Raw genomic sequence first — 72089 nt, 5'->3', positions numbered from 1 at the left:
CGAGTGACGTCACCGATTGAAGCGCTATTAGCGCGCACTCCGCTATCTAGCTAGCCATTTCACATCGGTTACACCAGCCCTAATCTCGGGAGTTGACAGGCTTGAAGTCATAAACAGCTCAATCCTTGAAGCATTGCGAAGAGCTGCTGGCAAACGCATGGAAGTGCTGTTTGAATGAATCCTTACGAGCCTGCTGCTGCCTACCGTCGCTGAGTCAGACTGCTCTATCAAATATCAAATCATAAACTTAATTATAACATGATAACACACAGAAATACAAGCCATAGGTCATTAATATGGTCGAATCCGGAAACGATCATTTTTGAAAACAAAACGTTTATTCTTTCAGTGAAATACGGAACTGTTCCGTATTTTATCTAACGGGTGGCATCCCTAAGTCTAAATATTGCTGTTACATTGTACAACCTTCAATGTTATGTCATAATTATGTACAATTCTGGTAAATTAATTACGGTCTTTGTTAGGAATAAATGGACTTTACACAGTTCACAACGAGCCAGGCGGCCCAAATTGCTGCATATACCCTGACTGCTTGCACGGAACGCAAGAGAAGTGACACAATTTCCCTAATTATAAGAAATTAATGTTAGCAGGGAATATTAACTAAATTAAGGAAGTTCCCTTTGAAATTATTCATAAATATTATCCTGCCAACCACTGTATGAAGAAGTTTAAGGAAAACATCAACTCAAATGGTTCCTTTTGTAATGACCACCCAGAAACAGTGTTACCCAGAAACAGTGTTGCATCTTTTTTGGCATTGTATTCATGTAAGAAAACTGGCAAGACATCAATAGATTTATAATTGAACACTTTTATGGAGGTTTAACACTATTGTGGAGAGATGTACTGCTTGGATTCTTTACCTATGATAGCAATAAGCTGAAACATTTTTATGTAATTACTTTCATTATACTTTTGGCCAAATTTCATATTCACAAATGTAAATTTACAAACAAAAGAACACATTTTCTTACCCTACAAAAATAAATTGAACTGTATTTTAATGTTGCGACGAGCAATCCCGTATCCGGGATCCTATTTATAGCCTCAAGCTCATTACCATAACACAACGTTAACTATTCATGAAAATCGCAAATGAAATGAAATAAATATATTAGCTCTCAAGCTTAGCCATTTGTTAACAACACTGTCATCTCAGATTTTCAAAATATACTTTTGAACCATAGCTAAACAAGCATTTGTGTAAGAGTATTGATAGCCTAGCATAGCATTTAACATTAGCATTCAGCATGCAACATTTTCACAAAAACAAGAAAAGCATTCAAATAAAATCATTTACCTTTGAAGAACTTCAGATGTTTTCAATGAGGAGACTCTCAGTTAGATAGCAAATGTTCAGTTTTTCCAAAAATATTATTTGTGTAGGACAAATCGCTCCATTTGTTCATCACGTTTGGGTAAGAAAAAACCCGAAAATTAAGTCATTACAACGCAAACCTTTTTCCAAATTAACACCATAATATCGACAGAAACATGGCAAATGTTGTTTAGAATCAATCCTCAAAGTGTTTTTCACATATCTATCGATGATAAATCATTCGTGGCAGTTTGGTTTCTCCTCTGAAGAAAATGGAACGCGCATGGACCTGGAGATTACGCAATAATTTTGACGGAGGACACCGGGCGGACACCTGGTAAATGTAGTCTCTTATGGTCAATCTTCCAATGATATGCCTACAAATACGTCACAATGCTGCAGACACCTTGGGGAAACGACAGAAAGTGCAGGCTTATTCCTGGCGCATTCACAGCCATATAAGGAGACATTGGAACACAGGGCATTCAAAATCTGGACCATTTCCTGTATGGAATTTCATCTTGGTTTCGCCTGTAGCATTAGGTCTGGGGCACTCACAGATAATATCTTTGCAGGTTTGGAAATGGCAGAGTTTTTTCTTTCCAAAGCTGTCAATTACATGCATAGTCGAGCATCTTTTCGTGACAAAATATCTTGTTTAAAACGGGAAAGTTTTTTATCCAAAAATTAAAAGAGCGCCCCCTATCTCGAATTAAATACTCTACTAACAAAAAAGCTGTTAGAATTATAAGTGTATGTATGTCCCTTAAGGTCCTTGTGTAATGTGATTTTGTACCCCCTGGCTCAATTGTCCATTGTTTATCATTTATATATACTTGTACTTTCTGTATTGATTTGTAGTTAATAAAATAAAATAAATAATAATAATAATGTTAAACAAAAAAAAAACATATTTCGTTTGACAGATGTTTACGTGACACCCAGAATGCTTTGTATAATGTGAACGAAACATGGCGCCACACACAGCTGGCAAATAGCTTAGCATTAGCTCATTATAATCAGTACAACCTTCAAAAAAGTATTTTACACACATCATAGATGTCAATTACAATATATGCAATAATCGGAATGCATTATTTGTTACTAGTACTTGAAAACGTGACTAAGACTGTAAATACATTATGCTCCATCCATACATACTTCATGCTACAGTAGAAACGACAACACGATATACAGATAGGCTGTCAAGGCTGAAAAATTGCTAAATAACTTTGGCTGAGCTGGAACACTAGCTCGAGCCCAGAGCAAATGACTGGAATTGAATGTTCGCCGAGCCTCTTCGGACTGGAGTGACGCTTAAAATTCAATTTTACCCCTACAATCTGTTCTTAGGACGCAACTGAAAAATAACAACTTGTGTAGAAAGTAAACATACGCACCTCGATAGTGCCAAGTGTGCTTATGTCTGCATAATGAGGAAGTATGGGAAAAAGTACAACTTTTTATTATTTCTGGTCTAGCGATCATGACAGCAGAGTACGCTTCCCAACCTTATGTAATTAGAAAGAGGTTATCCACCTAGGTAAAGTTGGTTTTATATTCCAGTTTTGATTTGATATAAATAGCTCAAATCTATATAATGCCATTTAAAACGGTATAAATCAATAACTAAATCATCGTTTGTCACAGAAACATCAAACTAGGTATGATTTATTCTATAAATGTCTAGCATACTTTTACAACCATTGTTTTGAGGAAAAATGCTAGTTTTGATTTGATATAAATACATAAAATGTATACAATGCCATTTAAAGTGGCATGAATCAATAACTAATTTACCGTTTGTCACAAACATCAAACTAGGTATGATTTATTCTATAAATGTCTAGTATACTTTTACAACCTTTGTTTTGAATAAAAATTCCAGTTTTGATTTGATAGGAATACATAACATCTCAAATATTGCATTTAAAGATGAAGAAATCAATAACTAATTCAGTGATTGTCACAAAAAAAGTGAAAATATGCATTTATTTGCAATAACTTTAAAGAAATTTTAATTTCAAGTGAAATGTGTTCTATAGGAAGTTAGACCATGTTTACATAAAGTTGTACTGTTTGCATTTTTAGTCCAACAGTTCCACATTTTAAAGTAGTTACAAGGCACAACAGTCATTTATTTATATGTCTCTAATTTAACAGGAAAGAGGCCCCTTCCAATCATTTTCTATTTTGGCTTTGTTGAAGTCCTTCTTTGTCATCCCCAGACAAGCTGAATAGTACCATCTCCTGAGGTAATAGACTAAAATGTTCAACACTTACAGCCAAATGTTTACCCCGGGTATTCCCAGAACACATTCTGGAAAGTCTATAGATTGAGTGGTCACTTTATTAGGTACAACCACCTTTGCATCTAGAACAGCGTGAATTCAGAACTGTTGATGAAACTGGGAAAGGAGATAAGACTGTTCAAGTTTTTAAGTCCAGTTGGAGTTAATTACATTCAGTTCACGTTTTGGAACTTTTCTGAGTTACAGAAGACCATCACAGACTGCTGTCATTTTGCACATTCTAAAGTTCAAACAAACAGTAACAGAATACCCGAATAAAACTTCTCTGCATGCTTTAGTGTCTAGCAAGCCAAGACCACGGGGCTTGGTGTATGTACTGTAGGAGTAATTTATTTTCGTGAATAGGATGGTGAACCTAATAAAGTAGCAACTGAGTGTAGATATCACAAATAACTCCTTTTGAGCGGTGTTTGTCTGTTATACGTTTCATCAATGGGTATAATGGTAAATCGGATCCCCAAGGTCCTCATAGGCTCACTTAGATATATAGAGTTGGAGATAAAGAAAAAAATATGAAACTAGGACTTTAACACACTGGCAGAATTCTTTCATCCACGTCCATTCACGTAAAATATGTATTTTAAAGTATAAGTACCCTTCTAAGTCTTTCTGGGTGTTTTAAAAGGTTTGCAAATAGTTCTTTCTGCAAGGAATGTGAATTGAAAGGGATATGTGTCAGGGATTTCTTCCATTGACGGTGAGGCGGACCAAAGCGCAGCGTGGTTGTTTTGATTCATGTTTTCATAAATCACTTCACATGAACAAACGAACAAAAACAAGAACCGTGAAAACCCAAAACAGCCCTATCTGGTGCAAAACCCAGAGACAGGAACAATCACCCACAAACACACAGTGAAACCCAGGCTACCTAAGTATGATTCTCAATCAGAGACAACTAATTACATTTACATTTAAGTCATTTAGCAGACGCTCTTATCCAGAGCGACTTACAAATTGTTGCTTTCACCTTATGACATCCAGTGGAACAGCCACTTTACAATAGTGCATCTAGGTCTTTTAAGGGGGGGTGAGAAGGATTACTTTATCCTATCCTAGGTATTCCTTAAAGAGGTGGGGTTTCAGGTGTCTCCGGAAGGTGGTGATTGACTCCGCTGTCCTGGCGTCGTGAGGGAGTTTGTTCCACCATTGGGGGGCCAGAGCAGCGAACAGTTTTGACTGGGCTGAGCGGGAACTGTACTTCCTCAGTGGTAGGGAGGCGAGCAGGCCAGAGGTGGATGAACGCAGTGCCCTTGTTTGGGTGTAGGGCCTGATCAGAGCCTGGAGGTACTGAGGTGCCGTTCCCCTCACAGCTCCGTAGGCAAGCACCATGGTCTTGTAGCGGATGCGAGCTTCAACTGGAAGCCAGTGGAGAGAGCGGAGGAGCGGGGTGACGTGAGAGAACTTGGGAAGGTTGAACACCAGACGGGCTGCGGCGTTCTGGATGAGTTGTAGGGGTTTAATGGCACAGGCAGGGAGCCCAGCCAACAGCGAGTTGCAGTAATCCAGACGGGAGATGACAAGTGCCTGGATTAGGACCTGCGCCGCTTCCTGTGTGAGGCAGGGTCGTACTCTGCGGATGTTGTAGAGCATGAACCTACAGGAACGGGCCACCGCCTTGATGTTATTTGAGAACGACAGGGTGTTGTCCAGGATCACGCCAAGGTTCTTAGCGCTCTGGGACGAGGACACAATGGAGTTGTCAACCGTGATGGCGAGATCATGGAACGGGCAGTCCTTCCCCGAGAGGAAGAGCAGCTCCGTCTTGCCGAGGTTCAGCTTGAGGTGATGATCCGTCATCCACACTGATATGTCTGCCAGACATGCAGAGATGCGATTCGCCACTTGGTCGTCAGAAGGGGGAAAGGAGAAGATTAATTGTGTGTCGTCTGCATAGCAATGATAGGAGAGACCATGTGAGGTTATGACAGAGCCAAGTGACTTGGTGTATAGCGAGAATAGGAGAGGGCCTAGAACAGAGCCCTGGGGGACACCAGTGGTGAGAGCACGTGGTGAGGAGACGGATTCTCGCCACGCCACCTGGTAGGAGCGACCTGTCAGGTAGGACGCAATCCAAGCGTGGGCCGCGCCGGAGATGCCCAACTCGGAGAGGGTGGAGAGGAGGATCTGATGGTTCACAGTATCGAAGGCAGCCGATAGGTCTAGAAGGATGAGAGCAGAGGAGAGAGAGTTAGCTTTAGCAGTGCGGAGCGCCTCCGTGATACAGAGAAGAGCAGTCTCAGTTGAATGACTAGTCTTGAAACCTGACTGATTTGGATCAAGAAGGTCATTCTGAGAGAGATAGCGGGAGAGCTGGCCAAGGACGGCACGTTCAAGAGTTTTGGAGAGAAAAGAAAGAAGGGATACTGGTCTGTAGTTGTTGACATCGGAGGGATCGAGTGTAGGTTTTTTCAGAAGGGTGCAACTCTCGCTCTCTTGAAGACGGGAGGGACGTAGCCAGCGGTCAGGGATGAGTTGATGAGCGAGGTGAGGTACGGGAGAAGGTCACCGGAGATGGTCTGGAGAAGAGAGGAGGGGATAGGGTCAAGCGGGCAGGTTGTTGGGCGGCCGGCCGTCACAAGACGCGAGATGTCATCTGGAGAGAGAGGGGAGAAAGAGGTCAGAGCACAGGGTAGGGCAGTGTGAGCAGAACCAGCGGTGTCGTTTGACTTAGCAAACGAGGATCGGATGTCGTCGACCTTCTTTTCAAAATGGTTGACGAAGTCATCTGCAGAGAGGGAGGAGGGGGGAGGGGGAGGAGGATTCAAAAGGGAGGAGAAGGTGGCAAAGAGCTTCCTAGGGTTAGAGGCAGATGCTTGGAATTTAGCGTGGTAGAAAGTGGCTTTAGCAGCAGAGACAGAGGAGGAAAATGTAGAGAGGAGGGAGTGAAAGGATGCCAGGTCCGCAGGGAGGCGGGAGTTTTCCTCCATTTCCGCTCGGCTGCCCGGAGCCCTGTTCTGTGAGCTCGCAATGAGTCGTCGAGCCACGGAGGCGGGAGGGGAGGACCGAGCCGGCCTGGAGGATAGGGGACATAGAGAGTCAAAGGATGCAGAAAGGGAGGAGAGGAGGGTTGAGGAGGCAGAATCAGGAGATAGGTTGGAGAAGGTTTGAGCAGAGGGAAGAGATGATAGGATGGAAGAGGAGAGAGTAGCGGGGAGAGAGAGCGAAGGTTGGGACGGCGCGATACCATCCGAGTAGGGGCAGTGTGGGAAGTGTTGGATGAGAGCGAGAGGGAAAAGGATACAAGGTAGTGGTCGGAGACTTGGAGGGGAGTTGCAATGAGGTTAGTGGAGGAACAGCATCTAGTAAAGATGAGGTCGAGCGTATTGCCTGCCTTGTGAGTAGGGGGAAGGTGAGAGGGTGAGGTCAAAAGAGGAGAGGAGTGGAAAGAAGGAGGCAGAGAGGAATGAGTCAAAGGTAGACGTGGGGAGGTTAAAGTCGCCCAGAACTGTGAGAGGTGAGCCGTCCTCAGGAAAGGAGCTTATCAAGGCATCAAGCTCATTGATGAACTCTCCGAGGGAACCTGGAGGGCGATAAATGATAAGGATGTTAAGCTTGAAAGGGCTGGTAACTGTGACAGCATGGAATTCAAAGGAGGCGATAGACAGATGGGTAAGGGAGAAAGAGAGAATGACCACTTGGGAGAGATGAGGATCCCGGTGCCACCACCCCGCTGACCAGAAGCTCTCGGGGTGTGCGAGAGCACGTGGGCGGACGAAGAGAGAGCAGTAGGAGTAGCGGTGTTGTCTGTGGTGATCCATGTTTCCGTCAGAGCCAAGAAGTCGAGGACTGGAGGGAGGCATAGGCTGAGATGAACTCTGCCTTGTTGGCCGCAGATCGGCAGTTCCAGAGGCTACCGGAGACCTGGAACTCCACGTGGGTCGTGCGCACTGGGACCACCAGATTAGGGTGGCCGCGGCCATGCGGTGTGGAGCGTTTGTATGGTCTGTGCAGAGAGGAGAGAACAGGGATAGACAGACACATATTTGACAGGCTAGAGAAGAGGCTACGCTAATGCAGAGGAGATTGGAATGACAAGTGGACTACACGTCTCGAATGTTCAGAAAGTTAAGCTTACGTAGCAAGAATCTAATTGACTAAAATGATTCAAATGATACAGTACTGCTGAGGTAGGCTAGCTGCGTTGTTGACACTACCCTAATCAAGTCGTTCCGTTGAGACGTGAAGTTTCTACAATGCTGCTTTTCGGGGGCAAGCTGGCTAGCTAGCAGTGTTGGTTACGTTACGTTGCGTTAGGAGAACGACAATAGCTGGCTAGCTAACCTAGAAAATCGCTCTAGACTACACAATTATCTTTGAAACAAAGATGGCTATGTAGCTAGCTATGTAGCTAGCTACGATCAAACAAATCACACCGTTGGGACTGTAATGAAATGAAATGAAAATATGATACTACCTGTGGAGCGAAGCGGAATGCGACCGGAATGCGAAAGTTCTATTCAGTAACTAATGACACCTGCCTCTGATTGAGAACCATACTAGGCCGAAACATAGAAATACCCCAAAACATAGAAAAACAAACATAGACTGCCCACCCAACTCACGCCCTGACCATACTAAATAATGACAAAACAAAGGAAATAAAGGTCAGGACGTGACAGTACCCCCCCCAAAGGTGCGGACTCCGGCCGCAAAACCTTAACCTATAGGGGAGGGTCTGGGTGGGCGTCTGTCCGCGGTGGCGGCTCTGGCGCGGGACGCGGACCCCACTTCAACATTGTCTTAGTCCGCTTTATTGTCCGCCTCCGTGGCTTTCTAACCATGGCCACCCCTCTCAATGACCCCACTGGACAGAGGGGCAGCTCGGGACAGAGGGGCGGAAGCTCTGGACAGAGGGGCAGAAGCTCTGGACAGAGGGGCAGAAGCTCTGGACAGAGGGGCAGAAGCTCTGGACAGAGGGGCAGAAGCTCGGGACAGAGGGGCAGGGACAGAGGGGCAGGGGCTCTGGCGCCTCTGGGCTGAGGGGCTCTGGCGCCTCAGACTCCGGCAGCAGCGCCGGACAGGTGGGAGACTCCGGCAGCAGCGCCGGACAGGCGGGAGACTCCGGCAGCAGCGCCGGACAGGCTGGACCACCTGCAAGGAGGAGACAGAGAGACAGCCTGGTGCGTGGGGCTGCCACAGGAACCACCAGGCTGGGGAGACCTTCAGGAGGCTTGGTATTAGGAGGAGGCACCTGAAGGACCGGGCTGTGGGGGAGCACTGGAGCTCTGGTGCGCAACCTTGGCACCACTTCCCCAGGCTGGACAACTACTCTAGCCCGGACCCTCCAGGGTGCAGGCACAGGTTGAACCGGGCTGTGGGTAAGCACGGGAGATCTAGTGCTTACTACACGCACCTCTCCCTTAGGCTCCACTCCCACATTTGCCCGGCACGAGCGGAGCGCAGGCAGAGGACGCACTGCACCCTCCCAGCGCCCCGGAGACACAGCACGCAGAGCCGGCGCAGGATACCCTGGACCAAAACTGCGTACCGGCGACCAGACCCGCTGAGCAGGCACCATACGCCCTGGCTCGATGCCCACACTCGCATGGCACTTTCGGGGGGCTGCCCTATAGCGCACCGGGCTATGGGCATGTACTGGCGACACCGTGCGCTTAACCGCATAACACGGTGCCTGACCAGTAATGCGCTGCTTATAATAAGCACGAGGAGTGAGCTCAGGTCTGCTACCTGGCTTAGTACCACACCTCGTCTAACCCCCCCCAAAAAATTTGGGGGCTGCCTCTCGTACCTGTCGCACTGCCGTGCTGCCTCCTCATATCGCCGGCTCCTCTCTCCGGCTGCCTCTGCTCTCCTAGCTGCCTCCACCTGTTCCCATGGAAGGCGATCCTTTCCCGCCAGGATCTCCTCCCAGGTGTAGCAACCCTTGCCGTCCAATACATCCTCCCATGTCCATTCCTCTTTGCGCCGCTGTTGCTGTTGTTGCTGCCTCTGTTTACCACGCCGCTTGGTCCTTGGTTGGTGGGTGATTCTGTCAGGGATTTCTTCCATTGACGGAGAGGCGGACCAAAGCGCAGCGTGGTTGTTTTGATTCATGTTTTCATAAATCACTTCACATGAACAAACGAACAAAAACAAGAACCGTGAAAACCCAACACAGCCCTATCTGATGCAAAACCCAGAGACAGGAACAATCACCCACAAACACACAGTGAAACCCAGGCTACCTAAGTATGATTCTCAATCAGAGACAACTAATGACACCTGCCTCTGATTGAGAACCATACTAGGCCGAAACATAGAAATACCCCAAAACATAGAAAAACAAACATAGACTGCCCACCCAACTCACGCCCTGACCATACTAAATAATGACAAAACAAAGGAAATAAAGGTCAGAACGTGACAGTATGGTAATACTTATGTAGGTGATGTAATTTCTCCACTGGTATAATGGGTATAATGTGTGGTAGTTGCACACCTCCCTGCTGAATTATGTATAGCTGATTTGGGCCAGTTTATCTTTTTTTTTCATGATCTTTTGTGAAGAAAAAAAAATTCACGTAGGCTTTGTGCTAGCAGTTTAAGAGAGAAAGAGAGCAAATAGCAAAGGGACAGCCTGGTTGAAGTCCTAGTTTTTAATGGTTAGTGCCGGTAGATTGCAGAGGGTTTCACATACAGTTCAGACGCAAATCACAATGTATACATTTAGCCCAAAAACAAAACATGTACCTTCCACTTCTTTTATTAGTGCTTTTTTTTGTTATCCACCATCTGGTATCTTTCAATGCCCATGCTAATATATAATATATATATATGTATTAGCATGGGTATTGAAAGATACCAGATGGTGGATAACAAAAAAAGCACTAATAAAAGAAGTGGACGGTACATGTTTTGTTTATATAAATATACACTGCTCAACAAAAAAAAGGGAACACTTAAACAACACAATGTAACTCCAAGTCAATCACACTTCTGTGAAATCAAACTGTCCACTTAGGAAGCAACACTGATTGACAATAAATTTCACATGCTGTTGTGCAAATGGAATAGACAACAGGTGGAAATTATAGGCAATTAGCAAGACACCCCCAATAAAGGAGTGGTTCTGCAGGTGGTGACCACAGACCACTTCTCAGTTCCTATGCTTCCTGGCTGATGTTTTGGTCACTTTTGAATGCTGGCGGTGCTTTCACTCTAGTGGTAGCATGAGACGGAGTCTACAACCCACACAAGTGGCTCAGGTAGTGCAGCTCATCCAGGATGGAACATCAATGCGAGCTGTGGCAAGAAGGTTTGCTGTGTCTGTCAGCATAGTGTCCAGATCATGGAGGCGCTACCAGGAGACGTGGAGGAGGCCGTAGGAGGGCATCAACCCAGCAGCAGGACCGCTACCTCCGCCTTTGTGCAAGGAGGAGCAGGAGGAGCACTGCCAGAGCCCTGCAAAATGACCTCCAGCAGGCCACAAATGTGCATGTGTCTGCTCAAACGGTCAGAAACAGACTCCATGAGGGTGGTATGAGGGCCCGACGTCCACAGGTGGGGGTTGTGCTTACACCGTGCAGGATGTTTGGCATTTGCCAGAGAACACCAAGATTGGCAAATTCGCCACTGGCACCCTGTGCTCTTCACAGATGAAAGCAGGTTCACACTGAGCACATGTGACAGACGTGACAGAGTCTGGAGACGCCATGGAAAACATTCTGCTGCCTGCAACATTCACCAGCATGACCGGTTTGGCGGTGGGTCAGTCATGGTGTGGGGTGGCATTTCTTTGGGGGGCCGCACAGCCCTCCATGTGCTCACCAGAGGTAGCCTGACTGCCATTAGGTTCCGAGATGAGATCCTCAGACCCCTTGTGAGACCATATGCTGGTGCGGTTGGCCCTGGGTTCCGCCTAATGCAAGACAATGCTAGACCTCATGTGTCTGGAGTGTGTCAGCAGTTCCTGCAAGAGGAAGGCATTGATGCTATGGACTGGCCCGCCCGTTCCCCAGACCTGAATCCAATTGAGCACATCTGGAACATCATGTCTCGCTCCATCCACCAACGCCCCGTTGCACCACAGACTGTCCAGGAGTTGGCGGATGCTTTCGTCCAGGTCTGGGAGGAGATCCCTCAGGAGACCATCCGCCACCTCATCAGGAGCCTGCCCAGGCGTTGTAGGGAGGTCATACAGGCACGTGGAGGCCACATACACCACTGAGCCTCATTTTGACTTGTTTTAAGGACATTACATCAAAGTTGGATCAGCCTATAGTGTGGTTTTCCACTTTAATTTTGAGTGTGACTCCAAATCCAGACCTCCATGGGTTGATAAATTTGATTTCCATTGATAATTTTTTGTTGTCAGCACATTCAACTATGTAAAGAAAAAAGTATTTCATAAGAATATTTCATTCATTCAGATCTAGGATGTGTTATTTTAGTGTTCCCTTAATTTTTTTGAGCAGTGTATATACACACACATATACAGTATATACATACACTACCGTTCAAAAGTTTGGGGTCACTTAGAAATGTCCTTGTTTTTGAAATTTAAGCAAATTTTTTTGTCCATTAAAATAACATCAAATTGCTCAGAAATACAGTGTAGACATTGTTAATGTTGTAAATGACTATTGCAGCTGGAAACGGCTGATTTTTAATGGAATATCTACATAGGCATACAGAGGCCCATTATCAGCAACCATCACTCCTGTGCCCCAATGGCACGTTGTGTTAGCTAATCCAAGTTTATCATTTTAAAAGGCTAATTGATCATTAGAAAACCCTTTTGCAATTATGTTAGCACAGCTGAAAACTGTTGTGCTGATTAAAGCAGAAATAAAACTATCCTTCTTTAGACTAGCTGAGTATCTGAAGCATCAGCATTTGTGGGTTCAATTACAGGCTCACATAGAATAGCCTTCTTTTCTCAGAACAAGAATAGACTGATGAGGTTCAGAAGAAAGTTTTGTTTCTGGTCATTTTGAGCCTGTAACAATGTCTACACTGTACACTACACTGGCTCATTCTGTGGAATGTCCATGTTGATCCTCTTGGTTGTCTTGGTCCTCTAGATCCATCCACTGGTCTTCCTCGTTAGTCAGGCCTGACCACTTCATCCCGTAGTTTTTTCCTGTAATCTAATTTAATATGACTGAAGATGCAGAATTTTCTGTCAGGCCCCTTCTAATAGACTCGTTAGAACTTTAAACACACACCCTCTAGATGGACTACATGCCCTCTATCAAATCAAAACTGGAATTTTTACTCAAAACAAAAGTTATAAAAGTATGCTAGACATTTATAGAATGAATCATATCTAGTTTGATGATTGTGACAAACGGTGAATTAGTTATTGGTTTTTAAATGGATTTTGACAAATGTCTGTTGAATGACTGATGAATATGTGATATATAAAACCAACTTTACCTTGGTAGATTATCCTGATTAAAATGGTGTCCAACTTGAAAAAAATCTAAAATATACATATTGCGAGATATTTGGCGAAATATACCAGCATGCCTCTCCATAAGAAAACAATGGGGGGAGCTCAGCGTTCCAAGGGCAAAAGGTATTTCGGGGCTAGCGTTTGATGACAACAGAGTACGCTACCCAGTTGAGTCAATTGCATCTGAATAATCTAAAAGGGCTAAACGAATGTTGGAGTTTATGTGACGGCCCTTCATAAATCCTGTTTGAGTCTCATTTCTAATGGTATCTATTCCTTTCTTTAATCTATTGGCATAATCCAGAGCAATCCATTTGTAATCAATATTTAATAAAGTAGTTGGTCTCCAATTGTCAATGAGAGAAGGGTCTTTATCGAGCTTCGCAATCAGTGAAATAAGGCCCTGTTTCATAGTGGAGACATTTCATCATTTTCAATGCAATGTTGAAACATTAAAAATAGGGTCTTCTAGTAACTCCAAGTACTGCCTATAGAATTCAACTGACAGGCCATCGGGGAATGTCTGCATACTTGATCTGCGGAAACATTGGTGTAGTGCGTGGGCACTCCTCCAATGGAGAAGATTGTCCGGCTCATTAAAGCCTCAAACATGAATTGCCCGAAATGCTGAAATGGGCTACTTCTATGTGAATTAATGAGGAGGTGGTACACACCTCAATTCAAACAGTTAGAAAATACAACTTGTTAGAAAATCATTTGAAATTGACAAGCCTATAGATAATTAGCAGGCAGCCCGTGTTAACCGTCCTGTTGAGTAACAATCACATTTTGGAAAAGTGAGTGCATTCTGATATCACGTGCAGAAAACAACTCACGCTGGGGCGACTGTTAGAGATATTTGGAGCTCACCTGTGAAAAGGTTTTAAAGATGACAATTGACAGGCGGGCTACACGTGAAAAAGGATTCATATTAAAAAAATACCAAGAAGAAAATAGGACATACTTTGTACTCACACACAGCAACTTCGATAGTGCTAGTGCAATATTAATGCTCGGGCAGTAAAGGGAGCTAGGTGTAAGTGTGTGAAAGGATAGAATAGGCACATAGTGCCGGTCAGGGGTGTTGATCAACTAGACGACCTTGGGTACAATTGTGATTATGTGACCCTCAGCTTTATGGTCCGACACCTTGGGAGGCAGAAGTGACAACGGTAGTTAAAATGCTGGGTGTTAATTATGGTATTTTTGCCTTTCTCACAGTGCCTCGGTCAAAGCAGATATGGAAGTTAAGCTGAAAGCACTTGAGTGTCACTTCACATGGGGCATAAGGAAAGGTGACATTAAGGACCTGGACAGCCTCCCTGAAAAACTCCTGGATCGCATCATGAGGTTTACCACGCCGAAATACCATGCCACATATTTCAACTTACTAGCGTTCCTGAGCCACCTGGAGGAAAATAATGTTAGTGCTCTTGAGTATCTCCACAAGGCTGAGAGTGCATTGAAGGACAGACAGGATGATACAGAGTTACTGGTGACCTATGCTAACTTTGCATGGGTTCATTATCACTCAGGAAACCTTGATGATGTGGATGCCTACATTGGAAAGCTGGAAATCATCAGTAAGGGAATTCCAAGTGCCTTAAATATTCAAGGCAGCTTACCTTCCGTACATGGTGAGAAAGGTTGGAGTCTTATCAGGTTTGGGGGATTATTTTACATGAGGGTAAAAGAGAGCTTCCAGAAAGCTCTTGAGGGGGAACCAGACAATGCTTCTTTCAATATGGGCTATGCCCTGGTCCTGTACAGGTTGGAGGGCATGGTCAAGAATAAGAGAGTGAGTTCAGTGATGACTGCAGCTGCCAACCAGCTAAGGAAGGCCTTATCCTTGGAGCCTGATAACTCTGAACTTATGGTCCTCCTTGCTCTGAAACTTCAAAAAAATCAAGAAAACAAAGTGGAGTCCTTGAAACTCACCAAAGAGGCCCTCAGGCTGTCTCCTGACGTGCCTCATGTACTACGTTATGTGGCCAAATATTTCAGATATGAGGGCTCCATCAATGAGTGCATACAGGTTTTGGGGAAAGCTCTGGAACTGTCTCCAAACTCCCACTTCCTCCATCACCAAATTGGCCTGTGTCACAAACAGCAGCTCATCCAGATGTTCGAGCAGAAGAGGGAAGGGGGAGAGGTGAAAGTGGGCCAGATAAAAGCAAAAGTGTTGGTCTGCATCCGTCACTTCGCCAGAGCCGTAGATCTGAAGCCCTCCAACATCCTCGCCAGGGTGAACCTGGCTGAGGCCTACGGGAACAACTACCAGCTGGAAGAGGCGATGAAGATATTCACTGTCCTTTTAGAGGACAAGTCCCTCAGTGACTCAGACAAGCAGCTCTGCTACACCGGATTCGGCACGTTTCTTTACTACAGGAAGATGGACGAGGATGGCGCTGTGACAGAGTTCAAAAATGCCTACCAGATTCCAATTGAGAGTTGGTACAGGAAGCAGGCTGGGAAGAGGTTGAAGCAGATCGCAGAGAGGTGGCGGGCTAACAAAAAGAGAGTTGGCGAGGCCTCTGAGATTTTGTCGTTCCTCAAACAGGAGAGGTAGTCTGAGGACACAGACATCCAGACAGATTCTTTCGGCAAAGGAATGAAATTCAAATGATATACGTAGCTGTAACACAATGCATGGCTTACGTTGAAACACTGCTCAAATCAAACTTTATTTGTCACATTGCGCCGAATACAACAAGTGTAGACTTTACCGTGAAATGCTTACTTACAAGCCCTTAACCAACAGTGCATGTTTTTAATGGTGAAGTTCAAGTTGGGAGTACGCATCTCTGGCTGTACGCTTCTTTTTATTTTATTTAAAAGTTACAAAGAAAATTTCAGTTCAAATGTAATTACTTTTGGAAAACATATGTTTCTATGTCGTAAATATGTGTCATGTAGTGTCACAAAGCTCCGTTTTTTTGTACAATTGTACCATATGGCTGCATGATAAATCTTGCAATAAAAAAAATACTTTGAAGTGTTATTCTAATTTCCAAATTTGGTTATTCATCATGTAAATAAGCATTGTTCAGAAACAATGAGTGAATGTAGCGTCACTAGAGTTGAAAAAACAATTTGAATATATACTCGCTGGAAAATTATAATTCTACAAGCATCTCCTCTCTACCCCTTATATGACCTTCTCCTTTCCCCCTTTATATAGTACACAGCGCCAGTACATGGTCAAACATTGCATCACAGGAATTCTCTTCATGCAGGTTTGAATAAGGGTGTTGATGGCACTGCTTTTCTATTCACGGTTTGAAAACTTTTGCACGTGATGATCGCAGGTCAGTAGACTATATACCACGGTCTTTGTTAGGCTACAGTGCAAAATGTTAATAAATGACCTGTTGTCACTTGTCAGAATGGAAACCTTGGCAATACAGCTAAGCATCAGTTTCGGTTTCCTGTCTTTTGCGAATTGCAGAAGGCCTATATATAGCCAGGGAGTGAATACGTGTTGGCTGTGTAGCCTATTCCGCGTACCCGGACATTACAAAAAACAACTCGCTGTATTCAACAAGATGAGGTAAGAATTTTACTCCGAATATTAGACAGGATCTATTGGTGCGATATAAATACATATGACATTTTTATTGTATTTCATCAATGAATTAAATGAATACTTTGGCATCACCTCTGATATTTATCTTTGAAATCATGATTTATTTAGCATATACTACCATTTGTGCAATTTCGTATTGCTAATAACACCTATAATTTGTATAATCGATTTGACATAACACAGTAATAATCCGTGTGGTGTGTTGTATGCTTCTTCAGTTCAATTCACATTTTATTTATCCAGAGGGACAATTATTCTGGAAATTAAAGGTGACAGTTGACAGGTGGACTACACATGAAAAATGATTAATATAATTACCACAACATATAGGAAAAAAACATTAAGAAGAAAATAGGACATTTGTGTAATTGTGTGAAAGGATAGAGAGGAGGCAGTGTTACTCCAATTTCTGTTGGTTATTCACCATGAAAATACGCATTGTTCAAACACAACGAGTGATTGTAGAGTCATTAGTGTTGAAAAAACAATTTGAATATTTACTCGCTGGAAAAATATATTTCTACAAGCATATCCTCTCTACCCCTTATATGACCTTCTCCTTTCCCCCTTTATATAGTACACAGCGCCAGTACATGGTCAATCATTGCAGCACAGGAATTCTCTTCGTGGAGGCATTCTTACTGAATAAATTGTTGATAGCACCTCTTTTCTATTCACGGTTTAGAAACTTTTGTAACATGATGATCGCAGGTCAGTAAGCTATATACCACAATATTTTGTATGCTACAGTGCTAAAGGTTCATAAATGGCGTATTGCCGGAATGGAGACTGGCAATACAGCTACTCATCAGTTTCGCTTTCCTGTCCTTTGCAAGTTGCAGAAGGCCTATATATTGCCAGGGAGTGAGTACGTTTCGACTGTGTAGGCTACGTCCGCGTACTTGTGCAATACAAAAAAAGAACTCGCTGTATTCAACAATATGAGGTACGAATTTCACTGCGAAAATTAGACAGGATCTCATGTTGCGATATAAATATGTTGTAATGAAACTTCAGAGAGTAGGTCTCGAACCCTCGACCTTCTAGCCCGAAGTCCAGCGCGCTATCGACTGTACCGCAAAAGCATGCTCATACAGCAGGGGCAATTTCCGCCCTTATAAACCCAGGCTCGTTACAATATGTAACATTTTTATTGTATTTTATCAATGAGTTGAAGGGACACTTTCGCATCACCTGTGATATTTGTCTTTGAATTCATGGTTTATTCAGCGTATACTACCATTAGTGTAATTTCGTATTGTTAATAATAACTATGATTTGTATCATCGACTTGACATAACACAGTAATAATCCGTGGGGTGTGCTGCTTCAGTTCAATTCACATTTTATTTATCCAGAGGGACAATTATTTCTGGAAATTAAAGGTGACATGTGGACTACGCATGAAAAAGGATTCATATAATTACCACAACATATAGGAAAAAAAACATTAAGAAGAAAATAGGTCGTACTGTATACTCACACAAAGCAACTTCGATAGTGCTAGTGCAATATTAATGTTTGAGCAGTAAAGGGAGCTAGGCATTCGTGTGAGTGTGTCAAAGGATAGAATAGGCAGATAGTGTAGGTCAGGTCTCAAGGGAGAGGGTGTTGATCAACCTGACGACCTTGGGTACAATTGTGGATTATGTGACCCTCAGCTTTATGGTCCGACACCTTGGGAGGCAGAAGTGACAACAACCGTTAAAATGCTGTGTGTTAATTATGGTATTTTTGCCTTTTTCTCACAGTGCCTCGGTCAAAGCAGATATGGAAGTCAAGCTGAAAGCACTTGAGTGTCACTTCACATGGGGCATAAGGAAGGCTGGCATTAAGGACCTGGACAGAATCCCTGAAAAACTCCTGGATCGCATCATGAAGTTCTGCCCTTCAAAATACCATGTCACGTATTTCAACTTACTAGCGTTCCTGAGCCACCTGGAGGAAAATAATGTTAGTGCTCTTGAGTATCTCCACAAGGCTGAGAGTGCATTGAAGGACAGACAGGATGATACAGAGTTACTGGTGACCTATGCTAACTATGCATGGGTTCACTATCACTCAGGGAACATGGATGATGTGGATGCCTACCTTGAGAAGCTGGAAAACATCAATAAGGGTATTCCAAGGGCCTCAAAGATTCAAGGCAGCTTACCTTCAGTACATGGTGAGAAAGGTTGGAGCCTTATCAGGCTTGGGGCATTCTTTTATAAAAGGGTAAAAGAGAGCTTTCAGAAAGCTCTACAGGGGGAGCCAAACAATGCTTCTTTCAATGTGGGCTATGCCATGGTCCTGTACAGGTTGGAGGGCATGGTTAGGGATAACAAAGTGAGGTCAGAGGATAGTCAAGCTACCACTCAGCTAAGGAAAGCCTTGTCATTGGAGCCCGATAACTCGGAGGTTATGGTCCTCCTAGCCCTGAAGCTTCAGAACAAAAATAAACAAGAGTCCATGAAACTCATCACAGAAGCCCTCAGACTGTCTCCTGATGTGCCTCACGTCATGCGTTACGTGGCAAAGTTTTTCAGATACGAGGGCTCCGTCAATGAGTCCCTACACATTTTGGGGAAAGCTCTGGAGCTGTCTCCAAACTCCCACTTCCTCCATCACCAAATTGGCCTGTGTCACAAACAACAGCTCAGTCAGATGTTCGAGCAGAAGAGGAAAGGGGGACGAGTCAATGGGGGCCAGATAAAAGCAAAGGTGGAGGTCTGCATCCGTCACTTCTCCAGAGCCGTGGAGCTGAAGCCCTCCAACATTCACGCCAGGGTGAACCTGGCTGAGGCCTACGGGAACAACTACCAGCTGGAAGAGGCGATGAAGATCTTCATCAACCTGGTGAAAGATGAATCCCTCAATGACTCTGACAAGCAGCACTGCTACACCAGCTTCGGCCTGTTTCTGTTCCACAAGAAGAAAGATGAGGGCAGGGCTGCGACACAATTCAAAAATGCCTACCAGATTCAGATTGAGAGTTGGGATAGGAAGGAGGCTGGGAAGAAGCTTAAGCAGATAGCAGAGAGGTGCCAGACTAACAAGAGGAGAGTTGGCGAGGCCTCTGAGATTTTGGCGTTCCTCGCCACTGTAGACAAAGAGGAGAGAAAGGCTGAAGAGCCAAGGGGAGTCAATGTGGACTCTCCAGACACAGATTACCTTACAGATGCCCTAGGCAAAGGAATGAAACTCAAATGATATATTTTATTGTAACACAACGCATGGCTTACATAAGAATACTGCTACGTGCATTTTAATGGTTTTAATCGGGGAGTAACATTTACTTCAAGTTGCATGTATGCTTCTTAAGTTTGATTTTGTGTAAAAAAAAATTGCAAAGAAAATTTGAGTAAGATTCTATTACTTTTGTAAGATTTATTTTTAATGTCTTTGGATGTGTCCCCTATAGTGTAGATGATTAGATATCTTCATTGACTGTTAAACTGTTGCTTAAACTGACAGTAACATTCTGAAGAGGTAATAAAACACAGTACCAAAGTCTTGATTATCTTTTGTTCTTGTTAAATTGCTATGTTTTTTTCTACTTAGTTCCTAAAGCCAACATTGCTTAATAAAGGGGAACCACGTCAGATATACACGTTTCCTGTTGTTCCCTCTAAGAATCTCCATGCTTGCACTTTGATTGAAGTTTGGAGGGACTCGCTCGAAGTTTGACAGACAGTGAGTCTACCTACCACTTACATTACAGGGAACAATAAGAAATAAATTCCATAACAAAATTAAAAGTCATTTTATTTCAGATATTTAAGGTCCAATACAGCTGTTTTTTTTTCCTTCTCAATATCAAATAATTTCTCGGTAACATTTAAGTCCCTTACTGTGATTGTTTTCAATTAAAATGGTCAAAAATAAACAAAAATTGCTTCATAGCAAAGAGCAATTTCTCAAGAAAGAATTTTGATAGGACTGTCTTGGAGTGGTTTGAGTGGGGAGGGGAAACTGAAAATGATCTGTTATTGGCAGAGAGGTTTAGAACTTTCTTATTGGTCTATTAACTAATTTACTGCATGGTGATGTCACCAGAGAAGGCCAAAACTCCCACCAAATTTCAGGCAGTCTTTCCAAACAGCTCTTACACTAATTTTCACAATTTCACAGTACTATTCCAACCACATAGTTTGGAAATATATATAAATCACAGGAAAATCATGTTTCTACTGCACTGGGCATCAATTGTAGTGAGTAGGCTTCATTTAAGGGGTTAGGCTATGGCTCTAGTGACAGTAAAATTGCAAACTGTTGTGCTGCCATTCAGGTTGCACAGTAGTTAGGAAGAGATTTTCAATGTACCGATTCCATGGTTTATGAACATACACAAAACAACACCGGATTCAATTTATATTTGTATGGCCTCCCGAGTGGCGCAGTGGTCTAAGACTCTACATTGCAGTGCTTGAGGTGTCACTACAGACCTGGGTTTGATCCCAGGCTGTGTCTAAACCAGCTGCGACCAGGAGTTCCAGCGTTGTCTGGGTTACAGGAGGGTTTAGCCAGGGGTGCTTTACTTGGCCCATTGTGCTCTTGTGGTGGGCTAGGTGCCTGCAGGCTGACTTCAGTTGAACAGTGTTTTCTTTGGCACAGCTGGCTTCTGGGTTAAGCGGGTGGGTGTCAAGAAGCATGGTTTGGTGGGTAATGTTTCGGAGGACGCATGGCTCGACCTTTGCCTCTCCTGAGTCTGTTGCAGTGATGAGACACGATTGAAAGAGGGGGTAAAATACAAATAAATAAACCCTTTTTTATATACATTTCTTGCTCCCAATATAATTGTATATATATATGGGGGATACAACCATCCCAGCTCTGCAGAATTTGCCGCGAAGAGAGAATCATTAGATTACTTGTTTTGGTACAGCCCATGTGTAGCTTGTTTTTGGTCAACATTACAACATTTACCAGGATCTAACTCTGCAAAAAAAAATAAAAAATCACTGCTGGGTGATTTGAAAAGTCATAGTCAATCAATCAATAATATAATAATACTCTTAGCAAAACATTTGATCTTTAATTCACAATCTGTAGAAACTATAAGAATATAAAGGTACAGGTCTTTTGGGAAACATCACAGCACAGTTGAAAAATATATGACTAATAGAAATCAAAACTGGATGGTGTTCAGAGATAGATGGGAGGGGTTGAGCGGAGCTGAAGGGTGGGACTAAATATAACAAAAATAATCATCTGAAAATATAATGTTCCGAAAAAATTAAAGCATAGAGTAGTAGCCTACGGAAGAGTATTACTGCCAAGTGAAAAATACTAATTAAAACATGCTGATGGATGGAAGTACTCTGATACATTTTTTTGCGCATATAGTACTTTAAAAACGTAAAATACTTTTACAATAAAGTCAAGATTTCGAGAATAAAGTAGAATTTTCATTTTATAAAGTCACATTTAAATGCCGTGAATAAAGTAGCAATATTACGAGAATAAAGTGGGTATATTTCGAGAGTGAAGTCGACATTTTGAGAATAAAGTCGCAGCTTCAAGATTAAAGTAGGAGATTTGGTTATTAATGATTACTGCATCCCTGGCTCCTAGTTGCTTGGCGCGCCACGGTTAAAAAGCCTGAGTTAGATGACTGGTGAAACTATACTTTAGAATTTGCTTTAGTAACAACGAAATCCTTGCTCTTGTAGCACATACTAGCCATATTATTATAAGTCTAAGGACCTGTAAGAGGTTGTGCCACAAATGGGGTATTTTCAGGAGGAACCACACCAACTTGGAAGAGGTATTTCATCCAAGTCCGTGTGGTTACATACACAGGTAGTGTGTGTTTTTGGGCGCTAAAAAGTAGGGGCAAAACAAACAAATGGCCATCGATCTAATGATCTAATACACTCGTTCAAACAGGCAGACTCGCAGACGCACGCACACATACACACACACACGCGTTCCCCCCTGGTAATTTCAGACTATAGGCATGAACTCTTCTAACTGCTATGGTGCATTATGAGCGCAAACAAAATACTTTTTTTGGCACTGTCACTGAATGCATCGCTTCGTCCGGGTTAGGGAGGGTTTGACCGGTAGGGATATCCTTGTCTCATCGCACACTAGCGACTCCTGTGGCGGGCCGGGCGCAGTGCACGCTAACCAGGTCGCCAGGTGCACGGTGTTTCCTGGTGCGGCTGGCTTCCGGGTTGGATGCGCGCTGTGTTAAGAAGCAGTGCGGCTTGGTTGGGTTGTGTTTCGGGGGACGCATTGGCTTTCGACCTTCGTCTCTCCCGAGCCCGTACGGGAGTTGTAGCGATGAGACAAGATAGTAACTACTAACAATTGGATACCATGAAATTGGGGAGAAAAAGGGGGGTAAAATTCAACAACAACAAAAAAAGTACATTCTTAAAGCATGTACCTCTAGGGTGCCTTTGTTTAAAACGTTAATCAAAAACAACCACCGACTTTCCTCATTGCTGCATATGCCAATTGAATCTCAACATGGAAACAGTCAGTGGTTGTAAATTTATTTTGATGAACATTTTATTGAAAGGTATAGATTTCAGCAAATAAAGGCATGCAACAACAGAGGATAAACATAGGTACAAGGTAAAGGGTTTAAGAATTTACATTTTGAAGCATAGACTGCATAGCGAGCAACTCAGAGGAGTCAGAGGTTCATTTTTTTTTTACTCTAAGGAGGGGTTGCAGGGTCATTCAGCTTTCTTGCCAACATCAAATACCTGAAGGGTTACCCAGAGGAGGCCGTGGCTAATTTGGCTAAAGGCTGAGGAGCTCAGAAGAGAGCACTATGAGGAGAACTGTGAGAAACATCTGTGTCACCTATGGAGACCTCACCTGGTTATGTGTGGATGATTACATCAAGTGCCAGAGCTACTTAAAGAACTGAAGATCAAGGAGAAGTTTCTGGTTCCACATCTGTTTTGTACCCTGAGGTGTATCGGGGAGAAAGGCTGGACCTACCTCAAGTTCTCCTATAACAGCTATGACAAAGCTGTAGCGTGCTTCAAGAAAGCTCTGGAACTGGAGCCTGAGGAGAGTGAGTGAAATGCAGGCTATGCAGAACAAGAGCGCTCTTAATTTTGACTCGCCAGCTATCAAACAGCTGAGACGCGCCCTAAATATCAACCCACAAGACGCAGTCCTGATGGTCCTACTGGGCCTGAAACTGTCTGTCTATCAAATATTTGGGGAGACAGAGGAGCTAGTGGAGAAAGCTCTGGAGATGTCCCAAGACTGCATGCATGTGACACGATATGTGGGGAAGTTTCTCCGACCAACAGGAGCACGTTTGCAAGTCCATTGATCTGTTGAATGGAGCACTAAAAGCACACAAGCCAGTCTGCCATAATATATCATTGATTGGCTTTCTGCTACAAGAGGAAAAATATTGTTCTATGCTAGGAAGCTTCCATGGAAAGGGTGCTGAGATCCAGCAGCTACTCCGTAAGTGCATTTATCATCTGAAGATGTCTACTTTACTGATGTCCTCCTTCACCTATGCCACGGCTAAGCTGGCACTGCACTACGGCGAGGATAAAGACACCGCCAAGGCAGAGGAACTGTTCAAGAAAGTCTTCGACAGGACTGACATTCTGCAAGTGGTCAACCAGCACACCGGCCAGTTCCACCAGTATCACAACAAATGTGAACCTCTGGCCATCAAGCACGACAAAGGTTTTGGAGCTGCAGAAGGACACTGCTGAAGAGAAGAGATGTATCCAGAAACGGATGATGATCGCAGAGAATCCTTTCTCCAAAGACGCCACATATGAAAAGGCCTGTGGTATCCTGGGGGTTGTGTATAAAATAACAGGGGGAGAAACAGCAGGCCAGAGAATGACAAATACCTCTCTGTGCACCGTGAACTCCGTCTCTCACTGCAGTAATAACATACCAGGGTAAAACAGTCATTTACAAAGTGATCTAGTAATAAATCCCTGCAAGGGTGCATGCATCAACTTTATTAGACATAGTTTAAATTCTCCCTGAGCGGAGAATGATGTGTTTTTATAATAGCTGAAAAATATATATTTTAGCCAATGTATTTATTGAAAAGGAAAAGGCGCAACACTTGCACACCATAACAAAGTATTTGTTTTATTAAGCAAGGTTCAAAAATAAAAGTTTCGGCCTTCAATGGTTTTCATCCGAATAATCACACAAAAGGAATGAACAACATCATATACAGTGGTGGAAAAAGTACTAAATTCTCATACTTGAGTAAAAGTAAATATACCTTAATAGAAAATGACTCAAGAAAAAGTGAAAGACACCCAGTAAAATACTACTTGAGTAAAAATCTAAAAGTATTAGCTTTTAAATGAAGCTAGGGGCCACTATTTTCATTTTTGGAAAAATAACGTGCCCAAAGTAAACGGCCTATTTCTCAGGACCAGATGCTAGAATATGCATATAATTGACAGCTTAGGATAGAAAACACTCTAAAGTTTCCAAAACTGTAAAAATATTGTCTGTGAGTATAACAGAACTGATATTGCAGGCGAAAGCCTAAGAAAAATCCAATCAGGAAGTGACTCATGTTTTGAAACCGTTGTGTTCTTATGCACTCCTATTGGCCATTGAAAGGGATATCAACCAGATTCCTTTTTCTACGTATTCCCTAAGGTGTCTACAGCATTTTGACGTAGATTCACGCCTTTATGTTGAAGAATGAGCGTAAACGACTACATTGCGTAAGTGGCCAGCTGAGGGCTCTCAGAGTGATTCTTGCGTAAAAGACAGAGGTAGTCATTTTTCCTCTCGCTCCAACTGAAAAGCCAATTGTCCTGGTTGATATATTATCGAATAAATATTTGGAAAACACCTTGAGGATTGATTATAAAAAACGTTTGTCATGTTTCTGTCGATATTATGGATATCATTTGGATTTTTTTTTGGTGTTGTCGTGACCGCTTTTTCCGGTGGATTTCTCAACATACTGTGACCAACAAATGGAGGTATTATGGGTATAAAAATAATCTTTATGGAACAAAAGGAACATTTGCTGTCTAACTGGGAGTCTCGTGAGTGAAAACATCTGAAGCTCATCAAAGGTAAACAATTCATTTGATTGCTTTTCTGATTTTCGTGACCAAGCTTCCTGCTGCTAGCTGGACATAATGCTATGCTAGGCTATCGATAAACCTACACAAACGCTTGTCTTGCTTTGGCTGTAAAGCATAATTTCAAAATCTGAGATGACAGGGTGATTAACAAAAGGCTAAACTGTGTTTCACTATATTTCACTTGTGATTTCATGAATATGAATATTTTCTAGTAATATTTTTTGACCGTTGTGCTATGCTAATTAGTGTAGTTGATGACAATTCTCCCGGATCCGGGATGGGTAGTTCCAAGAATTTTTTAAGTATCAAAAGTAAATGTAGTTGCTAAAATATACTTAAGTATCAAAAGTGAAAGTATAAATAATAAAAAATTCCTTTATATTAAGGAATCCAGACGGCACAATTATCTTGTTTTTTTTAAATTTACGGATAGCCAGGGTCACAATCCAGCACTCAGACATAATTTACAAACAAAGCATTTGTGTTTAGTGAGTCCGCCAGATCAGAGGCAGTAGGGATGACCAGGGACGTTCTCTTGATAAGTGTGCAAATTGGACCATTTTCTGTCCTGCTAAACATTCCAAATGTAACAAGTACTTTTGGGTGTCAGGGAAAATGTATTGAGTATAAAGTACATAATTTTATTTAGGAAAGTAGTAAAGTAAAAGTAGTCAAAAATATAAATAGTAAAGTACAGATACCCCAAAAAACGACTAAGGATTATGTTAAAGTATTTTTTACTGAAGTACTTTACACCACTGACAATTGAGGAGAAAACTCTTCAGCTGGAGGTGCCAATGAAAGAATATGTGGTAGACTATACATGTTGGTCCTCAGGGTGAGGGGTACTGTGGACTGTCTCCACCAAGTGGTAAAATACAGAAATGGAACCAGTAAAACAATTGGGAAGACAGTATATTTCAACCTGCAGGATTTATAATTTATGTTAAAACCATTACTATAGAATACATGTTGAATGTTAGGTATTTGAAAAAAAACAAGGCTAAGCAAAACTATGGATATCAAAGGGCCCCTTCTCTTTGTTAGACCAGTGACAACCAAAGGCCAACTTGTTAATATTTTAGCATTTACTATTTTTTTTATTTTAGTCATATAGCAGACTCTCTTATCCAGAGTGATTTACAGTTAGTGCATCCATCCTAAGATAGCAAAGTGGGACAACCACATATCACAGGCATAGAAAGTACATTTTTACTCAATGTGGCTATCAGTAGAGTCAGAGCTAGAAGCGTGCCATTTAAAGTGCTGGTTAAGTGTTTTTTGGGGGGTGGATTATTTAAGATACTGAAGAGGTAGGGTTTCAGATGTTTTCAGAAGATCGGCGGGACTCTGCTGTCCTATCGTTAGAGGGAAGCTAGTTCCACCGTTGGGGTGCCTGGACATAGAATATCTTGGACTGGGCTGAGCGGGAGCCGCCTACGGGAGGGTCATGAGACCTGAGGTGGCAGTGCTTGGGTTGGGGTGTAGGGTTTGAACATAGCCTAAAGGTAGGGAGGGGCAGTTTCTCTTGCTGTTCTGTAGGTAAAGTGCCATGGTCTTGTAGTGGATGTGAGCTTCAACTGGAAGCCAGTGTAAGTGTGCGGAGGAGCAGGGTCACATGAGAGAACTTGGGAAGGTTGAAAATCAGGCAGGCTGATGTGTTCTGGAGAAGTTGCAGGAGTTTGATGGCACAAGCGTGGGGGCCCAGCCAACAGCGAGATGCAGTAGTCCAGACTGGAGATGACAAGTGCCTGGATTAGGACCTGTGCCGCTTCCTGTGTGAGGTAGGTTTGTACTCTAAGTACACTACCAGTCAAAAAACCTACTCATTCAAGGGTTTTTCTTTATTTGAACTTATTTCTACTTTGTAGAATAATACTGAAGATATCAAAACTATGAAATAACACATGGAATCATGTAGTAAGCCAAATACAGTGCCTTGCGAAAGTATTCGGCCCCCTTGAACTTTGCGACCTTTTGCCACATTTCAGGCTTCAAACATAAAGATATAACTGTATTTTTTTGTGAAGAATCAACAACAAGTGGGACACAATCATGAAGTGGAACAACATTTATTGGATATTTCAAACTTTTTTAACAAATCAAAAACTGAAAAATTGGGCGTGCAAAATTATTCAGCCCCTTACTTTCAGTGCAGCAAACTCTCTCCAGAAGTTCAGTGAGGATTTCTGAATGATCCAATGTTGACCTAAATGACTAATGATGATAAATACAATCCACCTGTGTGTAATCAAGTCTCCGTATAAATGCACCTGCACTGTGATAGTCTCAGAGGTCCGTTAGAAGCGCAGAGAGCATCATGAAGAACAAGGAACACACCAGGCAGGTCCGAGATACTGTTGTGAAGAAGTTTAAAGCCGGATTTGGATACAAAAAGATTTCCCAAGCTTTAAACATCCCAAGGAGCACTGTGCAAGCGATAATATTGAAATGGAAGGAGTATCAGACCACTGCAAATCTACCAAGACCTGGCCGTCCCTCTAAACTTTCAGCTCATACAAGGAGAAGACTGATCAGAGATGCAGCCAAGAGGCCCATGATCACTCTGGATGAACTGCAGAGATCTACAGCTGAGGTGGGACACTCTGTCCACAGGACAACAATCAGTCGTATATTGCACAAATCTGGCCTTTATGGAAGAGTGGCAAGAAGAAAGCCATTTCTTAAAGATATCCATAAAAAGTGTTGTTTAAAGTTTGCCACAAGCCACCTGGGAGACACACCAAACATGTGGAAGAAGGTGCTCTGATCAGATGAAACCAAAATTGAACTTTTTGGCAACAATGCAAAACGTTATGTTTGGCGTAAAAGCAACACAGCTCATCACCCTGAACACACACCATCCCCACTGTCAAACATGGTGGTGGCAGCATCATCGTTTGGGCCTGCTTTTCTTCAGCAGGGACAGGGAAGATGGTTAAAATTGATGGGAAGATGGATGGAGCCAAATACAGGACCATTCTGGAAGAAAACCTGATGGAGTCTGCAAAAGACCTGAGACTGGGACGGAGATTTGTCTTCCAACAAGACAATGATCCAAAACATAAAGCAAAATCTACAATGGAATGGTTCAAATATAAACATATCCAGGTGTTAGAATGGCCAAGTCAAAGTACAGACCTGAATCCAATCGAGAATCTGTGGAAAGAACTGAAAACTGCTGTTCACAAATGCTCTCCATCCAACCTCACTGAGCTCGAGCTGTTTTGCAAGGAGGAATGGGAAAAAATGTCAGTCTCTCGATGTGCAAAACTGATAGAGACATACCCCAAGCGACTTACAGCTGTAATCACAGCAAAAGGTGGCGCTACAAAGTATTAACTTAAGGGGGCTGAATAATTTTGCACGCCCGATTTTTCAGTTTTTGATTTGTTAAAAAAGTTTGAAATATCCAATAAATGTCGTTCCACTTCATGATTGTGTCCCACTTGTTGTTGATTCTTCACAAAAAATACAGTTTTATATCTTTATGTTTTTAAAGCCTGAAATGTGGCAAAAGGTTGCAAAGTTCAAGGGGGCCGAATACTTTCGCAAGGCACTGTATATATTTAAGATTCTTGAAATAGCCACCTTTTGCCTTGATGACAGCTTTGCACACACTTGGTGTTCTCTCAACCAGCTTCACCTGGAATGCCTTTCCAACAGTCTTGAAGGAGTTCCCACATATTCTGAGCACTTGTTGGCTGCTTTTCGTTCACTCTGCGGTACAACTCTTCCCAAACCATGTCAATTTGGTTGAGGTCGAGGGATTGTGGAGGCCAGGTCATCTGATGCAGCACTCCATTACTCTCCTTCTTGGTAAAATAGCCCTTACACAGCCTGGAGGTAGCCTATGCCGCACTGACATTGCTCATCCATATATTTATATATTCTTATTCCATTCCTTACTTAGATTTGTGTGTGTTAGGTATTTGTTGTGGAATTGTTAGATATTACATGTTAGATATTGCTGCACTGTCGGAACTGGAAGCACAAGCATTTCGCTACGCTCACATTAACATCTGCTAACCATGTGTATGTGACCAATACAATTTGATTTGAGTTGTTGGGTCATTGTCTTGTTGAAAAACAAATGACAGTCCCACTAAGCCCAAACCAGATGGGATGGCATATCGCTGCAGAATGCTGTGGTAGCCATGCTGTTTAAATGTGCCTTGAATTCTAAATAAATCACAGACAGTGTCACCAGCAAAGCACCCCCACACCATAACACCTCCTCCTTCATACTTTACGATGGGATATATACATGCTGAAATCATCTGTTCCCCCACACCGCATCTCACAAAGACACGGCGGTTGGAACCAAAAATCTCAAATTTGGACTCCAGACCAGAGGATAAATTTCCACCGGTCTAATGTCCATTGCTCACGTTTCTTGGCCCAAGCAAGTCTCTTCTTTTTATTAGTGTCCTTTAGTAGTGGTTTATTTGCAGCAATTCGACCATGAAGGCCTGATTCACATGGTCTCCTCTGAACAGGGAAAGGGGGGACACCTAGACAGTTGTACAACTGAATGCCTTCAATTGAAATGTGTCATCCGCATTTAACCCAACCCTTCTGAATCAGAGGTGCAGGGGGCTGCCTTAATCGACATCTACGTCTTCGGCGCCTGGGAAACAGTTGATGTTGAGAATGTGTCTGTTACGTGTACTCTGTGAAGCATTTATTTGGGCTGCAATTTCTGAGGCTGGTAACTCTAAAGAACTTATCTTCTGCAGCAGAGGTAACTCTTGGTCTTCCATTCCTGTGGTGGTCCTCATGAGAGCCAGTTTCATTATAGCGCTTGATGGTTTTTGCGACTGCACCCGAAAAAACGTTCAAAGTTCTTGAAATGTTCCGTATTGACTGACCTTCATGTCTTAAAGTAATGGATTGTCGTTTCTCTTTGCTTATTTGAGCTGTTCTTAACATAATATGGACTAGGTCTTTAACCAAATAAGGCTATCTTCTGTATACCACCCCTACCTTGTCACAACACGATTGGCTCAAACACATTAAGAAGGAAAGAAATTCTACAAATTAACTTTTAATAAAGCACACTTGTTAATTGAAATGCATTCCAGGTGACTACCTCATGCAGCTGGTTGAGAAAATACCTAGTGTGTGCAAAGCTGTCATCAAGGCAAAGGGTGGCTATTTGAAGAATCTCAAATATAAAATATATTTTGATTTGTTTAACACTTTTTTGCTTACTACATGATTCCATATGAGCCTCTAGTCCCACTCAACATGCCTCAGATAGCTCTTTTGTCCCACCTCCAAACACATGCGGTGACCTCAGCCTGCATAACTAGTGCGTCCAGAGATGCAACCTCTCTTATCGTCAGTCAATGCCTAGGTTTACCTCCACTGTACCCGCACCCTACCACACCCGTCTGTACATTATGCTCTGAATCTATCCTACCACACACAGAAATCTGCTCCTTTTATTCTCATTCCCCAACGCACTAGACGACCAGTTTTGATAGCCTTTAGCCGTACCCTTATCCTACTCCTCCTCTGTTCCTCGGGTAATGTGGAGGTTAACCCAGGCCCTGCGTTTCCCCAGGCGCTCTCATTTGTTGACTTCTGTAACCGCAAAAGCGTTGGTTTCATGCATGTTAACATCAGAAGCCTCCTCCCTAAGTTTGTTTTACTCACTGCTTTAGCACACTCCGCCAACCCTGATGTCCTTGCCATGTCTGAATCCTGGTTTAGGAAGTCCACCAAAAGATTTCCATCCCCAACTACAACATTTTCCGTCAAGATAGAACTACCAAAGGGGGAAGAGTTAGCCTGCAAAGTTCTGTCATACATTCCAGGTATATGCCCAAACAGTTCGAGCTTCTAATTTAAAAAATATATTTCTCCAGAAATAAATTCCTCACTGTTGCCGCCTGTTATAGACCCCCCTCAGCTCCCAGCTGTGCCCTGGACACCATATGTGAATTGATTGCCCCCCCATCTATCTTCAGAGTTCGTTCTGTTAGGTGACCTAAACTGGGATATGCTTAACACCCTAGTCCTACAATCTAAGCTAGATGCCCTCAATCTCACACAAATTATCAAGGAACCTACCAGGTACAACCCTAAATCTGCAAACATGGACACCCTCATAGATATTATCCTGACCAACTTGCCCTCCAAATAGACCTCTGCTGTTTTCAATCAGGATCTCAGCAATCACTGTCTCATTGCCTGCATTCGCTATGGGTTTCGCAGTCAAACGACCACCCCTCATCACTGTCAAACGCTCCCTAAAACACTTCAGCGAGCAGGCCTTTCTAATTGACCTGACCCGGGTTTCCTGGAAGGATATTGACCTCAGTAGGTCCTGTCAGTAGAGGATGTCTGGTCGTTCTTTAAAAGTAATTTCCATCACCATCTTAAATTAGCATTCCCCTTTAAAATGTACAACTAAGAAAATATATAGCCCTTGGTTCACTCCAGACCTGACTGCCCTCAACCAGCACAAAAACATCCTGTGGCGGACTGCACTAGCATCGAATAGTCCCCGCGATATGCAACTTTTCAGGGAAGTTAGGAACCAATACACGCAGTCAGTCAGGAAAGCAAAGGCTAGCTTTTTCGAACAGAAATTTGCATCCTGTAGCTATTACTCCAAAAAGTTTTGGGACACTGTAAAGTCCATGGAGAATAAGAGCACCTCCTCCCAGCTGCCCGCTGCACTGAGGCTTGGTAACACTGTCACCACCGATAAATCCACGATAATCAAGAATTTCAATAAGCATTTCTCTATGGCTGGCCATGCTTTCCTCCTGGCTACCCCATCCCCTGCCAACAGCTGCACACCCCCCGCAGCTACTTGCCCAAGCATCCCCCGCTTCTCCTTCACCCAAATCCAGATAGCAGATGTTCTGAAAGAGCTGCAAAACTTGGACCCGTACATATTAGCTGGGCTAGACAATCAGGACCCTCTCTTTCTAAAATTATCCACCGCCATTGTTGCAACCCCTATCACCAGTCTGTTCAACCTCTCTTTCATATCGTCCGAGATCCCCAAAGAGTGGAAAGCTTCCGTGGTCATCCCCCTCTTCAAAGGGGTTTACTCTCTAGACCCAAACTCTTACAGACATATATTCATCCTGCCCTGCCTTTCTAAAGTCTTCGAAAGCCAAGTTAATAAACAGATCACAGATAATTTCGAATCCCACCATACTTTCTCCGCTGTGCAATCCGGTTCCTGAGCTGGTCACGGGTGACCCTCAGCCAAGCTCAAGGTACTAAACGATATCATAACCACCATCGATAAGAGACAGTACTGTGCAGACGTCTTCATCTACCTGGCCAAGGCTTTCGACTCTGTCAATCACCGCATTCTTATCGGCAGACTCAACAGCCTTGGTTTCTCAAATGACTGCCTCGCCTGGTTAACCAACTACTTCTCAGATAGAGTTCAATGTGTCAAATCGGAGGACCTGTTGTCCAGTCCTCTGGCAGTCTCTATGGGGGTACCACAGGGTTCAATTCTCGGGCCGACTCTTTTCTCTGTATATATCAACGATGTCGCTCTTGTTGCGGGTGATTCCCTGATCCACCTCTACGCAGACGACACCATTCTGTATACATCTGGCCCTTCTTTGGACACTGTGTTTACAAACCTCCAAACAAGCTTCAATGCCATACAACACTCCTTCTGTGGCCTCCAACTGCTCTTAAACGCTAGTAAAACTAAATGGATGCTTTTCAACCGCTGCCCCCACCAGCCCGACCAACATCACTACTCTGGACGGTTCTGACTTAGAATATGTGGACAACTACAAATACCTAGGTGTCTGGCTAGACTGTAAACTCTCCTTCCAGACTCATATTAAACATCTCCAATCCAAAATTTAAATCTAGAATTGGCTTCCTATTTCGCAACAAAGCATCCTTCACTCATGCTGCCAAACTTACCCTCGTAAAACTGACCATCCTACTGATCCTCGACTTCGGCGATGTCATTTACAAAATAGCCTCCAACACTCTACTCAGCAAACTGGATGCAGTATACCACACTGCCATCCGTTTTGTCACCAAAACCCCATATACCACCCACCACTGCGACCTGTATGCTCTCGTCGGCTGTCCCTCGCTACATATTCATCACCAGACCCACTGGCTCCAGGCCATCTATGTCTTTGCTAGGTAAAGCTCCGCCTTATCTCAGCTCACTGGTCACGATAACAACACCCACCCATAGCACGCGCTCCAGCAGGTATATCTCACTGGTCATCCCCAAAGCCAACACCTCTTTGGCCACCTTTCCTTCTAGTTCTCTGCTGCCACTGACTGGACCAAATTGCAAAAATCACTGAGGTTGGAGACTTATATTTTCACTAACTTTAAACATCAGCTATCTGAACAGCTAACCGATCGCTGCAGCTGTACATAGCCCATCTGTAAATAGCCCATCATCCCCATATTGTTTTTATTTACTTTTCTGCTCTTTGCACCTCAGTATTTCTACTTGCAAATCATCTGCACATCTATCACTCCAGTGTTAATTTGCTAAATTGTAATTACTTTGCTACTATGGCCTATTTATTGCCTTATCTCCCCATGCCATTTGCACACACTGTATATAGACTTATTATTATTTAACTTTTTTTATTTATATTGTGTTATTGACTGTACGCTTGTTTATCCCATGTGTAACTCTGTTTGTGTTGCACTGCTATGCTTTACCTTGCCCAGGTTGCAGTTGTAAATGAGAACTTGTTCTCAACTGGCCTACTGGCCTAAGGTGAAATAGAAAAATAAATAAATGTGTTCTTTCATAGTTTTGATGCCTTCACTATTATTCTACAATGTAGAAAGTAGCAAAAATAAAGAAAAACCCTTGAATGAGAAGGTGTTCTAAAACTTTTGCCTGGTAGTGTATGTTGTCGAGCATGAACCTGCAGGAGTGGGTCACTGCTTTGATGTTTGCAGAGAATGATAGGGTGTTGTCCTCGACACTGTGGAGTTGTTAACCGTGATGGATAGGTCTTTGCGCGGTCAGGCCTTCCCCTGGAGGAAGAGCAGTTCTGTCTTGTTGAGGGTGAGCTTGAGGTGGTGGGCCGACATCCAAGTTGAGATATCTGCCAGGCATGCGGAGATGCGTGTCGCCACCTGAGTGTCAGAAGGGGTTGAAGGAGAAAAGTAGTTGAGTGTCATCCGCATAGCAATGATAGGAGAGGCCATGTGAGGATATAACCTTGCTTAAATAAAACAAAGCATTTTTAACCGTGAGTGAGCCTTTTCAATTATGATGTTTTTATTTTATTTCACCTTGTCTCACATTAGTTGTGCAGATGTATTTATGAAGATCTTGCACTTATGATGGTTATGAAAACTGTATGTTTCTGTGTGGAAATATGGCTTGTGTCTTTTGAAGATATAGTTGTGAAATGTATATTATTGTATTCTATATATGCTTTTAGGTTTATAGGCTTTTACTACACTTTTATTTACAATACACTTACAATACACAAATGGCTATATTTCCACTACTGTATGATTTAAAAAAATAATTTTATTTAAAGAAATATCAACATAAATTCTTAGGTTTCTTCTGGACATTGTAAGAGAATACATTTAAATTGTGATAGATTCCATTTGGCAGAGGCTTCTATCCAAAGGGACTTACAGTCATGGTTGGATACATTTTACGTATGGTCGCTGGAATTGAACATACTACCCTGGTGTTACAGGCACCATGCTCTACCAACTGAGCTACAATGACATAGTGGTAGCTTTGCAATTAATCCAAGGATACCAGGACACCTCCCCTTTCATCTAACTCCATTAAACCCTCTGTGGAAAAGGTTCTACATGGAACTGAAAAGGGTTCTAGCTGGAACCAAAAATTGCTATTCAAAAGGTTATCTTATGGGGACAGCAAAACACTCTTTTAGGTTCTATACTGAACAAAAATATAAACGCAACATGCAACAATTTCAAAGATTTTACTGAGTTACAGTTCATATAAGGAAATCAGTAAAATTAAATAAATCCATTAGGCTCTAATCTATGGATGTACCATGACTGGGAATACATATATGCATCTGATACCTTAAACAAAAGTGAGCATGATCGGAAAACCAGTCATTATCTTGTGTGACCACCATTTCCTACATGCAGTACGACACATCCCCTTCGCATGGACTTGATCAGGCTGTTAATTGTGGCCTTTTGGAATGTTGTCCCACTCTTCTTCATTGGCTGTGCGAAGTTACTGTTATTTATTTATTTAAATTATTGAACCTTTATTTAACTATTGTTGGTAACTGGAACACACTGTCGTACACATCGATCCAGAGGATCCCAAACATGCTCAATGTGTGACATTTCTGTTGAGTATACAGGCCATGGAAGAACTGGGGACATTTTCAGCTTCCAGAAATTGTGCACAGATCCTTGCGACATGGGGCTGTGCATTATCATGCCAAAACATGAGGTGATGGGGGAGGATGAATGGCTTGACAATTGGGCCTCAGGATCTGAAGTCAGTTGCGATGCTGAACTGCAGTCAGGTCAAGACCCTGGTAAGGACAACGGCCACACAGATGAGCTTCCCTGAGATGGTTTCTGACAGTTTGTGCAGAAATTCTTCGGTTGTGCAAACTCACAGATTCATCAGCTGTTCGGGTGGTTGGTGTCAGACGATCTCGCATGTGAAGAAGCTGGATGTGGCTGGCGTGGTTACACGTGGTCTGCGGTTGTGAGGCTGGTTGGATGTACTGCCAATTTCTCTAAAACGACATTGGAAGCGGCTTATGGTAGTGAAATGAAAATTCTAGTCTCTAGCAATAGATCTGGTGGACATTGCTGCAGTCAGTAGGCCAATTGCACGCTCCCTCAAAACTTGAGACATCTGTGGCATTGTGACAAAACTGCACATTTTATAGTGGACTTTTATTGTCTCCAACACAAGGTGCACCTATGTAAGTATCACACTGTTCAATCAGCCTCCTGAGGGGTTGGATTAAATGCGGAAGACAATTTTCAGTTGAATGCATTCAGTTGTACAACTGACTAGGTATCTCCTTTTCCTGATATGCCTCACCTGTCAAGTTGATGGATTATGTTGGCAAAGGAGAAATGCTTAGTAACAGGGATGTACATTTAAGAGAAATAAGCTTTTTTTGTGAGTATGGAACATGGAACCAACACTTTACATGTTGTGTTTATATATATTTTTCAGTGTAGATAACACCTTTTTTTCTAAGTGGATCCAATGTGTGTTATGAAGTCATATGGCTGAGATGGCCTATAGCTTTTACGTTAAGCTCAGAAGGGTCAGACAAGGGTTGTTCTAATATGGAACAAGATAATTGTCCTCCTAGCCCTCTGGTGTAACTACAAAGTAACAAGTGGCAATGTAATAATACATTTTGTATATCTTTACAAAGCTATACATTTGGTGTACACATGTAAAGCAAATCATCCTGTCTTTTAATGTCATCAATTATTGTATAGGAAATTGGTATGAAAATGCATATACCTTTATAAATGAATAATGACTAATTCATTATTAACTTCTAAGTTCCAGTCTTAAGGAAGTTCCCATTATCATTCATTTCAATAGATCATAGTCGTTCACAAAGGAGTGAAAGACTATGGCTGACCTCCCATGTCAATATCAAGTATTTACGAAACAACTGGAAGACTGTTGTCTTCAGAAATAATCTATTACAAACACCCTGTCTGAATCTTCAGATAACGAAATTGATCAACTTCTCCCGTTACATTTGGATTGACAGACATGGAAACACTGAAAGGGAAAGGCACATAAAATGAACAATAATATCACAGCTTTGATAGACAGATCAGAAGGAAAATTCCATATTTCAGCTGAAGCTGTTCTGGTTTCGGCGGAATTATTTACATTCCATTTAGTGTCCGTTTATAATGGCTCATTCTGAGGAAGATCAATCCCAAACCTGAACTACCACGCTAGATTATGTGTACCAATTGACCATTGTTTCTCATAATCTTCAATATACTTTGGTATTCCAACAAAACAAATGCAAAACTACACAAAAGCGTCCAATGTTAAGAATTTGCTGTGTTGGTTGAAGGGTTCACATCTTTACTTGAGGCTATGTAGAAGTCTGATCGGCTGCCTTGACAAGGATCCTGTTTGGGGTCTGTGTCTTTATTGTTTTTTCTGTGCTTTTGGGTCCTGCGACAGTGGCGTATCCCAGTCACTGTGCTGATGACCAGCGAGCTGGAAATGAGGGCAAAGCCACTGAGGAAGAAGGTGGCCGTGTAGGTGCCTGTGGTGTCAACTAGCCAGCCTGCGGAGGGAAGAGGAGGAAGGAGATATGAACATTCACTTAGGCTTTAACTTGATGGATGGAAGACTTGCTGACTATAATGTATGTGTTAATAAATACAAAATAAATCATTTTTAAATCAGTAAAAGTACACTGGTGGGTAATTTAACAAGCTATTGGTGCACTTAATGCAACATTTTTGTATCCAAGACAAAAATATATATTTTACATAAAGTGAATATCTAACATCCATGGTGTACTCTTCGGGCCAGTTTCCCGGAATGGTTTAGTCTGTTCCCGGGAAACCAGCCCTACATGACAAAAGATTTCTTTAATAACTCTACAACTACTAAATCATTTCTGAATCAGGACTGAATAAGCGGGTCACTTAAGAATGACATAAGGTATACTATAAGTGAGATTGTTTGCTGTTGCCTTTTCTCAAAGAGACCAGCAGGCTTGCTCTACCTGATGAGAGGGAGTATATGAGAGGTCTAGAAAGAAGCCCACTGGGCACACAATGGTTAAATCAACTTTGTGTCCACGTGGAATAGATGTTGAATTGACATCTGTGCCCAGTGGGAGGTAAATGTCTGCTCATTGTTTGCTGCTCGCAAATGTGGTATTTGGCAAAGCTTTTAGTGAAGCAATAACAATGGCCCAAACACAGGTTTTTTTTACCAGTAAAAGCTTTCATAAAGACCACTTTTGCGATCAGCAAACAATGCGTGGACATTTACTCCCATATCTTTTGTTCACCTCCTGTGCTATGATCGGTTAGTACTTCATCTCTTTCCTTTCAACACAAGGACACTCACCTCCTATTGGAGGGCTGAGCAGGTAAGGAATGGCATGTAGGAAGTACACAATCCCCAGAGCGGAGGAGAGGTTAGTTGTCCCCACAATGTCTGAGGTCACCACAGGTATGAGGGCCACATAGGCGCCATCGAAGTACCCATAAAGCACAGAGAAAGGCACCAGCAGGGCGAACGTCCGCAGGAGAGGGATGAAGAGGCAGCAAAGTCCCTCCATGCCCACTGCAATCATGTAGCACACATTACGATACTTCTTCAGGCACCTGGGGGGGGGGAGAAGAAGAGGGCATACAATCAGTCTAAAAACACATCCTACTGGGCACAATGGTTGAATCAACGTTGTTTCCACGTCATTTCAATGAAATGACATTGAACCAACGTGCACTAGACGTTGACTTGACGTCTGTGCCCAGTGGGATATTTCCCATATTGACCATCTGAATGATCTGCGGCTCAACTGTTCATGTTCTTACAGAAAAACTTCATGATTTAAGGTGGAAAATCACGTTATCACATTAACTTCACATAAGATCAGATGTGATCACATGAAAATGTGTTTTTGGAACAATTCACGTGATCATGTGAAATTAATGTGGGTTTTCTTAGAAGTGTGACTTCTTTGATGAAACCAGCTGTTTTCACCTTCAAGATAAAATTGGGTACCAGCTCCATTTCTTAGAGCAGGGCTCTCCAACCCTGTTCCTGGAGAGCTACCTTCCTGTAGGTTTTCAATCTAACCTCAGTTGTAACTAACCTGATTCAGCTTCAATCAGCTAAGTATTAGAATCAGGTGCACTAGATCAGCGTTGGAGCGAAAACCGACAGGATGGTACATTAGGTTTCCAGGAACAGGTTTGGAGATCCCTGCTTAAAGGTGAGACTACAAAAACTAGGTGACAGTTCAGTAAAAAGTGACACTGCAAAAACCAAGTGAAAACTGAATAAGAAAAGGCTGGATCTGTATTTATGTTAACTCCAAGTGGAATGTTGCAGAGGAAGACCTACAGAAAGACACAACTCAACAAATACAGGTATGTTTTGGACCTGTCTTCCAGTCCAAATAAAATAATTGCGGGCCTATCAAAGAGCAAGGCGGGACAGAGGCACTCTTCATGGAATTAAAATACCTTTGTTGTGGTGGCATGTTCAATGGAACAAAATCTTAACTCAGGCCTACCTCCTGTCTACGAGCCAGCCGAAGGTGATGTTCCCAACGATGTCTATGACCCCCAGGATAGACATGAGGAAGGCGGCCTGGTGGTGGCTTACGCCCACATCCAGTGCGTAGGGCACAAGGTAGACGAACGGCAGGCTGCAGCCGCTGGCTAGGAACAAGAAGCTCACCGCCAGCATCAGGAAGTCCGGCATCAGCAGGAAGCGGTACTCCTGCATAGACTTGAAGCAGCGGCTGTCTTTGCTGTTGTTAATCGCCAGAGGTTCCTCTAACGTGCTCACCACCTGAGCTTTGACCCTATATCCACAGTCGGTATCCAACGGGACCGGACCATGGGCCTCCTCTTCTTCTTTCAGAGTGATAGGGCGCAGTAAGGCCCCACAGACACACAGATTGGAGACAACGCCCCCCAGGATGAGTAGGGCCCCGCGCCAGGAGTAGTGCTCTATGAGCAGCTGGACCACAGGGGCCAGGATGAAGGTCCCGATGCCACTACCTGACATGGCGATCCCGTATGCCAGGGCTTTCCTCTCACAGAAATATGACCCCACCATGGCAATGGCAGGGGTGTAACAGAGGGAAAATCCAATACCTGAAAATCAAAAGAGGAAAAGGTTGTTGTTGGTATGCCATGATCCATACTAGGGCATGTTTTTGGTACAGTATGTCTACCCAGTATCCCTTAATTATATGACGTGTGATTTATAGGGGTTCCTAATGATACTGCAGTTGCCCTTTTAGGTGCCTGTCTGAGTGGGTCAGGAGGATGTCAGGGAGGACCCACCTGTGAGGACCCCCAGGCTGAGGTACAGGTACTCCAGGCTGGTAGCGAAAGAGCTGAGGACCAGGCCGATGGAGGACAGGAAGCCCCCAAGGATCACAGCGATGCGGCACGAGAGACGGTTCCCAATGAAGCTGCCTAGAGGAGCTTCAATCACAACACAGTACACATTTTAGTATGGGACTGTGCAGGCACGTAGCTTGAGCTGGGGGGGGCTTTTCATCGGTCTGCATGTATTGCTTTAGTCTGCATTAACAGTTCAGCAGCACGCACTACCCCTCTCTCTCTTTCTCTTTGTGGTGTTTGCTGAGGCGAGGTAGCTGAATGTTTGGAAAGATTAAAACGAGTAAAAGTTCATTAACATTTTATACATGTATTCCTATGTTGTTGTGTAACTAGCGAACTATTGGTGATGAGATAACATTGTGTAAAAAGAGTGTTATACCGAGTGATACTGATGCATGCAATGTTAGGTTGGCTATTTTTGCTAGGCTAACGTTAGCTAGCTACCTAAGCTTGCAACAAAAACACAGTATGGTGATCTTTCCCTTTTGAACTGCAGTTTTAGATGAGCAGCACTTAGTGAGTCAGTGTTCACCCTACAGAAAAAGTAGCTTTGCCCGTAATGGAGGTGCCAACATCAAAGTTTTTTAAAAGTACAGAGCATAAGATATTTTGGGGGAGTGCAGAGTACTGTAAATCAAAATCAAATCAAATTATATTCGTCACATGCTTCATAAACAACAGGTTTGGACTAATAATGAAATTTTTACATAGGGGCAATTTTCCCTCTAAACTGAGCTGCACCTCGGACTGCCACACAGATGAAATATCAGCCCGCACAGAGAATCACGAGATTGAATTTCACTTAACTTTCTAGAGTATTCTCCATGACTCAGGCCTGTACTCAACACAGACCGGTGCGTCATAACCAATCAGAGCTGCAGTAGGCCTATATGCAAATAGACATAGCCATATTTGGATCATTCATTTGAACTGGACAGCATGAGCAGTCATGAGTAGATGCGCTTGTTTTGAGATCAAAGCGAGAACTGCATGAAGCAGTGGTGTAAAGTACTTTAAGTATGTTTACTTAAGTCCTTGAAAGTAACTCTTAAGTAGTTTTTCGGGTAATGTACTTTACTAATTATATTTTTGACCATTTTTACTTTTACTCCACTACATTCCTTAAGAAAAGATATGCTTTCTTCTCCATACATTTTCCCTGACACCCAAAAGTACCCAAAAGTACTCAAAACATTTCAATGCTTAGCAGGACAGGACAATTGTCTAATTCACGCACTTAAAGACAATATCCCTGGTAATTCCTACTACATCCGATCTGGCGGAATGACTAAACACAAATACTTTCTTTGTAAATTATGTCTGAGTGTTGGAGTGGGAGCCCTGGCTATCCATAAATTTAAAAAACAAGAAAATCGTGCAGTCTGGTTTGCTTAATATAAGGAATTTGAAATTATTTATACTTTTGATACTTAAGTATATTTTAGAAATTACATTTACTTTTGATACTTATATATAAGTATACTTTTAGACTATTACTCAAGTTGTATTTTACTGGGTGACTTTCACTTTTACTTGAGTCATTTTCTATTACGGTATCTTTACTTTTATTCAAGTATAACAATTGGGTACTTTTGCCACCCCTGGCACCTGTGCACATTTGTTCATATTCTTTGCTAGTTAGCTGTTAGCCCAGTTCTAGCTAATTTCAACAATGGGGGAGTGGTTGCTTCCTACAAGAGCACAAAATGTGTGCATTTCTAGCCATCTTTTAAAATAGCTTCTTTTTTTTCTTAAAGGGGCAGTGTTGTACTTTGAGACAGTCTTGATTAAGCTAAGTAGCCAATAGGCAGAGGGTAGCATAATTTATCTGATTCTCTGTATTCGTGATATGGGAATAATAATGAATTATATTTTATAAAGTGGTTTCTTGCATCAAACAACACAACATTTTCAGTCACCTCGTCTGAAGGACAAGTGGGTAAACAGGTTAATGTCAAGCCCTGCATGTTTTTTTCAAAGGTCTCATGGATTGTAGGTCTACATTGAACACCACTCATTGTTGTTTATGTTAGGCCACTCTGCTAGGCCTACATTATGATCAAGTAGCCTACTTGGCCACTGCTAAAACTGTAACTTAAAGCGGGAACAGCCTCAGTGTTTACAGGAAATTGCACAGAAATTTCACAATGTTCAAGTTTGTGCTTCGAAGACCTGAAATTTGCTCAGTGCTGAATTTTTTTTGAGGGAATATTGCTTGCGGGCCCTTCCCAACAATGCATAGAGAAAGAAAATAGAGAAATAATAAAAAAGTAAAACACGGAATAATAGAAGTAATAATAGATACACAATGAGTGACAATAACTTGACTATAGACAAGGGGTACCAGTGCCGAGTCAAAGTGCAGGGGTACGAGGTAATTGAGGTGGATGTGTACATATAACTAGGAACAAAGTAGCAGATAGTAAACAGTAGCAGCAGTGTATGTGATGAGCCAAAATGTTTAGTGCAAAAACTGGTCACTGCAGATGGCTATTTGGTTAACTGTTTAACTAACTATTTAGCAGTCTTATGGCTTGGGTGTAAAAACTGTCTAGGGCCCTGTTGGTTCCAGATTTGGGTGGCTGGAATCTTTGACAATTTGTCGGGCCTTACTCTGATACTACGTGGTATAGAGGACTTGGATGGCAGAGAGCTCAGACCCAGTGATATACCGGGCCTTACGCATTACTCCCTATAGCGCCTTACGGTCGGATGCCGTGCAGTTGCCCCACCAGGCGGTGATGCAGCCAGTTAAGATGCTCTCAATGGTGCAGCATAGGGTGTGTGTGTCTCAGTCACCAGATCTCAACTAGAGGTTTTCATAACAATCGGAAATCGGTATTTTTGGACACCGATTTGGCCGATTTTTTTATATTTTTTTTTACACCTTTATTTAATCCTTATTTAACTAGGCAAGTCAGTTAAGAACACATTCTTATTTTCAATGACGGCCTAGGAACGGTGGGTTAACTGCCTCATTCAGGGGCAGAACGACAGATTTTTACCTTGTCTGCTCATGGGATTCAATCTTGCAACCTTACAGTTAACTAGTCCAACGCTCTAACCACCTAATTACATTGCACTCCACGAGGAACCTGCCTGTTACGCGAATGCAGTAGAAGCCAAGGTAAGTTGCTAGCTAGAATTAAACTTATCTTATAAAAAACTATCAATCAATCAATCATAATCACTAGTTAACTACACATGGTTGATGATATTACTAGTTTAGCTAACGTGTCCTGCGTTGCATATAATCAATGCGGTGCGTATCGTTGCTCCAATGTGTACCTAACCATAAACATCAATGCCTTTCTTAAAATCAATACACAGAAGTATATATTTTTAAACCTGCATATTTAGCTAAAAGAAATCCAGGTTAGCAGGCAATATTAACCAGGTGAAATTGTGTCACTTCTCTTGCGTTCATTGCACGCAGAGTCAGTGTGTATGCAACATTTTGGGCCGCTTAATTTGCCAGAATTTTACGTAATTATGACATAACATTGAAGGTTGTGCAATGTAACAGGAATATTTAGACTTATGGATGCCACCCGTTAGATGAAATACGGAACGGTTCCGTATTTCACTGAAAGAATAAACGTCTTGTTTTCGAGATGATAGTTTCCGGATTCGACTATATTAATGACCTAAGGCTTGTATTTCGGTGTGTTATTATGTTATAATTCAGTCTATGATTTGATAGAGCAGTCTGACTGAGCGGTGGTAGGCAGCAGCATGCTCATAAGCATTCTTTCAAACAGCACATTCGTGCGTTTTGCCAGCAGCTCTTCGCAAGCACAGCGCTGTTTATGACTTCAAGCCTATCAACTCCCGAGATTAGGCTGGTGTAACCGATGTGAAGCTCTGAGACTTGGAGTGGTTGTTCCCTTTGCTCTGCTGTTGTCGTTGTGTTCCTGGTTCGAGCCCAGGTTGGAGCGAGGAGAGGGGCGGAAGATATATTGTTACACTGGCAATACTAAAGTACCTATAAGAACATCCAATAGTCAAAGGTTAATGAAATACAAATGGTATAGAGAGAAATAGTCCTATAATTCCTATAATAACTACAACCTAAACTTATTTCCTGGGAATATTGAAGACTCATGTTAAAAGGAACCACCAGCTTTCATATGTTGTGAACAAGGAACTTAAACGTTAGCTTTCTTACATGGCACATATTGCACTTTTACTTTCGTCTCCAACGCTTTGTTTTTGCATTATTTAAACCAAATTGAACATGTTTCATTATTTATTTGAGGCTAAATTTATTTTATTGATGTATTATATTAAGTTAAAATAAGTGTTAATTCAGTATTGTTGTAATTGTCATTATTACAAATAAATTGTAAAAATCGGCATTGGCTTTTTTTGGTCCTCCAATAATCGGTATCTGTATCGGCGTTGAAAAATCATAATCGGTCGACCTCTAATCTCAACCCAATGTGTGTGTGTGCGCGTGTCTTAGTCACCAGATCTTAACCCACACACACACACTTATGGGAGATCCTGGAGCGGTGCCTGAGACAGCGATTTCCACCACCAGTAACAAAATGGTAATCACCAAAGCTTATTCCAGACACTTGTATAATCTATGCGAAGGTGCATTGAAGCTGTTCTGGCAGCTTGTGGTGGCCCAATACCTTTATGTTGGTGTTTCCTTTATTTTGTCAGTTATCTGTAGCTAGCTAGCTAATTACACTGTACAATTCATAATAGACTGGTACTAGCTAGCTAGCTACAGTGCATCATTTATACCCCATGACTTTTTCCACATTTTGTTACATTTACAGGCCTGTTCTAAAATGTATCATCAATGTACACACAATACCCCATAATGATAACATTAACATTTCTGCAAAAATTGAGCTCAGATTGTGTCCATTGATCATCCTTTAAGATGTTTCTACAACTTGATTTGGAGTCCACCTGTGGTAAATTCAATTGATTGGACATGATTTGGAAGGGACATACCTGTCTATATAAGGTCCCACAGTTGACATTGCATGTCAGAGCAAATACCAAGCCATGAGGTCAAAGGAATTGTCTTGTAAAGCTCTGAGAGGCAAAGATCTGGGGAAGGGTACCAAAACATTTCTGCAGCATTGAAGGTCCCAAGAACACAGTGGCCTCCATCATTCTTAAATGGAAGAAGTTTGAAACCACTAAGACTCTTCCTAGAGCTGGTCACCTGGCCAAACTGAGCAATCGGGGGAGAAGGGCCTTGGTCAGGGAGGTGACCAATGGTCACTGACAGAGTTCTAGAGTTCCCTGTGGAGATGGGAGAACCTTACAAAAGGACAACCATCTCTGCAGCACTCCACCAATCAGGCCTTTGTGGTAGATTGGCCAGATGGAAGCCACTCCTCAGTAAAAGGCACATGACAGCCCAAGGCTGTAACATAACAAAATGTGGAAAAAGTTAAGAATGCGTTCCGAATGCACTGTACACATAATGCCAGCCAGTAAATCAATTATTTATCTAATAAAAGCAGAATCTAATTAATGTAATTAATGTTAATAAGCTAACCCCATTGTTAAGGCCAGACATTTTTGTCATATGATAATGGTATTTGGTCATATGATTATGGCAGGGGTCAAAGGCAGGCAGTAGAGAGAGTGGACAGAGAGAGAGCATCGACCATGCTGAGGCAGGGAGAGGACAAACGGGTCATCATCAACTCCCCATCTTTGCTGACTGTAGCCCAAGTGCTATAACACATGTTGTTGCCTACATTCTGATTTCATTTGGTTGTCATGGCAGGGGTCAGAGACAGGCAGTAGTGTGACGGCCTTGAATTTGTCTGAACCGTCTCAGTGCTTCTCCTTCCAATAGGGCGGTTCCCCTTTTAATTCCCTATTAAATAGCCAGCATCAGCTAAGCAAAAGTGGGGTTGTGATGGTGGTGCAAATGAGGATGTGTTCAACCCTCAGTTCCGAAGCTTTTTTACTCTGTTTTGTTCTATTTCAAAGAGTGCTTTGTAGCCTTGTCTCAAGTTTAACCACCAGGATCGGATCCATTCACATCTCAGTTGGTCTCCGCTGTTTCTTCATGGCCTTTCTCAGCTGGAGATCTGTTGGCTGATTGGATTGTCTGACTGACCGACTGACTACAACTTTCTTGCATATGGTATTTAATTTGTTTGAGTGTGATTTATACCGTGTTGAGTTATGTGGTCAGTTGTAGTTGAAGACTACTGAGATTTGATACTCTTTATGGTTGTGTGGCAAAAGAGTTTGATATTGTGATTGTATGATTGAGACTGGGTTTAGCTACAGTTTATTAATGGACAAACATTGCGTGACTAAGGTCACTTGGGTTCACTGAACTCCTTTACCGAGCTGGACTTTTTATGCCTGAGATACGGGACTTTTCTTGAGGAACCAGAGATCATTGATTGTTATATTATTATGTGTGTGTGATCATTTATTTTGGTAATACAACCAATGCAAAAGAACACAGTGTTTTGAAGTTATTTCCAATGTTTTAAGAGTTTATGAAAAGTGTATGTCCACACTGGCTTTTACATGAGTCCTTTGTATTGGTGTAGACCTGACGGACCGGATGGGACTCATTCCCTCTCAAACTAAAAGGAGAAATCTATATTTTCTTTGGTAGGCACAACCTACCTGGCACCCTACAAACAATAACCTCAAGTCAAAACCGTTACAGTAGAGGGAACGAGAGCACCGCCCATGTTGATGTAGGGAGAGGACAAACAGGTCATCAGGTGAGAATTTGAGTTACAAGGCACTATCAGTCCCCCAGACCCCCTTAGAAGGGCTGTTGACACCGAAACATGTTGACCCTGACCCCCACCAATATGCAAGATAAAAAGTTACGCCCTTCGGATTGTGTATTGCACTAGAGCAGTACATACTGTCTTACTTGTTTTTATCCAAGCAAATGTCTGGCAAACTTTTGCCAAAAGACCGGTGTATGAATGATTTGTAGCCCAGGGGGAATATGGGCAAACCAGCTCTTTACTTTTCTCACACCCTAACACGATAAAACATGCAGATACAGGAAAAAAGGGTGGAACACCAATTTAGCATAATATTAAGCTCCGATAAGATATACTACATGAAAAAAAATATTTGGACACCTGCCTGTTGAACATCTCATTCCAAAATCATGGGCATTAGTATGGAGTTGGTCCCCCCTTTGCTGCTATAACAGCCTCCAGTCTTCTGGGAAGGCTTTCCACTAAATGGTGGAACATTACTGCCGCGACTTGGGCTCGTAGTCAGCATTCCAATTTATCCCAAAGGTGTTCAATGGAGTTGAGGTCAGGGCTCTGCGCAGGCCAATCAAGTTCTTCCACACCAATCTCGACAAACCATTTGTGTATAGACCTCACTTTGTTCACAGGGGTATTGTCATGTTGAAACAGGAAAGGGCCTTCCCCAAACTGTTGCCACAAAATAGGAAGCACAGACTCATCTAGAATGTCATTATATGCTGTGGTGTTCAGATTTTCCTTCACTGGAACTAAGGCGCCTAGCCCTAACCATAAACAGCCTCATTCCTCCTCCACCAAACTTTACAGTTGGCATTATGCATTGGGGCAGGTAGAGTTCTCCTGGCATGCACCAAACCGAGATTTGTCCGTCGGACTGCCTGATGGTGAAGCGTGATTCATCACTCCAGAGAACACGTTTCCACTGCTCCGGAGTCCAATTGCGGCAAGCTTTATACCACTCCAGCCGATGCTTGGCATTGCGTATGGTGAACGTAGGCTTGTGTGCGGCTACTTGGCCATGGAAACCCATTTCATGAAGCTCCCGCCGTACAGTTCTTGTGCTGACGTTGTTCCAGAGGCAGTTTGGAACTCGGTAGTGAGTGTCGCGGAAACACGATAGTGAGTGTCGAGGAAACACGATTTTCAGCGCTCGGAGGACCTGTTCAGTGAGCGTGTGTGGCCTACCACTTCGCGGCTGAGCAGCTGTTGCTCTTAGATGTTTCGACTTCACAATAACAACACTTACAGTTGACCGGAGAAGTTCTAGCAGGCCAGAAATTTGATGAATTGACTTGTTGGAATGGTGGCATTCTATGACGGTGCCACGTTGAAAGTCCCTGAGCTCTTCAGTAAGGCCATTCTACTGCCAATGTTTGTCTATGGAGATTGCATGGCCATGTGCTCAATTTTATACACCTGTCAGAAACGGGTGTGGCTGAAATAGCCAAATCCACTCATTTGAAGGGGGGAGTCCACATACCTTTTCTATATATGTAACTCACCAACTGATTTCAGTCTTATGTAGCAAAATTATAATTGATTTTTTAAATTGGATAAAAGTAGAGACTCAGAGCTACATAATGCTATATCATACACTGCATTTGAGCAAACAATGGGAACGTAATTCTGCTTTGAAAGTTGGTCAACTTGTAAACTCACTTTTGAGAAAACCGTCTTTCAATGTTTTGGTACTTCTATTGGAGAGCCCTTATTTGTCTACACCCATTCAACATTGTTCACACCCTCTTAAGCCTTGCCAGCTAATCCCAGACATCTAAGAGAGCGAGAGAACAGCTAACTGAACATTCCTCGCCCTAGCAGAGCTGGTTAGGCTGTTATGTTATCTAGAGCGTTGGTGACTGCAACTGTGCTGTCAGATTGTCCGTTCATAAATTCAGAGTGTTTCGCGTAAATCAAATGAAAAGCCGCGTTCGACACGATTATCTAAACATACTGCATACTGACCAGCTCCAATAGACGCAGGCTATATGACAGACCAATACAAACTCATCTCTTGGCATGTCCGGCTCACTCATTATCTCAGCCAATCATGGCTAGCGGGAAGGTTACTGACTTTTTCTGTAGCTAAACCAACTAGACTCATAATTTAACAATATTTACAGTATTTAACAGCATTTACAGATGGCATAAAAGTTTGATAGTAAGGCACATGAAAGTTCACATGTTCGAGAAGGCATTTCTGCCAAAAAACGCATTTTGATTAAAAAAATACTTTTTACATTCAAACGGCTCTACTGTGAAGTCGTGACTTGCGACATACGCCTAGTTTCCTGAATCGGGTCACATATAGTGTACATCACTGCTAGTTTCAACTTGTATAAATAGATGCAAGTACATTTTTCTCTTTTGCCACTTTTTTTTGTCACTTTGGACCATTGATACTGTGAGTAAACACAAGACAAAGAGTTGCAAAATGTGAACCTAGAAGAGAGGTTTGTGATCCGCAGCAGTCCTCTGTGACCCGTGCTGACTTGCCTTGGCATACACCTGCCTGATCATGTTACCTAAGTCAGGCTTGAGTCTGCAATGAGTCAGTTTAAGGGTCTATTTTTACATGCTTTTTCAAAACAGTCTCTATCGTGGTGTCAAATTTCACTGGGAGCAAGCGAAATAAACAAACTCCCTCTGTTGGGTCATAGTGTTGTGACACTGTTTTGGTATTTCAAGATGTTCTCTGTGTGTTGCTGACTTTGTTCTCTTAAGAGCTAAATCAACAGGAAAAGAAGCAAACTCCTCTCTCTGGTGTCTGCTTTAGTCAGCCATGGGGTTCTCAGTACTTCATTCTTAAATACGACTGCACTAATGTGTACCTACTAATAAAATACAATCCTGTGATTCAACCCAAAAACTTTTTAAAGAGCAATCAACATGTCCAAAAGATCTATCGAAGATCCAAAGAAGATCCACGCACTTAAAAAACACTAAAACATACCTTCTGTTCTATGTAAGGGGGTCAAACAGGGAACATCCCAAATTAAGAGAAGCAGCAAAAACTGACCAATGGGTTGGCTGAGTTGCAAGGACACATTGCCAGTCAGCGGCCTGTGACTTTCTCAACTTAAGCATACTGTAACTTTGCTGTGTGATTGTAAAAAGTACATTTACATGACATTGTCTTCATCATGTGTCCTAATTGGAAGCAAAATTATGTACAAAATATCAAACCTAGTTGTCTTAGTTGTCAAACTAGCTTAACTTCTCCTTAACTGCCTTTTAAAAGCTTATATGTTTACATCCAATGAACCAAATCCATTTCATGACCTCCCTGGGCATTGAGCAACCTGTCTAGACCACACATTCCAAGACAGTGCCAGGCCGAGTGTGATGCCAGATCACTTGCTGAAGCAGCACTTGACTGATGGCCATTTGTATTTGTATGTATTATGTATCCCCATTAGCTGCTGCTAAGGTATAAGCTACTCTTCCTGGGGTCTGGCAAAATTAAGGCATATATACAATTTTAGAAACATTACAATACATTCATAAATTATTTCACAACACACTAAGTGTATGCCCTCAGGCTCCTACTCCACTACCACATATCTACAACACAAAATCCATGTGTACGCATGTTATTGTGTGTGTGTATGCATGTGTCTGTGCCTATGTTTGTGTTGTTTCACAGTCCCCATTGTTCCATAATGTTCCATATTTCTAAATCTGATTCTACTGCTTACATCAGTTACCTGATGTGGAATAGAGTTCCATGTAGTCATGACTCTATGTAGTACTGTGCATCTCCCATAGTCTGTTCTGTACTTAGGGACTGGTGGCATGTCTTGTGGGGTATGCATGCGTGTCAGAGCTGTGTGCTAGTCATTTAAACAGACAACTCGGTGCTTTCAACATGCCAATACCTCTCACAAATACAAGTAGTGATGAAGTCAATCTATCCTCCACTTTGAGCCAAGAGAGATTGATGTGTATATTATTGATGTTAGCTCTCTGTGTACATCTTCCACTGCAAATCTACCATTCCAGTGTTTTACTTGCTATATTGTATTTACTTCGCCACCATGGCCTTTTTTTGCCTTTACCTCCCTTATCTTACCTCATTTGCTCACATTGTATCTAGACTTATTTTTCTAATGTATTATTGACTGTATGTTTGTTTTACTCCATGTGTAACTCTGTGTTGTTGTATGTGTCGAACTGCTTTGCTTTATCTTGGCCAGGTCGCAATTGTAAATGAGAACTTTTTCTCAACTTGCCTACCTGGTTAAATAAAGGTGAAATAAAAATATACATTTTTTAAAACATCCAAGGGCCAGCCGTGCTGCCCTGTTCTGAGCCAATTGAAATTAACCCAAGTCCCTCTTTGTGGCACCTGACCACCCAACTGAACAGTAGTCTAGCTGCAACAAAACTAGAGCTTGTAGAACATGCCTTGTTGATAGTGCTGTTAAGAAGGTAGAGCTGCACTTTATTATGGACAAACTTCTCCCCATCTTAGCTACTGTTGTATCAATATGTTTTGATATGTTACTCCAAGCAGTTTAGATATGTTTGATATGTTACTCCAAGCAGTTTAGCCACCTCAATTTGTAATAATTTATTACAAAATTTAGTTGAAGTTTAGGTTTTTGTAAATGATTTGTCCCAAAGACAATGCTTTTAGTTTTTGAAATATTTAGGACTAAAGTATTCCTTGCCACCCATTCTGAAACTAACTGCAGCTCTTTGTTAAGTGTTGCAGTCATTTCAGTCGCTGTAGTACCTGACGTGGATAGTGTTGAGTCATTCCTATACATAGACAGACTGGCTTTACTCAAAGCAAGTGGCATGTCTTAAGTAAAGATTGAAAAACGTAAGGGGCCTAGAAGGCTGCCCTGGGGAATTACTGATTCTACCTGGACTGTGTTGGAGAGGCTACCATTGAAGAACACCCACTGCGTTCTGTTTGACAGGTAACTCTTCATCCACAATATATCAGGGGATGTAAACACCTATGTTTTTCCAGCAGCAGATCATGGTCAATAATGTCAAAAGCTGCACTGAAGTCTAACAAAACAGCCCCCACAATCTTTTTATCATCAATTTCTCTCGCCCAATCATTAGTCATTTGTATAGTGCTGTGCTTGTTAAATGTCCTTCCCTATAAGCTTGATAAAAGTCTGTTGTGAATTTGTTTACTGTAAAATAACATTGTATCTGGTCAATTTTAACCAAAACTTTACTAAGGGTTGGTAGCAGGCTGATTGGTCGTCTATTTGAGCCAGTAAATGGGGCTTTACTATTTTTAAGTAGCGGAATGAATTTTGCTTCCCTCCAGGCCTGATGGCACACACTTTTAGGTAGGCTTAAATTGAAAATATGGCAAATAGGAGTGGTAATTTCGTCCGCTATTATCCTCTGTAATTTTCCATCCAAGTTGTCAGACCCCGGTGGCTTGTCATTGTTGATAGACAACAATATTTTCACCTCTTCCACACTCACTTTATGGAATTCAAAATTACAGTGCTTGTCTTAAATAATTAGGTCAGATATACTTGGATGTGTAGTGTCAGCATTTGTTGCTGGCATGTGATGCCTAAGTTTGCTAATCTTGCCAATTAAAAAAATCATTCAAGTTAGTGGCAATATGGCAATATCAGATAGTTTTGTGATGAATGAGCCATCTGATTCAATGAATGATGGAGCTGAGGTAGCTTTTTTCCCCCAAATGTAATTGAAGGTGCTCCAAAGATCTTTACTATAATTTCTTTAATTCACAGTGTAGTTTTTTCTTTTTTTATTCAGTTTAGTGATTACTCAATTTGATTACTCAATTTGAGGTATGTTTGCCAATCGGTTGTGCAGCCAGACTAATTTGCCATTACTTTTGCCTCATACCTCTCAACCATACCATTTTTACATTTCTCATCAATCCACTGTGATTTAACAGTTTTTTACAGTAATTTTCTTGATGGAAATGTGCATGCTTATTAGGGGTAAGCAATTTCATAAATGTGTCAAGTGCAGCATCTGTTTGCTCCTCATTACACACCACTGACAAATATTCTTTACATCAACAACATAGGACTCACTACAAAACTTATTGTATGACCTCTTATACACTATATTAGGCCCAGCACTTTGGTTTCCCTAGATATGGCTACTATATTGTGATCACTACGTCCGATGGATCTGGATACTGCTTTCAAGCACATTTCTGTAGCAATAGTAAAAATGTGATTAATACATATTGATGATTTCATCCCTGTGCTGTTTGTAACTACCCTGGTAGGTTGACTGATAACCTGAACCAGTGTGCAGGCACTGGTTACAGTTTGAAGTTTTTTCTTGAGTGGGCAGCTTTATAAATATTTAAATCACCCAGAAAATATACCTCTGTTGATATCACATACATTATCGAGCATTTCACACATGTTATCCAGATATGAACTGTTAGCAGTAGATGGTATATAGCAGATTCCCACAAGAATGGGCGTTAGGTGAGGCAGATTAACCTGTAGCCATATTACTTCAGTATTTAACATGATGACTTACCACACAGCATAGTGGTGCAGTCCACCAGACTGTGGATCCAGGCTGTCCCTGAATAGTCCCCACCAAAGTGCATCTGAAACTCCACAAAAAAAATTGAGATGCATCTGGAACAGAAGAAAAAGATCAAGATGAAGAGAAATCATGACAAAAAATGGATTATCTTGCATATTTCAAAATGTCTCAGAACTTAAAAATGTATGTTTCCTAGTGGTGTATCTGACACAAATTTCACACAAGTCACAATGGTGTGCATACACGCACACACACACAGTCTGACAAGCACACACACACCAACACACCATTTTGGTGTATTCAGCACATGTTCTCAGAACACACTGAGGTTTCTTCGATTATGTAATTACTATTTTCCAGCTAGACATGGTGATGACCTGAGCGGTCGGAGGGAGCGATGCAACCGTAATGAATTGTGTAATCACGAAGCTGAGGGGAGAGCTGTAAAAAGCCTGGGACGTGTGGGAAGAACGCCTGCTTGGGGGGTAATGAACCACAAGCTCCTACGTCCGAATCTGCAGAGAGGCTGCACCTGTACAAACAGAGGAATAGCACCAGTCAGGCGATAAGGCCCAGATCACTCAGTGTGAATGTGACGGCCATCTGATCCTCATGTCCTCCCCAGCACTGGCCAGAGAACGCACATGTGGGGACCTACACAGGGCGGCCCTCCGTCAGCCTGCTGTTTCCTTACACACACACACAAACGTGTATACACACGCTGTCCGCTACAGCTGGTTTAGGGGTTTAAACTCACTCACTAGACCTTAAAGGACCTTGGGATCACTTATGCATTTAGGGGTTTAAACTCACTCACTAGACCTTAAAGGACCTTGGGATCACTTATGCATATCAAGAAAGTAGAGGATCAGAACTGCCTAGACTTATTATCTTTGGTTACTCTTAAACCCTTGGTAAAATTTCACCCATTCCTTCCAATTCCGACCTAATATTGCAATGTGCAATCGGGTAAAGGTTCAAGGTGACAATCTGGGCAGGCATTATCAGTTTACAACAATCAGTGACCAGGTTGCTGTTTGATAATTATTGAATAATGTTGGGAGGGACATTCCAACATACTCTTCCTTGTTTAAATGTTTTCCAATTATAATCTATACAAAGGATTGCCTTATGGAAATGTGAGATTATAATCTCCTTCTTTATCCCTCACCCAACAGGTCTTCATCTGACTGAACCGGTTTTTTCAGTAATGCAATTCACTAAACCCCCTCCACCTGGGAAACAAAGCATGAAACGTGAAACCTTGAAAAACAACATTTTAGAGGAGACCTACAAAAATGTATTTGTTCCAGCAAACAGTTCGCTTGAGTTATTTTTCTGGCAAGCAATTCTCTCAAGATTCTATTTGAATCTGTGGCAAACCTGTGGCAACAATATTTATTGCCATTAGTGACAAACAGTTTACCAGAAGCCTTTTCTGGTGAACACATGAGAACAGAACCAACAACTGAAAAATAAGGACAATTTTTAGAGGAACAGAACCGAGAACTAAAGTGATCAATACTGTTCCGGAACAGAAACGTTATTTTAAAAGCATGGGAATCGGTTAATAATGTTATTTTATGGCCATTTTTTTCAGTCCCACAACAAACGCAACAAAGTGCCTGTGCAAAGCCCTCACTGTCTGTGCAAAGCCCTCACTGTCACTCAAACTTGTTCTAGTGTCTGCCTGCCAGCTGAAAATCTTTGCCAGTGTGTGTGTGGTGTACTTGCCCCTCCCCCTCCTTCTGAAGCATACATAGTCTACTGTAGCTACTGACGTTTACAGGGGTGATTCAGAAATTAGGGAGAGCAATGTTTAATTAGAAAATAATGGATTAACTTTTTCAATGCTAGTTAAGGATACTATAGTTATCATGTTTCACATTGGATTTATTAACTACAAAAAGCTAAGATGTGTTATTATTTTAATTCGGGTTATTATTTTAATTCAAACTTGTTCGCTAGCTAAGCTTGTTAGCTTATGATCAATTTGCCTTTTAAAATGACAAACTTGTATTAGCTAACACAATGTGCCATTGGAACACAGGAGTGATGGTTGCTGATAATGGGCCTCTGTATGCCTATGTAGATATTCCATCCAAAATCAGCCGTTTCCAGCTACAATAGTCATTTGCAACGTTAACAATGTCTACACTTTCTAATCAATTTTATGTTATTTTAATGGGGAAAAAAAGTGCTTTTCTTTAAAAAACAAGGACATTTCTAAGTGACCACAAACTTTTGAACGGTAGTGTATATTAATTTCAGAGTTTAAAAAAGAAACAGGAACAATATAAACCGTAACTTTTTGGGGGTTTAAACTGGTTCAGAACTTTATTTTGCTAGTCGGAACAAAACGATTGGGAAATAATGTTGGTTCCAACCCCTGCCGTTGAGTGTCTAACTTATTCATTAAACATCCTAAGAAACTTTAAAATTGTGTTAGCTAATTGATGCTTAGTTAGCAATGTCATGTTTTGGGCCTCCCGGGTGGCACAGGGGTTAAGGGCACTGTACTGTAGCGCCAGCTGTGCCACCAGAGACTCTGGGTTTGCGCCCAGGCTCTGTCGTAACCGGCCGCGACCAGGAGGTCGCACAATTGGCCTAGCGTCGTCCGGGTTAGGGAGGGTTTGGCCAGTAGGGAAATCCTTGTCTCATCACGAACCAGCGACTCCTGTGGCGGGCAGGGCGCAGTGCGCACTAACCAAGGTTGCCAGGTGCACAGTGTTTCCTCGGACACATTGGTGCGGCTGGCTTCCGGGTTGGATGGCGCTGTGTTAAGAAGCAGTGCAGCTTGGTTGGGTTGTGTATCGGAGGACGCATGACTTTCAACCTTCGTCTCTCCCGAGCCCGTATGGGAGTTGTAGCGATGAGACAAGATAGTAGCTACTAAACAATTGGATACCATGAAAAAGGGGTCAAAAAAACAAAAAAAACAATGTCATGTTTTATCGGATAGAGTGAAACACATTTTGGCTAGTGCTTAACGTTAGCTATCATATTTTTTTCACAATTAATGTAAGCTAACTAATGATTTGCCTAAACACTTATTTTTTAGGTGAATAACTTGCTGTCTTAGCACCAATATGCATGTCAATATGCTAGTGTCACCGTTCAGTAGCATGTTAGCTAGAACAGCTAAGGTAGCAACAATATGAGCTAACTTGACATCAAAGCCAAACTTTACTTTTGCAGATGGATACCGTTCCCCTACCCGTGGTGTTGGTTGAGGCTGCATTGGGAGAAGGATGCATCAACAACCTGGAAAGATGTTAGTGGTGCACTCCCTCATAACACTTTTTATTTAGTGATAAATGAGTGTATCGTCTTCAAGCTTGAAAAGGACGCTATGTAAATGCATTTATTATTCTAATAAATGAATACATTCATTCTTTGTAACAATTAGATCTCTCATTGCTTTAAACTAGTAGCGAGCTCATCTTAATCACGTGTTGTTAATTCTCTCTTTCTTTCCAGAAGCAATCAGTTACAATGCACCTGGTCAAGGTCAAGGTTTCTTGCATGCATGGATTTGTTAACAATAATTAATTTTGGAAAATAATATGAATTCCCATACTAGGCATGAATACATTTTATGTTGCATTTCTTCCACCCAAGCCTTGTACACCTGAGTCAGGAAGAAGAGACAACTAGTATTTTACATTTAGCAGATGCTCTTATCCAGAGCAATTTACAGTATTGAGTGCATACATTTTCATACTGGTCCCACGTGGAAATCAAACCCACATCCCTGGCAATGCAAGAGACATGCTCTAGCAACTGAGCCACACAGGACAACTAAACTCAGCAAAAAAGAAATGTCCTCCCACTGTCAACTGCGTTTATTTTCAGCAACCTTAACATGTGTAAATATTTGTATGAACATAACAAGATTCAACAACTGAGACATAAACTGAACAAGTTCCACATTTGCCAGTTCTTGCTGTGAGATGTTACCCCACTCTTCCACCAAGGCACCTGCAAGTTCCCGGACATTTCTGGGGGGAATGGCCCTAGCCCTCACCCTCTGATCCAACAGGTCCCAGACGTGCTCAATGGGACTGAGATCCGGGCTCTTCGCTGGCCATGGCAGAGACTGCCTGCAATGACAACAAGCTCAGTCCGATGATGCTGTGACACACCGCCCCAGACCATGACGGAACCTCCACCTCGAAATCGATCCCGCTCTGGAGTACAGGCCTCGGTGTAACGCTCATTCCATTCGACGATAAACGTAAATCCGACCATCACCCCTGGTGAGACAAAACCGCGACTCGTCAGTGAAGAGCACTTTCTGTCAGTCCTGTCAGGTCCAGCAACGGTGGGTTTGGCAACGTTGTTGCCAGTGATGTCTGGTGAGGACCTGCCTTACAACAGGCCTACAAGCCCTTAGTCCAGCCTCTCTCAGCCTATTGCGGACAGTCTGAGCACTGATGGAGGGATTGTGCATTCCTGGTGTAACTCGGGCAGTTGTTGTTGCCAACCTGTACCTGTCCCACAGGTGTGATGTTCGGATGTACCGATCAGGTGTTGTTACATGTGGTCTGTCACTGTGAGGACGATCAGCTGTCCATCCTGTCTCCCTGTAGCGCTGTCTTAGGCGTCTCACAGTGCGGACATTGCAATTTGTTGCCCTGGCCACATCTGCAGTCCTCTTGCCTCCTGGCAGCATGCCTAAGGCACGTTCACGCAGATGAGCAGGTGCATGTTCATTAATTGTTTATGGTTCATTGAACAAGCATGGGAAACAGTGTTTAAACCCTTTACAATGAAGATCTGTGAAGTTATTTGGATTTTTACGAATTATCTTTGAAAGACAGGGTCCTGAAAAAGGGACATTTCTTTTTTTGCTGAGTTTAGTAGATAACTGGCTCTTGATGATCAAGTCCCCAGTCTAGATTGAAGATCATAATTAGTTGATTAGTTTGAATCACTTGTGCTAATGCTTGGCTGGAGAAAAATATTGTATACTGTGGCTCTCTAAGAACAGCTGGCCACACATTTAAAGGTAGCTATAGTAAGCCTAAGCCTCAGTTTACACTAGCTACCTTGTTTGTTTATATAGCATTTATACATGACAGAAACATTGCTTCCTTGCTGAAAAATATATAGAATGTATGTTTCAGTGAAAAGCATAGCAACATCAAGGTAACATTGTAACAGCTGATGCTGTTTTTCCAAAGCCAAAACCGCCCATTAGCCGCTGAGTCTACCATTAAAAATGTTTTCAGTAATTGTTTTCAGTATCCTAATGTTGTTTTTGTTTGGTGTGTTCTGATTGTTTCAGTGCATGCATTCAACAAGCGTTGGACGAAGGACTTCCACAAGGCCGCTATCTCCAAAATTCACTCAAAAAGTGATCTATTTTTTGGGGGAAATAATTATCTTTTAAAATTCCATTGGTTAAAAGCTATTGCTCAGTCATCACTTGGCTCATGTAAATTCTGTAGTTGCTCCATCCCACGGTCAACATCCCCAATGTGTTCACATTTCTCTTATGTAAATGTTATTTGGGAAATATTCGGTCTTTATTTTTTTCTTCATTAGCATGCTGATGATTTCAAGTTGTATTGATTTATTTTGATCTGTTTAGACATCGAATACATGTTGTTTAGTATATTTATTAAGTTTAGTTCAGTTTTCTCTGTGAGAAGCAAGTTCATTTAAAGTTATATGTTATTTGGTTTACGTAGACACAACATGTCAATGTTAATACAAAATTCAAAAGGCACTCGCACATCTGAGCTATCTTTGTTGCAGGTGCGTGGTAACACTTGAATATGATGAGAAAAAAACAAGAAACACGCACACTGCTCTTGCTAGTATCACTGCTCTTTAATAAGCTTTACATATCGGCCTCAAGGCCTTTGTCAGAGCTTTTGTGAGTGTTTATAATTTGCACCCTTATGTAGACATTACTCCCCCCCCCCACATCTCAATGCATCGAATGGGGTTGGAGTCGAGGAAAATTACCAAAAGGTCGTAATGACGAGATGCCCATGCATGTTGTGTTGTAAATGTGAACATGAATTAATGCCACTAATTCAGACTACTCTTACGTTTTTTCTTGCACTGTACCGAATGATTTATGAAAACTTGTGATTTATGATAGGTCGATGTCCTCATTGTGGTTTTACAGACGTGCTTAATGCGTTTTTATGTACACACTTTATTAGAATACTTATGAAATGCACATTGTTATATTTGGTAACACTTGCTTATTTTCCCTGGACTCCAACCCCATCCGATGCATTGAACAGATGTGGGGGAGCAATGTTGTTAATACACAAAGTAACCAAAAACCTGATATTTGTATACATAATGCTTGTTTGCCAGAAGTTCACAAGTCGCCGCAAATTTGCCACAATAGCTTGCCAGAAAACTAATTTGCGTGTGAAAATATTGTCAAAAATATGTCACAACTATTTGCCAGAAATAAGCCTGTTTTTTCCCCGTTAAGGGTAGATGTTAAAACACAACCATCCTCACTCAGGGTGTATTGTGCTTCAATGTAGTTCTATACTGAAGGCCTTCTTCTGACCTGCAGGTTGTTTACCAGGCACCCAGTGTAACCTGAACTGGGAAGTGTGATGGCAGAAACACAAGATACCTCTTGCCACTTTAGTAAACTGGAGTCTTGTTCTAAAGTCATACTCAGTCCAAGTTGCACTATATATAGAATTGACTTTGACCTGTATTACATATATTATAAACATTTCATCATATCATAATAGTGTTATTTTTTGAAAATAATTTTCAGATGTATTTAAAAGGACATACAATATTTCTGTGTAAGATGATAATAAGTATTGGAGAATAAGTATTTTTGAATACCTTTCAACTCACACACTTTATTAAGTACATAGCCCACCATTATAGAATGGATGGATAACCTGCATCAAGTTTGGTTAAAATTATTGTTGTGTTTGAAACCATAATTTGTCCCACAAACTTAACTGTACTCAAACATGTAATAAAATTACTAATAGACTGATTTGTTAGGATGCCCACATATACTGTAAAATAAACACACATGCTTATCACTCCACAGTTCCCAGAGTTGGGTCAGGTCCCAGGGGATCTGCAGTGACTCTCTCCAGCTGCCAGACTTACCTAGTGACGGCACGTGTGCAAACAGTGACCATGAAGCAGCCGGCCACGATCACCCAGCCCCAGCCCCCATCAGGAGGGGGGACCGCTGGTCTCTTCTTCACCTGAGCCATAGCCGCAGCATGAACCATGCTCAGATCCTTGTTCTGTTCACGCGGTTTTCTCCTGTTCTCAGCCAAGAAGCCCCAGGTACACCTCGCAGACAGACAGCCTCACACAGTCACACCTAGAATGGGTTGCACTGATTGTTGAAGAGGCTGTTCAGTTCACTTCAGTTACACTGTTGTAGAACACAGGGAGAAGCAAATATACTAGCTAAGACTCTATGAATAAGTAAAAAAGAGACTCGGAATCATTGACAGGCATCAATTGAGATGCAGTACCCATAAACAAAAAACCTCAGACATCTTCTCTGGGTCTAAAACATGTCCAGCCCATTCAGCATTTGTTGCAGAGCTAGCCTACGAACAAGGCTAGTCACTGCTGATGTGCATGTTGAAATACTTTACTCCCCGGCCCAAGCAGCACAGTGAGGCGACAGGGTAATGACGTAGGAGTCCATGAGAGGAGATGTTTACTGGCAAGGTGTCAGGGCTAACTCGGGGTGGTACAATATTAACTTCAGACACCAGCAGCCGTCTGCTGGCATGACTTCGGACCCTGTTGAAAAGCTGTGGCATGTGCTACCCTAAAACACTTTCCATCTCTGCAGCTTTGGTTCCTCAGATGTCAATTGACCAGGTGATTTGGCTACCCTTCATTTCCCTTAAATGTACTCCCGCAAGCAGCAAAAAAGGATTTGATTGATGAATGTCAGTTAATGTCAGTACTTAAATCACTAATCTTAATCAATAATCCAGTGTGATTTAAATCAGTAATCGAAACGCACTAGCTCTATGATATCTTTATATGGAAACTAAATAAAGAGTTAACATTTTAAAATAAGAATGTGGAGGATATACAGGGCCTTCAGAAAGTATTCATACGCCTTGACTTATTCCATATGTTGTTGTTTTACAGCCTGAATTCAAAATTCAATAAATAGATGTTTTTCTCTCAGAAATCTACAAATAATACCACATAATGGTAAAGTGAAAACATATTTTTGAAATCTTTTCAAATGTATTTAAAATTAAATACAGAAATATCTAATTTACATAAGCATTCCCGCCCCTGAGTCAATACTTTGTAGAAGCACTTCTGGCAGTGATTAAAACTGTAATTCTTTCTGGGTAAGTCTCTAAGAGCTTTCCACACATGGATTGTGCAACATTTGCCCATTATTGTATAAAAATTCTTAAAGCTCTGTCAAATTGGTTGTTGATCATTGCTAGACAACCATTTTCAAGTCTTGCCATAGATTTGCCATAGATTTAAATCAAAACTGTAACTCAGCCACTGAGGAACATTCACTGTCTTCTTGGTAAGCAACTCCAGTGTAGATTTGGCCTTGTGTTTTAGGTTATTGTCTTGCTGAAAGGTGAATTCATCTCCCTGTGTCTGGTGGAAAGCAGACTGAACCAGATTTTCCGGATATTGCCTGTTCTTAGCTCCATTCCATTTATTTATTTTCCTGAAAAACTTACCAGTCCTTAACAATTGTGACCCGTTTGGCAGAAAAGCCTTCTCGAACATGTGAACTTTCACATGCCTTAATAACAAACTTTATGCGATCTGGAAATACGAATAAAATTGTAAAATTATGAGCCTAGTTGGTTTAGCCACAGAAAACTGCCCAACCAAGCAAAAAGGCAGTAACTGCTCATTTGGTCGAAAATGAGTTAATGTCATTTTTGCTACATTAAATACATGCTTAATCATGTGGACAAGTATCCTGCCTCTATTGTATTGTGTTTTGGAGAAAACGGGGGTCACGTTAGCAGTAACTGCATAAAGTTACTGTGAAACCAAGGTAAATAAAAGCCATTTTTCTCAGTTCCACGCTATAAGCAGCTACTGCCTTTCTGCTTGGTAGGGCAGAAAAAGTGGGCAACCTTCCCTCTAGCCACGATTGGCTGAGATAATGAGTGGGCTGGATATGCCGAGAGATAAGTTTGGATTGGTCTGCCATATAGCACGCTTCTGTCTATTTGAGCTGGTCAGTATGTCTAGTTAATCCTGTCTAACGCTGCTTTAAAAAATATATATTGCATAGTAAAACTGCATAAGTGTGGCTCTCCACTTTCCGGAGGACCAAGTTTTGAAATCTGTGGAATTCGAGTATGATAGCTAATGAGATTAAGAAAACACCTGTCTCCGGATTACATATTCAAACTAAGGGCACCCATGGCATCCGACAGGAGATGCGTCCATCCATGATGGGTAAGATGGTCTAGCTAGCTACATCTTCAGATATTACATGTTTCTAATTTTGACAGAAAGTGGTTTAATTTCAAGTTAAAATGCACTGTTAGCTAGCTAACATTAGCTGGCTGGCTCACTAGCTAACGTTACGTGTATGATATTATTATTCGTATATCAGAGCCATTTGCTTGGCTAGTTATAGCCTAATGTTAGCTAGCTAACATTGAACCTGGTTGGTTAGCTACCTGCAGATTCATGCAGGGTAGTAATGCCATGAGTTGGGATTATGGTTCATTGTTTAGCTAGCTAACTAGCGACATGTCTTAACAAAAGACTCCACTATTCAAGTAACAATTTTGGGTGCATTCGATTTCAGTGCACTCTGGTCTGAGTGTGCCAGAGCGCAGAATAACAGATGAATTTACGAACGCTCAACATTGAATATGACCGGTGTCAGTAAACGATGGCAAAAAAGCATCATTAAATTGTTGCCAGCAGAGCAGTTACAGTAACCAACACTCTGGATAACAAGAAAACAGCCTAACCAGCTCTGCTAGGATGAGTAAAATGCTCAGAGTTTGGGTGTGGACTAAAGCTTAAGAGGGTGTGAACAATGCTGAATGGCTGTAGACAAAGAAGAGTTCTCCGGTAGGTATCAAAACTTTCAAAGGCCATTTTCTCAAAAGTGGGGTTACAAGTTTATCAACTTTCAAAGTATAATTACTTTCCCATTATGCCTCAAATGCCGTGTATGATATACCATTTTGTAGCTCTGTGTCTCTGCTTTTAACCAATGTAAAATACACTATTTCACATTTTGCTACATAAGACCAAATCAAGGCTGTCGATCACAATTACAAGCATTTTTTGCAGTATTACTTTAGTGCCTTGTTGAAAACAGGATACATGTTTTGGAATATTTTTATTCTGTGCAGTCTTCCTTCTTTTCACTCTGTCAATTAGGTTAGTATTATGGAGTAACTACAATGTTGTTGATCCATCCTCAGTCACCATTGGCCTTACGGTGAAATTCCTGAGTGGTTTCCTTCCTCTCAGGCAACTGAGTTAGGAAGGACACATGTATCTTTGTAGTGACTGGGTGTAAGTGTAATTAATAACTTTACCATGTTCAAAGGGATATTCAATGTCATTTTTTTAATCAATCTACCAATAGGTGCCCTTCTTCGCGTGGCATTGGAAAACCTCCCTTGTCTTTGTGGTAGAATCTGTGTTTGAAATTCACTGCTCAACTGAGGGACCTTACAGGTATGTGTGGGGTACAGATATAAGGTAGTCATTAAAAAATCATGTTAAACACTATTATTGCACACAGAGTGAGTCCATGCAACTTATGTGACTTGTTAAGCACAGTTTTACTCCTGAACTTATTTAGGCTTCCCATAACAAAGGGGTTGAGTACTTATTGACTCAAGACATTTCAGCTTTTCATTTTTTATTCATTTGTAAAAATGTGAACAAACATAATTCCACTTTGACATTTTGGAGTATCGTATGTAGGTCAGTGAAAAAAATCTCGATTTAATACATTTTAAGGCTGTTAATCAATTGTCTGCATTTCTAGTTGGTTAAAACCTGTCTGACTCCCATTGCTTCAGCTGCTGAGCCCATGGCAACCACATGCCTGGTTCAACATGGCCAGAGCTACATTATTGCACAGCAGGGAGAATAATCTACTGAATATCCTTTTGAGTTCATTGAATCCAAACTATTACTACATAGCCCTATCTAGGTCAATTGTTAATCTAAATGTTGCTGATAAAAAAAATATATATATATAATTTCATGGCATGTTTGTTTATCATTGTTTTGTTAACCTTAGAACTTAGACATTTGCCACAGTCGGCAAAGTTTTGATTCTGAAGTTTAGGAGATTGCACTTCAAATTCATCAAGTAAAAACATGGGATCATGCGATAATGTTTGAGCCTCATATAAAAACATAAGACAACGCAAGCAATATATCGTATGTGTCGAATTGACAGAAGGCAGATATTGTGTGGTGGGTTCACGCGGTTGAACTATCGACAATGTGGACTGGGTCTCATGTTCACCATATTTCCTCCTCAGGAAATGGCAAGTTCTCAAAAACGTGCAGCTTTAGTAAAATGTGTAAAACTTTTTCAGACCTTCTTTTCTCTTTGTGTTATCTTAGCGTGCAATAATTTCCAGTTTATATCAAGCAAAACATGTGCATCAATAAGTTACGGAATAAACAACTTCGGCGACTTTGTAACATTATGTTCTTCTAATGAATACCTTTCGTTCTCATCAGCATCGGTCAAAGCGCCAATAGAACACCAGAGGCTGCTGGCTTCGTAGGCTACACAATTTTTTTTAAACAATCAATTGGAAATAATACACACAGCACCAACATTTGAAAATATTTCCAATAAACATTTTCCCCACAGTTTCCAAGATGGAGCAATAAGGTTCTTACCTTTCCAGACACACACATCAGCTGTTGTTGAATTGCATAGCTCAGTCAAGTCATTTACAGCCAACCTTGTCTCATAGCATTTCGTATTATTTGGTACGAAAATCCGAGACACTCCATTTGGTATGATATGTTACGTTTCGTATGGTATGTTTTAATTTGTTGATGTCCATCAGCCATTGTGTATGATGTTACGAATTACAATTCGTATGATTTGTTACACATTTTCAAAAATATGTTACGAATTGGAAATATTTACAAAATGTTACCAATTTTCAAATCGTACAATATGTTATGAATTTTCAAAACAAATTCCAATTTGTTGTGGCTAACATTGGCTAGGTGTCTGGGTTGGTAATGCTAACGTTAGCTAGCTGGCTAACGTTAGCTAGGCTAGTGGTTAGAGATAATGTTAGGAGTTAGGTTAAAGTTTTATGGGAAGTGTTAGCTAAAAGGGTTAGGGGAAGTGTTAGCTAACATGCAAAGTAGTTTCACATTAGCTAAAAAGTAGTAAGTAGCTGAAAAGTTGCTACTTATTTCAAATGCTGAAGTTGGCTGTGATGAGATTCAAACACACAACCTTTTGGTTGCTAGATGTTCGCATTATACATCCGACCAACCACCCTCCATTCGTTTTTGCCCTAAGTAACTTTTTGTCCTATGTAACCATACTAAATACACTGGCCTCCCGAGTGGTGCACAATTGGCCGAGCGTCGTCCGGGTTAGGGGAGGGTTTTGTCGGGCCGGGATTTCCTGGTCCCATCACTCTCTGGCGACTCCTGTGGCGGGCCGGGTGCATGCACGCTGACGCAGTCGCCAGTTGTACTGTGTTTCCTCCGACACATTAGTGCGGAATGCTTCCAGGTTAAGAGAGCAACGTGTCAAGAAGCAGTGAGGCTTGGCGGGGTCGTGTTTCAGAGGATGCGTGGTTCTCGACCTCCACCTCTCCCGAGTCCATGCAAGAGTTGCAGCGTTGGGACAAGACTGTAACTACCAATTGGGCACATTCTTCTCTACCCTGCAACTCTTCCCTGGGTCCTTGGTGTACAAAATATGCGTTTGCTGTCATACCTGGTAAAATCATGGTTAATAAACAACTGCAAGGGGGCCTCATCAAATTATATTTAGTATTTTACTGAATTCTGAATTCTGTTTTCTCTTTTTTATTTTTCCTTGTTTGAAATTTGTTTTAGTTTTTTACTCTCAATATTATAATTATTCATAGAGAAACAAAGAAAATGGATGTTCTGCGTCCATGTCAAGGCTTAAATTACAACAGAAGACCATTTTGGAAAAATAAACTGACAAATGTAGATTGAGTGTAATTCCCCTTTAATTGGGCATCTAGCAAGAGAGGAATGTGTTGATCTAGCTATGTTTCTGCTGATAGGACTACTGCTGCAGCATATGGCAGAGTTTGCAAACAATCACCAGCCAATTGATACAAATAATCATTATATTGTTCCCCCGGTTAAACCTACTTTGCAGTTAACATTTTATTGAGAATGTTTTTGGGGAAAGTCTTTCTGTCTACCCACAAAGACGGTTATCATTTGCATCGCTAACTGGCTAAATATGGAGTGATAGACAAACACGCGCACCAAACAGACAGACAGGAGCAATATTGCTGCAAATTAATTGTCTATTTAAATGAATTCAAAATCAAAAACAAGGATGTCTTGATTGCGTAGGTCTTCACACCTAAGAGTTATTTGTGATTAAAGCTGTAAATCATTTTGTCAAAATTGCTCAAGCTCAGTCAATTTGGTTGGGAATCATTGATGGATAGCAATATTTAAACCGTGTCTCTGATTTTCAAGCAGATTTAAGTCAGCACTGAGACCTTCAACACATCTTGGAAAGCCATTCTAGTGTGCCGGCTGAAAAATAAAACTCTAACCCAGGGTTAGGTTTTCAGAAGACTGAAACAGATTTTCCTCTATGTTTTTACCTGGACTTTGCTCCTTTCATATTTCTTTTGATCCTGACAAACTCCCCAGTCCCTGTCGGAGACAAGCATACCCATAACAAGATGCTGCCACCATAGATATCCCATTAAATAAAGTGTTCTAATTCCTAATTATATGGCTGCCACCACAATGTTTAAAAATACAGAGCGTTTTACTCTATTTGACCCATACCTGACATTTTTCATTTAGGCAAAAAAGTTGATTTATTTAAAATGTTGTCTTTCAGTATTAGATGATTTGCAATATATATATTTTAAACACAGGCTTTCTTCTTTTCACTCTGTCATACAGGCCATTAATGTTGAGTGAATGCAATGTTGTTGATCCATGCAGTTCTCTCAGCTCCGCCAAAAAATGATGTCAACTTTAAAATAATTTTAAACCTCATAGTGATATCAGTTTCCATTCTCTCCCGCAGTTAGGATGGCCAGATATTTGCAGTGTCTGGGTGTTATGATACACCATCCATAGATTGATTACCATACTTGACCATACTGAAAGGGACATTCAGTGTCTTGGAATTATTTATGAACCTCCCCTGATCTATCCCTGCCTAAAAATGTATCCCAGACATTCTCATGAATCTCATTGGTGGCTCTGAGGTTAAATCATTTTGAGAAATTCACTATACAACTGAGGGATCTTACACAGACAGTTGTTCTGGAATCATGAGAAGCATAAATTTGATTTTTTTACTCATTTCAGAACATTAAAAAAAAAACACTGAAAATGTGGAGTAGGTTGGGAGGAAATCCCAATGTAAATCCTTTTTAGATTGAATTTTAAGGCCTCAACATGTGAAATCTGTGCAAGTGTGTGTAGACTTTAACTAGGCACTGAGTGTACAAAATATTGAGTTACATCCTGAATAACTCACCACAGGTTAATGAGGCTGTGCTTGAAAGGATGCACATAACTCTGCAATGTTGGGTTGTATTGGAGTCTCAGTCTTAAATCATGTTCCACACACAGTCCGTGCCTGTATTTAGTTTTCATGCTAGTGAGGGCCGAGAATCCACTCTCACATAGGTACTTGGTTGCAAAGGGCATCAGTGTCTTAACAGCACTACTTGCCAAGGCAGGATACTCTGAGCGCAGCCCTCTCCAGAAATCTGGCAGTGGCTTCTGAGTAAATTCTATTTTCACAGAACCGCTTGTTGTAATTTTGATGAGGCTCTCTTGTTCAGATATCAGTAAGTGTTTGTGTTGTCCGTTTCGGGAAAGTACCTGCGTAATTGCGCACCCAGCTCACTCAGGTGCTTTGCTATATCACATTTGACATTTTCCGTACGCTTGAGTTCATTTGCACACAAAAAATCATGCAATGATGAAAATACCTGTGTGTTGTCCTTGTTAATGCAGACAGAGAAGAGCTCCAACTTCTTAATCATAGCCACAATTTTGTCCCGCACATTGAATATAGTTGCGGAGAGTCCCTGTAATCCTAGATTCAGATCATTCAGGCGAGAAAAAACATCACCCAGATAGGCCAGTCGTGTGAGAAAGTCGTCATCATGCCAGCGGTCAGCCAAGTGAAAATTATGGTCTGTAAAGAAAACTTTAAGTTCATCTCTCCATTCAAAAAAACTTGTCAATACTTTTTCCCTTGATAACCAGCCCACTTCTGTATGTTGTAAAAGCATTACATGGTCGCTGCCTATATCATTGCATAACGCAGAACATACATGAGAGTTCAGGGGCCTTGCTTCAACAAAGTTAACCATTTTCACTGTAGTGTCCAAAGCGTCATTCAAGCTGTCAGGCATTCCCTTGGTAGCAAGAGCCTCTCGGTGCATGCTGCAGTGTACCCAAGTGGCGTCGGGAGCAACTGCTTGCACGAGCGTTACCATTCCACTATCTCTCCCTGTCATGGCTTTTGCGTCACCAGTACAGATACCAACCCATCTTGACCACCAAAGTCCATTTGATGTCACAAAGCTATCCAGTACTTTAAAAATATCCTGGTCTCCAGAAGAAGCATGTCTTCCTTAATTGACCACCCATAAACGTAACAGACATATACCAGGAGCTGTGCCAGGCCTGCCACGTCTGTTGACTCATCCAGCTGTAACGTAAAGAATTCACTGGCTTGTATGCGAAGCAGTAATTGTTAAAAACATCTCCTGCCAAGTCACTGATATGTCATGAATTTGTATTCATTTTATTTAACTAGGCAAGTCAGTTAAGAACAAATTCTTACTTACAATGACAGCCTACACCTGCCAAACCTGGACAACGCTGGGCCAATTGTGCACCGCCCTATGACACTCCCAATCACAGCTGGTTGTGATGCAGCCTGGATTCAAACCAGGGTGTCTGTAATGATGCCTCTAGCATTGAGATGCTGTGCCTTAGACCGCTGCACCACCCGGGACCACATGAAACAGTGTTGTTTGATGAAGAAATCGTCTGTATAGTTTTCTGGCCTTTTCCCCCAGCCATGTCCACGGCAGCAGGAAGAATTAAGTCCTCCAATAGCATGGGGCTTGCCTGTCCTAGCCACTCGGTAGCTCACCATATAAGACCTTCTAACCCCTTCTTAGTAATGGTATCTGTTGCTTTTATACATCATACTACTCGAAAGTCATCTTAATTCTCACCTCAAAAAACTCCTGTGGCTGATTTTTCAAATTGGCATGTTTTGTTTCTAAATGTCTGCGCAAGAGTGAAGGTTTCATCGAGTTGTGAAATAGTACTTTTGCACATATAACACACTGTGGCTGAGGAAAGGCACTATTCCCAACATAAGTGAACCCCAAATCAATGTAGTTCTCATCATACTTGTGCCTCTTCGAGGGTCCAACGTCCCTGTCATTTGTTCGGTGCTTTCCCGGGTAAGGGGGCAGTAGCTCTTCAGCTGCATCAGATTCACAACTTCAGTGTCTGTGATAGCTGGGCTAGCAACAAATGTAGCACTCCTGATGCTAGCATTGGATGTGCTCGTGGAAGCAGAACAACTTGTGTCGTGGTGCAGGTGTAGTACTGCTGGTAGGTAGTAGCAGTACTACCAGTAGAGCTGGTATGTGTCTCTATGGACGCGGGCCTTACTTTTTTAAATCAATTTTCGAGCAAACGGAATGAGCAGCAGCTACGTTTACCTACTTACGGACCGTTAGTGGAATTCCCACGAGAGAGTAACGGTTAATGGGATTGGATGTTCATTATTTGACTAGGCTACCTGTATTTGACATTGTGTTGTTATTTCACTGAACACTAGATGGTTTCATTTATTTTTTTGCAGTGAAACGAGGCTACTCAGGCGAGAAAAAAACATCACTCAAATGTCTAGCCAGTTGAAAAATCTAAATGGACTGTTTGAAAATGTGAATCATATTTTTATTTGGCGTACCCACGACGGCATTGTGCGTACCCTCAGTTTGGGAATAGTCGGTCTATGTCATGGAAAGAGCAGGTGTTCTTAATGTTTTGTACCAAGTCTTCACTAGGCAAGTCTTATAAACACACACAACAGGACAAGGCAGTACATCAGAAAGTGAATGCAACAAACTCAACATATCATCAGGTTAGAGAACAGTTTTAATGACGACAAGCAAAACTGAATTCATAGCAAGACCCAGCTCTGTAATCCAGTTCAATCAGGTTCAGAGTTACATATATTATTTGCCATGACATGTATGCAGTAATTCAATTCATAAAGCACATTTAAAAATCTGTCCTAATTTATAGCTGAAAACTCCACCAGGTTAAATTGGGATAAAAAAAATAAACGTATGATGTTAGGGAAGTCAGTTTGGGGATGAGTCCAAGATAGCATCATATTCCTTATATAATGCGCTACTATTGATCAAAATCATCGCCCTGGTCAAAAGTGGTGACCCGTCATTCAGGGTAGGTGGAGCAGATGTACAGGGGCGACCCGTCATTCAGGGTAGGTGGGGCAGATGTTTTTTTTTTTGGGGGGGGGGCTGTTTTGCATGTTATATTTTGGCATTAATACATGTCACATATCAGTTTGCAAACAATGCAACAAAAATATATAATTGAGTTAATAAAGTCGCATACAAACAGGCAGCTCCAAAATACAGGTGTTTCAGCCTAGCTCAGTGCTTTCTGTGGTGGGGCAGGCCAGCAGAAAATAGGAGCATTGCACCGTGATTGGCTCAGTGTTCTGTCACTCATGGGGACACTACATCACTAGCCTTTAGCAAGGGTAGACATCAAGAATGTGAGCCCTTTGGGTG

At 41.9% G+C, this 72089-nt stretch overlaps 4 protein-coding genes, 1 long non-coding RNA gene and 1 pseudogene across 9 annotated transcripts in view; 4 read left to right on the top strand and 2 right to left on the bottom strand.

The window, feature by feature from the left end:
• Positions 1-16052, top strand: part of LOC115144048 (interferon-induced protein with tetratricopeptide repeats 5-like) — a 22388-nt gene extending 6336 nt beyond the window's left edge. Inside the window, exons 2-3 of one of the 2 annotated variants that reach the window (XM_065002434.1) lie at positions 3506-3597; positions 14273-16052. In XM_065002434.1, coding sequence (XP_064858506.1) covers positions 14292-15620 — 1329 coding nt within the window. In that variant the 5' untranslated portion in view covers positions 3506-3597; positions 14273-14291 and the 3' untranslated portion in view covers positions 15621-16052. The remainder of the gene's footprint in view (positions 1-3505; positions 3598-14272) is intronic. The other variant, XM_029684676.2, reaches the window with a different exon arrangement.
• A 439-nt stretch (positions 16053-16491) lies between these two features.
• On the top strand, positions 16492-20225 carry LOC135559452 (interferon-induced protein with tetratricopeptide repeats 5-like). The gene is made up of 2 exons (XM_029684675.2): positions 16492-16601; positions 18389-20225. The coding sequence occupies exons 1-2, from the start codon at positions 16597-16599 to the stop codon at positions 19827-19829; spliced, it is 1446 nt and encodes a 481-aa protein (XP_029540535.1). The 5' UTR covers positions 16492-16596; the 3' UTR covers positions 19830-20225.
• A 2947-nt stretch (positions 20226-23172) lies between these two features.
• Positions 23173-24521, top strand: LOC115144451 (interferon-induced protein with tetratricopeptide repeats 5-like; annotated as a pseudogene).
• Positions 24522-35183: 10662 nt separating this feature from the next.
• LOC115144045 (monocarboxylate transporter 12-B-like) lies at positions 35184-65972 on the bottom strand. 3 transcript variants are annotated; one of them, XM_029684672.2, is made up of 7 exons: positions 65920-65972; positions 61162-61399; positions 54034-54137; positions 40721-40864; positions 39940-40528; positions 38766-39025; positions 35184-37968 (listed from the first exon to the last, which is right to left on the bottom strand). In XM_029684672.2, exons 2-7 carry the CDS (start codon positions 61287-61289, stop codon positions 37724-37726), a joined length of 1470 nt encoding a protein of 489 aa, XP_029540532.1. In that variant the 5' UTR covers positions 61290-61399; positions 65920-65972; the 3' UTR covers positions 35184-37723. The 3 variants fall into 3 exon arrangements, with proteins under 3 accessions (XP_029540532.1, XP_029540534.1, XP_029540533.1); XM_029684674.2 differs by lacking the exon at positions 65920-65972 and having other exon boundaries at positions 54034-54106; positions 61162-61249; XM_029684673.2 differs by lacking the exon at positions 65920-65972 and having other exon boundaries at positions 54034-54577; positions 61162-61233.
• On the top strand, positions 46492-60779 carry LOC115144046 (uncharacterized). The gene is made up of 3 exons (XR_003865761.2): positions 46492-46910; positions 47400-47511; positions 57244-60779. It is a non-coding gene; the product is annotated as an uncharacterized LOC115144046 (long non-coding RNA).
• Positions 65973-71406: 5434 nt separating the features above from the next.
• The window catches only part of LOC115144044 (pantothenate kinase 1-like), an 11581-nt gene continuing 10898 nt past the window's right edge, over positions 71407-72089 (bottom strand). For both annotated transcript variants that reach the window (XM_029684670.2, XM_029684671.2), the window contains exon 7: positions 71407-72089. This exon is cut by the window's right edge and continues 2411 nt beyond it. The gene's annotated coding sequence lies outside the window, so the exon portion shown is untranslated.

This window comes from Oncorhynchus nerka, linkage group LG16, assembly GCF_034236695.1.
Source record: "Oncorhynchus nerka isolate Pitt River linkage group LG16, Oner_Uvic_2.0, whole genome shotgun sequence".
NCBI lineage: Eukaryota > Metazoa > Chordata > Actinopteri > Salmoniformes > Salmonidae > Oncorhynchus > Oncorhynchus nerka.
This window is presented reverse-complemented; position numbering and strand designations above follow the sequence as displayed.

Coding starts and splice junctions, on each gene's coding strand:
- LOC115144045 (XM_029684672.2), bottom strand. CDS start 61,289: ATGGTTCATGCTGCGGCTATGGCTCAGGTGAAGAAGAGACCAGCGGTC. Junction 54,138..61,161: donor TGCACACGTGCCGTCACTAG/GTAAGTCTGGCA, acceptor CTTCTGTTCCAG/ATGCATCTCAATTTTTTTTG. Junction 40,529..40,720: donor CAGCCTGGGGGTCCTCACAG/GTGGGTCCTCCC, acceptor TTTGATTTTCAG/GTATTGGATTTTCCCTCTGT.